Source organism: Neofelis nebulosa, chromosome 12, assembly GCF_028018385.1.
Source record: "Neofelis nebulosa isolate mNeoNeb1 chromosome 12, mNeoNeb1.pri, whole genome shotgun sequence".
NCBI classification, from domain to species: domain Eukaryota; kingdom Metazoa; phylum Chordata; class Mammalia; order Carnivora; family Felidae; genus Neofelis; species Neofelis nebulosa.
Window position 1 is genome coordinate 55,790,279 of NC_080793.1, and position 72,089 is coordinate 55,862,367.

Genomic DNA, 72,089 nt, shown 5'->3' on the forward strand with positions numbered 1-72,089 from the left:
TTCGGGAAGACTTCCTTGACCCTTAAGTTTTTACTTAGCACTATAAACCTTTCATTTCTAGCCTGGATCCCAATTTTAATGGGGATATCTGATTAGTGGAAGTCTTTCCCAACTAGCCTATAAATATATTGAAGCAAGAATCTGTATAGTATGTTTTGGTCATCATTAAACCTTTTACCAGTTCCCAGAATATTGAACACATGTTGGACAGGGAAAATTTGAATCTCTACCTAACAAGCACTTTATGTATAAACAAATTAAAACTAAATTAAAGAGTTTATATCAGATGGAAATTATAAAAACAACGGACAAAATCTTGAGTAATTTGTAAAACATAATCTTTGGGGAAGCCCTCTGAAAAATTATATTTTATTCTCAAAAATTAAGGCTTGGAATATGATAGTAATATCCACCATAATAAAGGCACAAAGAAACATATTTATAATACATACGTGTAAGAAGCTAATTTCCTTAACATAAAGAAAGCTATAAATCAATAAAAACCAAGGAGAAAATTAGAAATATCTGTAAATTAACAGAAAAAGTAGTTAATAAACATAAGATACTCAACCTAAATTTAAAGATTTAAAAATTAAAATAACCATACAAGATCAATTCTTACTGATCAGCAGAGTAGCAATGACAAGATATATTGTTGATCCCTTTCTGGGAGAAAAGGAATTTTCATACACTGGTGGTAGAAATATAAATTGGGATAAATTTATATTTATTGGGATATATATATGTATGTATGTGTGTGTGTATATATATATATATATATATATATATATATATATATGGATAGCTTCTGTGATGCTATTAGATAATATGAGCATTTTTTTTTTAATTTTTTTTTTTTAACATTTATTTATTTTTGAGACGGAGAGAGACAGAGCATGAACAGGGGAGGGGCAGAGAGAGAGGGAGACACAGAATTGGAAACAGGCTCCAGGCTCTGAGCTGTCAGCACAGAGCCCGACGCGGGGCCTGAACTCACGGACCGTGAGATCATGACCTGAGCCGAAGTCGGACGCTTAACCGACCGAGCCACCCAGGCGCCCCGATAATATGAGCATTTTAAATGTGTATATAATTTGGCGCAGTGATTTCACCTCTAGGAATGTACTCTGAAGCTATGCTACATAATTGTTCTTTAAAATATTCATCGTTGGTTGCACCATAGAAGGCAGTAGCAATGCTCTAGAAACTGCCTAAATATTCATCAAAGGGAGAATGAATGAATGAATGAATGAATAAGGTAAATCTTTGTATCAGTATGGACAAACATCCACTGTTTATCATTAATTTAAAAAAACAAGTGACATAATTTATATTTATGTATATATGTACATGTATATATATATATACACACACTATATACACTATGAATCCATGTATGTAAAGAAATATATACCATGGACATACAATTATTATGTATGCATATAATAGGTGGATTGCATCTGGCTTTGAGCATTTCTCAGTGACTACCCCTGGAGGATGGGAGTGTTAGTGGCAGTTGGTGGGGTGGGAGATGAGGTGTGTGGTCGAGACTGTTTCTTTTTTACTTCCTAGAATTCTGCATAGTTTACTTTTCCTTCAAAGAGGTATTATTCCCACTATATAAACTTAAAATCATTCTTTGCTAATTGAGTAAGCAAAGAGTGCTAACTTCCTGTTAGAATCCCCATTGAATTTCACATTTAGGTCCTTCTTCCCCAGTTTTTATGTTGTTTAAATTAGTTTTCAGTACATCTAGAAATACAGCAGAGTATTTTATACCCTTCCCTCATTCTCATTAATCTCTCAACGTTTTGCTCTTCTAACCTTTTAGAGAGCTTGTAAAAGTCACTGTCAAGTTTCCCAAGAATTCTGTTGATATATTGATTCAAAGGGGGGTAAACTTTGGAAAGAATTGTACCTCAAATACTAAAGAAGCCCCCTTTCATGACTTGGTAAACTTAAAAAAATTTTTTTTAATGTTTTATTTATTCTTGAGAGAGAGAGAGAGACAGAGCATGAGTGAGGGAGGGGCAGAGAGAGAGCAGGACACAAAATCCGAAGCAGGCTCCAGGCTGCTCTGAGCTGTCAGCACAGAGCCCGACGTGGGGCTCAAACTCATGAATGGTGAGATCAGGACCTGAGCCGAAGTCAGATGCTCAACTGGCTGAGCCACCCAGGCACCCCTAACTTGGTAAACTTTTTAATGTAAGCCGTACACAATTCTTGATGCCTGTGTATAAGTATTTTATATCGGTTTTTGATTTTGTAAATATTTTTCCCATCGTATTTTTCTACCTGGCTTTTTATGAGAGAAGGAGAACCTACTGCTTTTGTCATTATTTATTTTGAATCTAACCACTTTCTTGAATTTTCTAATTAGTCTTTACAGTTTTCAGTTGACTGTGTTGGATTTTCAACGTTTTTTTGTTTTTTTTTTTTTTAATTTTTTTATTTTTGGGACAGAGAGAGACAGAGAATGAACGGGGGAGGGGCAGAGAGAGAGGGAGACACAGAATTGGAAACAGGCTCCAGGCTCCAAGCCATCAGCCCAGAGCCTGACGTGGGGCTCGAACTCACGGACCGCGAGATCGTGACCTGGCTGAAGTCGGACGCTTAACCGACTGCGCCACCCAGGCGCCCCTATGTTGGATTTTCTATGTAGACAATATAAGCATCTGCAAGTATATATATATATATATATATATATATATATATATATATATATAAAGAAATATTTTTCTTGCCAATAGCTGTATCTCTCTGTTCTTCTGCGTTGTCTAAAACAGTGGTTCTGAAAATTCTTCCTTGCAAATTCTACAGTTGATTTTTACAGAATGTTTTCATTGACTTTTGTAAAACTCTTGTATCTTTAGTTAACCTATGGTTGCAACTGATGTAAATGTTGGTTGGCATTTTTTTTTTACATGTATTAATGGGAAAGGTGAAAGTATAAATGAAGACATACTTTGAAATTTCACTTGGTTGGCAAAAAAAAAAAATGAGGGACTTGTGAATCAGAGAAGTTTTCTACTTCTGGAAGAATTTTTCTCAAATTTTTTTGTGGTTTTCACAGTATAATGACTACTTTTGGCACCTTTAAGGTTAATCTGCGTTATTAACATTTTCTCCATCACTTTTTTTATTGAGTAAATTTGACATATAACATTATGTAAATTTAGGTGTGCAATGTGTTATTTTGATACATTTATATTTGATATTTATATATTGTAATATAATTGCCATTATAATAATGTTCATCACATTTCATAATTATACTACCATATTGTTGTCTATATTCATTATGCTGTGTATTAGTCTTTATGGCCTATTTATTACTAATTGCAAGTTTGTACCTTTAAACAACATCAGTCTCTTCCCTCCATTCCCTGCCCCCCCCCCGTAACCATCAGTTTACTCTTTTTTTTTTTTTAATGAGTTCTTGACTCCTTTTTTTTCCCTCACTTTTTTTTTATAATTTTTTTTTAATGTTTATTCATTTTTGAGAGACAGAAAGAGACAGAGCATGAGCGGGGAAGGGGCAGAGAGAGAGGGAGACACAGAATCTGCAGCAGGCGACAGGCTCTGAGCTGTCAGCACAGAGCTGGACGCGGGGCTCAAACTCAGGAACTGTGAGATGATGACCTGAGCCGAAGTCAGACGCTCAACCGCCTGAACCACCCAGGCGCCCCTGCTATCCCTCACTTTTTAAAGTCTGTCTAGGTCAGGCGTCAGCAAGCTATGGCAAAGAGGCAAAATCCAACCCAATCCTTATTTTTCTAAATAAAGCTTTATTGGAACACAACCACACCCATTTGTTTACATATTACCTATGGCAGTTTTCATAGTGCAATGGCAGATACAATAGTGACCATATGACCTTCTAGGACTATAACATTTACTGTTTGGCCCTTCGTAGGGAAAGTCTGCCAGCCCTTGATCCGGACAAACAATAAAACAACAAACCAAATCCTGAATTTTAGTATTTACCTGCTGTACACACTCTAATCATGATCAGTTTCAGGCTACCGATGTGGAGTCACTGATGGTGTAGCTGGGAGGATGCACAGGCACATCAGTATATAGTATTTCCACCATCGTGATACGATAGCCACCCAGCCTCAAGAATGCAGCTCATAGTAACATGCAGCAAAATATTGAGGCCGCGATACCCTTCAAGTACTTGCTGTGTTTGTTTTAATATACTTTAACTGTAATATATTTACCAATTTTATGTTTAGTCATGGCTGTATTCAATAACTGGCTCACAAAATTCTTGGCGTTTTCATTGTTGGCTTCAGATTGGAAAGCCCCCACCCCTTGAACCTCTGATTCAGTAGGACTGGAGACAGAACTGAGAATTTTTGATTTAAAAAAAAAATTTTTTTTAACGTTTATTTAATTCTGAGGGGGGGGGAGGAGCAAAGAGAGAGGGAGACACAGAATTCGAAGCAGGCTCCGGGCTCGGAAATGTCATCACAAAGCCCGATGAGAGGCTTGAGCTCACAAATGGTGGGATCATGACCTGAGCTGAAGTCAGATGCTTAACTGACTGGGCCACTGAGGTGCCCCAAGAATTTTTGTTTCTAACATGTTCCTGGGTGATGTTAATGCTGCTGGTCTGGAAACCATACTTTGAGACCCACATCAGTATTCTCTTAAGCAATAGCAAAGTCAGCCTTGGATAGGTATTTTAAATACTTTGATAGATATTTTAAATGTGTTAAAAATTATATTTCTTATTTGCTGTGTTGTTGCTGTTACTTTGAAATTGATGTATTGATGTTGGGTTTTATTAATTGACTATTATCTTTTGAGATAATTTATCTTTTCCTCTTCTGATCTATTTATGTGACATTTCTATTAATATACCTCTTATCGTAAAACTGTCTTCATTTCTGATATTGTCTATAATCATAATAGTTTTTTTAATTTTATGACCACACTCAATTTTACTTATTTAGAGTTTTCCTGCCATAATCATAATTGAGTTGTTCTTGCTACTTTTTTATTTTTATTTCTCGTACGATTTGATTTTCAAGATTATACTTGATTTTCAAAGTTCATTTTAAGACTTCCCATCTGTTTCTGTGAGCTAAGGTAGAGTTTATTCAGTATGGAAATTACCTGTTTCTTGAAAATGTGAAAAGTCTCATTGGAAGACACATCTGGTTTAGAAACATTTGGGAGGTAATTCTTCGTAATGTTTTCACTTTATTCTAGGTGGTTTTCTGTTCACACTATATCTCTTTGGACTTAATTTGAATCATTCTTACACTCCCATGTAATTGACCATGTAATCATGATTTTCAATATTTTTAAACACCTCTGAATCTGCTTTTGCTTTTATTTTTTGTCCTCCTAGTTTTATAAATTTGGCATCTTTCTTTTATTCCTTGACTAGATTTGCTACTTTGTAAAAATTTTGTTGCTTTCAAAAGAAAATCTGATCCATTCTTTTTCTATTTTCTAATTTGTGTCTACTTTTCTCTTGTATGTGTTCTTTAAAAATTGAAAAACAGTCTGAATTGACCCTTGAACGGTTTGACTATTTTCATTGGTTTTGATAAATAATATCATCTTGGTTCTTTTTTATTTTATGAAATGTTAATCATATGGTGATTGGAATTGTGTGAGTAGAAAGTGGTACGGTGGGTGAGTGAAGAAATAACAAAGCTTTGGGTTGGTTAATGTTTTGGTGTTCATTTTATAGATTTGTGTAGATTTAGAAGATATGGTTTTAATATTTATTCCTTTTGATATTTATTGAGGCTTTATTTGTGACCTCATAACTTTGATTTTCAAAACTGAATGCTTGAAAATGTGTAAGTTTGTACTGTGCTATTTTCAATATACTTAAATCTGGCTAATTGTATTATCTAAATTCTCTCCAGCCACACTGCTTGTATTAATTTGATCAATCAAAATATTTAAAAATTTTCAAAATTCTTCACAATTTATTTTTTCAATTTCTCCTTGTACTTATATTTTATATGAATAAATATATTTATACTTATATATATTTGTATATATGTTGACTCGGATTATAAAGCTTTATTTGTGGTAGACATAATACCATTATGTTCTATACCTTCAATCAATATATGATTTTTTGTCTCCCCTAATGTTTTCTGCTTGACAAGTATTTGTACAGGCTACCTTTTTAACTTTCTCTGTGTTACTTTGATGAGACTTATCTATAATATTAGATTTAAATAACATATATGGAGTCTTTGGTTTCTAATATGGGAATTTACACAATTTATATGTTTATTCCATTTCTAAAGGGTTGAGAAAATTCACAAAAATCATTGGTTTTTCTCAATTACAGTTTTTTAAAAATTTTATTTGAGAGAGAGAGAGACCACATTAGTGGAGGAGAGGGGGAGAGGGAGAGAGAAGAAACTTAAGCAGGCTCCCTGCTCAGCACGGAGCCCGAGGCAGGACTCCATCCCACCACCCTGGGATCATGACCTGAGCCAAAATCAAGAGTCCGATGTTCAACTGACTGCGCAACTCAGGGGCCCCTATTCCCAATTACATTTTAATTGAGTTGTCATGCAATCCATGAAATAGAAAGTATAGTCTGCTGAGTAACATCTTTACCATTTACTAATTTCAAACCTCTGGACTAATATTCTCTTAGACCCTGCTTTCCATCTGTGCAATGGGGTCAGCTCATCTACTTCATGGTGCCATTGTGGGAGAAGATGTACCAATTTTGCGCCAATAACACCCGAGCTCTCAGAAGAGGAGGTTGCATTTCATAGGTGTTTCTCCTGGAGCAGGATATGTAGCCGATTCATGTTCTTGCTTCTAATTCCTAGCACTGTGCCTAGCATGGATAAGAAACTCAGTAATTGTTTGCTGAATGAATGCCAAAGTGCATTCAGACTTGCTGTTTGCAATGCCTTTGACTCTCTAACATACTAAGGAAGAGATTCACTAGATGGTCCCAATCCCAGTGCAGGAGGCCCTGCCGTCCTCGTTGGGCGACAGAGATTGGGCAAAGGCGAGGGTGTAGACTCATGGGATTGCCCTGATCCCTGAGTGCCAGACATGGTTAGAAAGAACATGAGTGCTAGAAAAGCAGAGACTGAGTGATGAGTGGTGCTTATATCCGTGTCCCTGTTACTGTTGGAGCTCTGCGGTTGGTGCTCAGGAAATATTAAATGAGTGGGAGAGATGTGGGGTATCATAGCAGATGTTTTTTGTCCTGTGCTAAATTATCTCCGCCTAACTCGGATTTCAGGTGCAGCTGTAGCAGAAACGTGTATGCGCTCTGGAAGTGTCTCACCTTGTGTTTCTGCCGATCCTCTGTTTCTCCTCCTCAGGCTTTTTTTTGCCAGTCAGTTTCTCTGGTTGAGTGGTGAGTGACAGGTGGTTGCAGGGCTAGTGCCAGGCCTGGGGGCTGCCCTGTGTGCAGTGATCTTGATACGACAGGAGCAAAGCTCCCGAGCTGCCGCAGCTGCCTCAGCCGGGGAGTGGCCTAGCACGGAAAAGTGGTGAAGTTAACGTTCCCTCAACCAGCGGGGAATGGAGACGGGTAAATCCCCAGAGTCGTGGCCTTTGGAAGACAGATCCGAGGTGCGGTCTGTGTGGTTTCTCAAAGGATCCCTGAGAGAACTGAGTCCCAGTTATCCTCGGTGGTAATCAGATCAAGAATATATTCTTCATTGGCCCTTTTGCCTTCCCATCTGACTCTTCCCACTTCTCACCCTGATTTCTGAGATCACCTCCCTTACAAATTATCTGCACCAGGGAACTTTCCCAATTTTGGCTTTTGGGGAGAGCCAGACTAAGTTGGAATGCAATACTATCTCTTTGCCTACACCCCCACCCCCTCTTAAAACCCGCACCCCACCGGACACAGAATTATAATATGTTGAGAAGGAAGATGTATTGTGTGTTCTTCTAATCTGACAAAAGAGAAAGAAACTACAAAGAGACTACAATTACTGAGAGAAACCATGGAATTCTCTGCAAGTTTTACTGTCTACACGTTTTTCTTTGAATTGAGTCATGGTGACACTCATGAGAAAATCAGACTATGTAGACCAGTGTGGTTCTGACCCTTTTGTTAAGGGGCTTGTCCCAACTATCAGTTTGATGGCCAACATTTCCAGGGTCCTGTTGACACAGCTTCATTAAGTCTGTGATTTCAGGGCTGACGATACCTGTGTTGTTAGTTCTGAGCAATGAGAATAAAGAAAACTGTCGGAACTAGAAACCTTGGATTGCAACTGGTCAGCTAAGTAGGTGAGGTGAAAATGCAAGAGTGATATTTTCCACATAGGGAGACATTTTAGACTGCTTTCTTTTTTATAAGGTCCTCTTATACGATCACCTTTCAACTCTTAATCGACTCAGGGTCTGTTCTTATGAATTACAGAGACGGGTGAAGTACATGTCAGAAACCAAATTTAAAAAGGCGAAAACTCCTCTGTTTAATCTTCTGGCATCATCTCATATTAAACTGGGTTTAATTGTTGCTAATTGATAATGCAGAGGTACCTCACACGATGACTGTTAAAGACCTTTTGCCACATTGGCTTTCGAAAGTTCTGCTGGTTGAACAACCCAGTTTCTGTTGCTGTAGTGACTTTTCCCCAACCAAAAACACACTCAATAAATGTGCTAGGACATTATGTTTACAGAAAGGGAAAGAAAACCCCAATTACTCAATTCTGATAAATTCTTTTCGAGTATAGTTGATGATTAATGTCTAGTCAGAGACTATCCTAAGAAAAATTTAAATTGTGTGCCATGTTTGGATGAACCTAAAACATTTTGCTTTTCATACACAGTGGTGTGCCACGGCCAGCCCAGAATACTCTTCACTGATTTGATTTTCAAGAGTTTTGCTAGCCAGTGATTAAATACAACCTTTATTAAAACTTAAAAAGTGTAAACTCACAATTTAAAAGATAGACCAAAAACAAAGTAATAAATACCTCCCAAGTTATCACTTCCTAATGGTTTTACTACACGTTATTATTATTTATGCTCTTGAGGTTATTTACATCTGTTGCATCTGTAAAGTGGAAACATTGCTCTATACATAGCTGCTGTCACAACCTGAATGGTACAGAATGACTGAGGAAATCCTTCTCCAGTATTTACAATCGATTATTCAGTTCACCGGAGTTTGTCATTGCCGGTCATGGAAAGTTTTGACATGGGTCTTCAAAATTCCATTTTTGTATAATTAATATAAATGTAAGTGAAAATATCAACGAGCATTTATGTTGGTCCTATCCTCATTTATCAATTGTAATCATAGGTCGGCTATAGAGGGCAGAGTTAGGCAAAATTCAATTAATACCTTCCTTGAGAACCCATTGGTTCTATGGAAATTATACTAAAGAGTGTGATGTACGCAGGCTTTATATCTGTAAAAATTGTAATAAACATGTGTGCCTATACTTTTTTTCTGGACAGTCAGTTATTAAACATTTACCAGCACAGTACTTCATACACAGGTCAAGAGAGTGGGATGGAGAGCCTCTTGTGAGACTGTCACATGTGTACTTTTATTTCCAAATATCCTGAAGCTCTTAGATTTTACTGTGCCCTAAAGTTACTTTTTGCTGTAACGTTTATTGTCTTTTTTATTTTTAAGCAGTTGAGTTCAATATAATCATGAACCCCTCAAAGTTTGTTTCTTTTTTCTTTTTTTAAATTTTTATTTACTTTTTTTATTGAAGTATAGTTGACATACAATATTATTTTAGCTCAAGTTTACAGCATAGTGATCCCACATTTATGTACATTACAAAATGATTCACCATAATGTCCAGCTACTGTTACCACATGAACTCCTAAGAGCTTGAGAAATTGAAGGAAGTGGTAAAGAAAAAAGTCACTATAATGCACATTGTTATATTTTATATACAACTTCTAAATTTTTTAAAATTTTATTACTTATATAAACTTCTTTCATTACTTAAGAATATATTCTTCTATCTGTGAAATTGAATGACTTGAGTCGGGATGAAATTTATCATATCTTTTTTCATTGAAATTAGTACATTTTTTTTTCAGTTAATATTTTTCCATCTAGAGACAGGATTTTCATAAGAAGATTAAAGGCCGAGAGGCGCCTGGGTGGCTCAGTCGGTTAAGTCCGACTTCAGCTGGGGTCATGATCTCACAGCTCGTGAGTTCAAGCCCTGCGTCAGGCTCTGTGTTGAGAGCTCGGAGCCTGGAGCCTGCTTCGGATTCTGTCTCCCTCTCTGTCTGCCTCTCCCCTGCTCACTCTCTCCTTCAAAATAAATAAACATTAAAAAAATTTATAAAAAAAAAAAGAAGATTAAAGGCCGATGGTGAGAGGAAGGTATATATGAAAATAGCAGATTCACATTTTCTCCTCCTGTCTGAGAGGCTGTTGGTATACAGGGCTGAGCTTTGGTGACTCCATTTCTCTGGTTCAGGAGTAAGTGTTAAGCTTCTGGGGGTAGTGGGATGGCTAGGGGCTGTGCTTGAGCATGGCCTTGATAAATTAACAGGGCTAGGATCTGCAAACATAATATGTTACCAACCTTATAGACAGGTTGAAACTTCTGCTCTTCTATGGGAACATCTCTTTCCAGCTCCTGGAGAATTCCAGAAGATTCATCTCTCACCCCCAAGACGAATATTTGATGAGAATCTACTTGGGCACAGCATTATGCTAGGTGCAATTAGGACATACTATTAACAAATACGTTTTTTGCCCCAGAAGAGGTTAACCAGCTCCATTCAGGTCTCAAGATAATCTGTTTTCTAATGTTTGAGAGAGAGAGAGAGAGAGAGAGAGAGAGAGAGAGAGAGAGGATCCCAAGCAGGCTCTGCATTGCCAGTGCAGAGCCTGCCGACGGGCTCTATCCCAAGAACTGTGAGATCAGGAATCAGACACTTACCTGAGTCACCCAGATGCCCCAGGTCACAAAATAATCTTAATCTGCTTCAATGGTATAGTAAAGCAGAGTAGACAAGAAAAGGAGGCAATGCTATAAACTCATTATGTAAAATGATATTTGCTATTTGAGATGACTGAAAAGCTGGCTGGAATTTTTTGTGGGGAGGTTTCAACAGAATTATTAGGCTAAGTACCAGAGGACTAGGTGACATAAGGCATATCCCCTGACCTCAAAGTGCTTCGCAGGTTGTGGAGGAAACAGAAAGGTGACCAGATAATAGCAATACCATATTCTTGATCTCTTAACAGTCAGAGGCAGTATGTTATTTTTTACTGTTTTTAGGCAAAATTCATATAAATTGACCATTTCAATAATTTTAAAGTGCACAGCTTAACGGCATTTAGTGCATTCACAGTATTGCACCCCTATCACCACTCTGTAGTTCCAGAACTACTACTTTTTACCCCAAAAGCAAACTCTACCCCAATTGAGCAGTCACTCCCTTTTCGTCCTCCCCACCAATCCTGGCAGCCACTAGGGATTTTTATCTCTATGGATTTAAGGCTGGTCAGATTTTCATTCTACACAAAAAAAATCGTCCTAGGCGCAGAAGACAGGAGTTCCAATCCCTAGGACCCTTTTTATTAGCTGGGTGAAATTGACAAAGACAGTTTGGGTCTCTAAAGTTCAGGTTCTTTATTTATGGAATATACATAATAATACCTGATGTCTCTGAAGGCATGGGGCAAGACAAGATGATCCATAAAGTTTATTTAGGTTCTAAGCTTTATGATTATGTAATTTCATGGTATTTGGGAAAACCATGGATGAATGCTTTGCAACACTCTAAAGCTTTATTTGTTTGTAACCTTAGTAATTAAACTATAGCAGGCCATCACGGGTCTGCATTTAAACAAATACACCATAGTGCTTGCATGTACTCCAAAGTATAAAGAAAAAAAAGCACACCCCCAAAGTGACCAGACATTTTTCTGGAAGTAGTGTTTCTTTGTGTCGTTAAGATTTGCATTTGTCGTACCATGACATGAAGAGAGAAAGAAATTTGTCGTTTTTCTCCATACGTTTTTTCACTCCCTTAGAATGATAACCTGTAGGGGTTCTCTACTGCTGGCCTGTGGTTACCAAAGGACAACTCCTGTTGATAGAACCAAAGAGAAATAAGGGGAAACATAAACAATTCACTATGCATCACAGCAAGAGTCACAGAATTTCAAATACCTACAAGAACATCCAAACAAGGAAGGGGATATCAACACAGGGAAAAATCCACTTGTCTCATTTCTGCCATTTTGGTTTGGTTTGAGGCAAGATGATGACTTCCTGTCCAATCCGAATGCAGTTGTGACACACACCGCACCAGCCCTCCCCTCATAAGTGCTAGATTATCCATTTTGTTATCTGTCTGCTGACTTTTGGGAGTATGGCGCACCAAAATGGAGAACTCATGGAGGGAGCCCTCATGGATCGATGCTCTCTCACAAAAACAAGTTTAGAACGGGGCCCTTTGGATTGTGTTTGTGGTGGAGAATGGCCGACAGTGGACTGTCTCAAATGATAAAAGTTTTAGAGCTTTCTTAAATGTGCTAAACATTAGTCAAATGGGGAGGACCTGATCATGAAGGCCTTCCAGTGATGGTTTCTAAGCAAAATAGTTGCCTATAAATGGCGGAGGAAATGTCCGGGTCCCATGGACTCCATCTCTCCTGAAGCCCGGCTCTATTTCCTCACTCCCTGCCTCCCTTCCGCGTCTCTGCATATTGTCAGAGTTTCAGTTATGCCACAGTCCTGAACAAGAAGCCCTCACCACTTAGCAACATCCTTCACGATGAAGTCATAGACTCCTGGACATTTTGGCTTATATCTTCTCAGATGCTTGTGACCCTCTGTGGTTTCAAATTATGAGGAGCTTTCCATGAAAATAAACCAGCATGAAGCCCTTGGGTTATTAGTTCTGCCTGGGTTGAGTACTGCAAAGAACATAACTCTCCTTCTTTGAAAGGCAAATTCATGAAGGAAAGTTGTTGTAAGATTCCGGGTATTCATTAAAGACATGTAAGAAGTCAAAGAGACCCTCAATTTAAGCTAAGCTGAGTAATTTCAGAAAATGTGTCCATAGCATAGAGCTGCACATATGGATTGTCCTTATTCACTAACAGCTGGGTAGGATTTGCTGTTTCTTCCATGTTTTATGTGATGATAGTGGATGCCGGCTCTTAGCTTCCAACACTGATTGCTATTCAGGGACTTGGATTCTGGATCTGCTCCAATCATGTGGAATCTATTTTGGACCCGTCATGTCACACTTGAACTCTAAAATATGCCTATCGGTGAAAGGTTCTGTTTATCTTTCTCTTTGCTCAGACTCGCACAGAAAATGGAGTTCAGTCCTCACACCGTCGGACTTTTGTTTCCCTCTAAAACCCTCTCTGAACCCCGGGCGGCAGCAACAGGAACAACGGTTCTCCAAATTTCCTGGTGTGGCGGCTGCTTTCCCCTCACCACTCTGGTCTCAGCCTGCTCACAACTTGCCCCGCTCCTCCATTTTCCCCCACTCCCTTCTTTGCAAATCTCCCATATGGGCAATCAGGACGGTGACGTATGCTGGTTTTCTTCTGCTTTGGGCACAGCCAGAAGCTCAGTGCTTTCACAGGACAGGCAGCTGTGGTGGCCAATCTGGGGGGGTGGGAGTCCACCCCCCCACCCCCGAAAGTGGCAGCCTGCGAGGGATGCCAGAGAGAACATCAGGGGTGACGCTTGGGAGTCAAAGAAGCGTGCGTGGCATACGGATAGAGGAGGAGAAGACATAGGGAGAGCACAGGCTTTGACTCACTGAGGGTAAGGAAGTAACCAGATCTGGTAGGAGTGGACACAGAGTCAAGACAGGGCTACAGGACCAAACCCTTTTGGGCAGAGGGCAGAGGGCAGAGTTCTGCATCTCTCAGCCCAGAGATGGGAACACAAGGGCTGTCCTCTGCACCTTTGCCAAGTTCCCGACAATGCTATGGTCCTCTTTCTGACTCTTCATTGTAACGAGAGTGAGAAGAGGGTCCTGGAATTATTACAGTTTCGGGTATTATTTTGACCTCAGAAGCATAGGCCATTTGATAAGGTTTTCTGATATTCTCCTCCTCTGAGTTCATTTTTTCCCCCTGAGTCGGGAGCCAAGAATGTAGTTCAGACTTTCTGGCTGCTCCATTTTGAGATGGGAGTCTGATACAGTCATCCAGCGTAGACGGCCTAGAATCTTTTTTCTTGGCGAGGGGAGGGAGGGAGAGAAGGAGGAAGTGTTCTTAGGACTTTCTAAAATGAGTAACTAATTTTAGGAGGAAGGCATTGCTTTGCTCTGGAGGGCCTCTGAATCCTCAAACTCTGATGCCTTTGAAAGGAGACCCCATATGCGATGTGGCATGATTGACAAGAAATTTGTTTGAAACGACTGCGAGGCCCTCATTAGGCTGGGACTCCTCGCCATCTGGGTTTGAGTTTTGATAATGGGGTCAGGCTCTCTTTTGGTCTGTGCGTCGAAGAGCTGAGCGTAATTTGTTAGTGATTGTGGCTAAAACGCAAACAGTTTTTAGTCACATTCACAGGAATTCGAGACTAACCGCAGTCTTGGGGCACAACAGTGAGAAAACGCTTTCCAGCTGCATTACTGTACTCAGCGACCCAGTGGAGAAGGGTTCTCACAAAGCTGCCAGTCTCACTCAGGGCTGGACGGGTGCCATTGGAAACAGAAGTGCAACTTTATCACTTGACTTCAAGAAGAGGTTTCCCAGCGGCATATGGAGACAATATACAAGACAGACGCGGTGGAGGAAGCTCCCCTTTCAGGGCGGGGAGGTGGGAGTGTGCGTCCCCCCCCTGCCCACTTGGGTCCCGAGATAGGTAAGGAAGGGCGCTAGGAGGCAAAACAGGAAACAGACCAGCGTTTCTTCCCGGTAGAGAACTTCGGGTGATTTTGCCCCAAGTATAATACAACCGATGCAAACGCAAAGCTCCAGATGCACCCATGAGAAAGAGATTAAATCCACGTAACCGCCCCCCAAACCAGCACCAACAAAACCGTTACCATGGCAGCCATCACTCAAGGGCTTACTTGAACTTGTGCCCAGAAGGGCACCCAACTGCTCTGTGTTGTGATTTAACGATACCCACCAGCCCCTTCCAAATCAGAGGGGTACTTTCAACTTCTTTTGTCGATTTGAGCTCTTCAGCGGTAGAAGGGCTCGCAGATTTGGGTGAGCATTCTGGAAGCCTGTGGTGCTCGGCTCACTGGAGAGGCTGGGAACTCGAATCCCACCTTTTATTTTTTTTTTCAACGTTTTTTATTTTTTTTATTTTTTTTATTTTTGGACAGAGAGAGACAGAGCATGAACGGGGGAGGGGCAGAGAGAGAGGGAGACACAGAATCGGAAACAGGCTCCAGGCTCCGAGCCATCAGCCCAGAGCCTGACGCGGGGCTCGAACTCACGGACCGCGAGATCGTGACCTGGCTGAAGTCGGACGCTTAACCGACTGCGCCACCCAGGCGCCCCGAATCCCACCTTTTAGAAGGTGGTCTGTTAAAATATTTATTTTTTATTAATAATAATTTAAAAAAAAAAAAAAAGCTACAAGAACTAGCATACTCTGTATGAGAATTCATCATAAGCCCGGGTAGGCTCCTACATTTATAAAACTCAGCAAATTCAACAGAGCATTTATTTACTCTGAAAACTATGACGAGATGGACATTACCTTTCAGAGACTATGGCTATAACTCAATGATAGCTATGGATATGGATTCATTCCTGATTTTATAGTTGTAAACCTGTGAATTGTTTGATTAAAAAAAAAAAAAAACTTAGAAGCATCGAGATCACCAAGATTTTTTGTCTTCAAGTAAAAAGACGTTTGGGAAACACTGGTCAAGAATATAAGTAGAGAGATGATGCAGCAGAGAGAGATTCAGTACCTTGGTTGAGTTGACCTCTGTTATCAGAACTATGATGCTCAGTACTTCAAAAATTAATCTAGTTTATTGTAAAAACACAAGTGAGGATGTTTCTAATGATTCGTCTACAAGGATGCTCACTATGTATAACAGGGAAAATTGTGAAATATTTTCAAGGCCCTAAACTAGTGGGCCATTAATTTGGGTAGCACATGTGATAGAACACAATATACACATCAAAAATATAATCAACAGATGTGCTATATATACACACACCCAAAGAACAACGGAAAATATGCTTCATATATTGGCACATCACAAAAACAGGCCACAAAATAGTTCCTATCTGGGTTTGGGGCTAGAGGTATTTTCTATTGTTTTTTATCATCTTTGATGGTCTATTTTCTCTTTTGATGTTCCTTAAAAATGTGCGTTGCCTAATACCTCCATGAGGGTCACGTGTTGCTTTTGCAATATGATAAAAACAATATATACTTCTGTTTATTTTTAAACTCTATTTTTAATGACATATAATGGACATATATCATGAGCTTCAGGTGCACCATGTAATAATTTGTTATTTGTGTGTATCGTGAAATGATATACACAATAAATAACCACAATAAATCTGGTTAACATCATACGTAGTTACACAATTGTTTTGTTGTGATGAAAAGTTTAAGATCTGCTCCCTTAGCATATATTGATTTTATTTTTATGTATGTATTTTTTAAAGTTTATTTTTATTTTTTTATTTTTTTTTTATTTTTTTATTTTTTGGGACAGAGAGAGACAGAGCATGAACGGGGGAGGGACAGAGAGAGAGGGAGACACAGAATCGGAAACAGGCTCCAGGCTCTGAGCCATCAGCCCAGAGCCTGACGCGGGGCTCGAACTCACGGACCGTGAGATCGTGACCTGGCTGAAGTCGGACGCTTAACCGACTGCGCCACCCAGGCGCCCCTAAAGTTTATTTTTTAGTAATCTCTACAATATGTGTGTGTATATATAAACATATACACATCTCTCTCTATATATATACACATAAATATATATACATATATTTATGAAATTTTTTTGGTCTTCTTCCTAAAGGATTTGAGCAGGCTAAAAATGTATGCAATCCTGTAACATTTTTTATTTTTTTATTTTTTATTTTATTTATTTATTTTTTTAATTTTTTTTTTTAACGTTTTTATTTTTGAGACAGAAAGAGACAAAGCATGAACGGGGGAGGGTCAGAGAGAGGGAGACACAGAATTCGAAATAGGCTCCAGGCTCTGAGCTGTCAGCACAGAGCCCAACGCGGGGCTTGAACTCACGGACCGCGAGATCATGACCTGAGCCGAAGTTGGCCGCTTAACCGACTGAGCCACCCAGGCGCCCCCTGTAACATTTTTTAAAGACGATGATGAAGTTATTAGGATAAAGGAATCATGAAAGGATCATAGTAAAAACATGTATGCCATGAAGTCCTGAAGTTATTAAACGTGGGCATAGATCTTTCTCTGACATTCTGGAAAACTATAGGAAAATATCAAAGAAACATTTCATTGTGAATTGGAAGTATGCCATTAATCAGGAAAAACATTTTGCTCCAGGCATTGAAGCCTGAAAGAGTTTTGGTTTTTGAATTTTTGAAGCATAGGCACAGAGTGAAAGAGTAGACAGCAGGCTCGTAACATCTTTCTGGTGAAGTCTAGGGTGATTCTCAGAGAGCTGGTCTACCAACAAGGTCATCTGTTGAACAACTCCACGTTGCATGTGAAGGTGCCCCCTGGAATTTTACCCTGCTGCCACACATGATGATCAGGCTGAGGTCATAACATTAAATTTAGGAAAAATAATTCTAGAGGGGCCCAACAACATATTCAACCCTCCAATGCTCTAGATTTGGTGATAAAATGATGGATTGTGTATCTGTCAGGAAATTCTTTCTGAATATTATTTACCAAGACTGAACTTTTGGCACATGTTGGGCAGTTGGAGGACTGAGCATGTCTGTTTATGCTTCACCAATGAGTCCAATGGGTGCTGGGCTTAAGGAGGGATTTCTGGGCTCAGTATGTCTCCTTGTATGTTGAAGATCTAAAGACTTAATATTGGGGCGCCTGGGTGGCTAAGTTGGTTGGGCGTCGAACTTCGGCTCACAGTCCTTGAGTTCGAGCCCCGCGTCGGGCTCTGTGTGGACAGCTAAGAGCCTGGAGCCTGTTTCGGATTCTGTGTCTCCCTCTCTCTCTCTGACCCTCCCCCATTCATCCTCTCTCTCTCTCTCTCTGTCTCAAAAGTAAATAAACATTAGAAAAAATTTAAAAAAAAGACAATATTATGTTGATTCTGGGTTCAGGGCCTTTAAATATGATTCATTTTATGCAAAATGGGAAGATACCATATTGTTTCAGGAAAACCTGAATCTGGCAGGCTTCCCTCTACCAATTTTTCACATTGAAAAATTCCTAGGTTAAAATGTAGGGTATGAAATCTTTACAGCACTAACTTGCTTCATAACTAGTCGAATCATTTATGTCCCTTTGTCTCAGTTATCGTATCTGTAAAACGGAGATGATGGTGCCTACTTCAAAGGTTGACTGATGAGGGAAATACGATGATACGTCTAAAGCACATGCAAAGTGTCTGGCCAATTGAGAGCATTTGACAAATGGTGGCTTTTGTTTTTAAGTAAGATAAGGTGGTATGTGGGAAAATGAACAAGAAAGAGAAGAAAAGAGATGAGGTAGGGGAAAATGATGGCAGCAAGTACACAGTGTGGCTCCCAGCCACCCTGTGGAAGGAGGTCACTGAGCAAAGTGGTCAATTCTACACCCAGTGCCACTCGCCTACCTGGTGATGTTTTCTTATTGGTTCATGACTTTGATAGTCATTGATATGTGTGTTGTGGAGAGTCACAAGACTCTAAGAGTCTTAAAAGGTAATGAACAGGGTCTCTTGGGTGTCTCAGTTGGTTAAATGGCCAACTCTTGGTTTTGGCTCAGGTCATAATCTCATGGTTCCTGAGTTCAAGCCCCGTGGCAGGCTCTGTGCTGACGGTGTGGAGCCTGCTTGGGATTCTCTCTCTCCCTCTCTTTCTAGCCCTAACCTGCTCACACTGTCTCTGTTTTTGTCAAAATAGATAAATGAACTTTGACAAGAAACAACAAAAAGTCAGAAAGAAAGAAAGAAAGAAAGAAAGAAAGAAAGAAAGAAAGAAAGAAAGAAAGAAAAGGTCATGAACAAATGGACCAGCCAGAAGACTGTGAGTGCCTGAGATCAACTAGAGAAATACTGATTCTGTGCCTTGTCAATGCTCCATTTTCTCTGTTGTTTTATGCCTTTTTCTTTCCTGGACGTTCCTGGTGGCAAGCTAAATTGCATCTATTCTGTTAAAAATAAGACCCTCGTATGGTAAGCTTTTTACACAGCCATCCCATTGTAAAATGCATCTTTAAAGACAAATCATCAAAGCCCTAAAAATTATTCTTAAAACAGGAAGCTGTTAGGCCAATTTGGGTTTCAGATGAGGCTGAACTTTCCCACCCTCTGAGGACGGTATGATTTCCCGTCATTCCTTGGGGGTCTCATCTGAAATAGAACTGGAGGGAAAGGCAAAATGACTGACAAGGGCAGGTGATGTGAGCTCAGGTGTCCTGCTGAGGGGGCTCACTTAGGATTCCAAATTAAAGTCAGCCACAGCCCCATGCTGGCTTATGCTGCCCCATGCAGACACTGAGTCAATTCCGTGCTAAGTACTTACAATGTACAGATTAGCAGAGACAAAGGTTGAGGGTCTCAGTGCATCCTCTGTCTTTCAGAAACAAGCAGGCAGAGTTGCAATAGTGAGGAAATTGGGAGCTGACACGAAGTTTTAAAAGCATTTTCGAAGCTCTGTATAGATTTCCATGTGGTCACTACGAGATTGCTGGCATTTCATTGTCTATATCCACTCGAGAAATATTTATTGTCGCTTTACTGTTTTCAAAGCTTTAATTAATATACTCTGGACCCAAATAAAAACGGAAACTGATATTCATTAGGTACTGACTTTGCTTTTCTACATACGTTAAATTAAAGCCTCACTCTGAGTTTCCATAGTGAATATTGCTATATTAATTTCACATAACTAAGGTTTCTAAGACATGAAATAACTCACCAAAATCAAGACACACAGTGACTGAACTGGAATGCGAGTGAAGTTTCATATACAAATGAGTAGGTGTAAGCCCTGCCCTCAGAAAGTTCAAACGTCTAGGAGAGTAATACATTAATAGATGATTGCAATCCAAGGTAGGTCAAGATTAATTATGTAATGAGTGCCTAGTTTGAGCTTTGCACACAGTCAGCGTTCTATAAACTTTTATAGTATTAATGAATAGAGAATATGCGTGAAAAATATGGCTGGTGAATATAAAAACAGCTTTGAGTATGAACTCTGAAATAGTGCTCATATGTCAAAAAATACATATTCAACCAAGAAAAGAAGACAGTCTATGGAAGGCATGAGATGGGACTTGAATAAATTTAATCCGCTATCTTCAGAAGAATTTTGTCAGTAGCAACTTGGAGAGATTAACTTTCAGTGTTTCTCCTTGTCCCCCTGGTCCCTCCCCATGAAGGGAATTGTGTTATAAAGGACGAAGTCATCCTGGACAGCACCGGTCTCTCTTTTCAAGTACATTCTGATGCGTTTGATACCCTAGCTGAGCCAGATCCAGAGTTCAGATTTTCCTGATGAATGGAATTGAATGTTACTCTTTTCCTTCCCATCTGACCTCCCTCCCCAAGCAGGTGCTTGAGAAAAGAAGACTCACTCAGAAACCTGACCAAAAAGCTGGAGGAGGATGAGGGACCATCTTGACAGCTGGAACCTGAACTTGCAGCCCAAGCTGACTCCTTCAAGAGCTGATGTGCCTGCAGAGGTGGGGTTAGGGATGTCAACAACCTTGTGTGCACAAGAAAGGAGCTTACTCAAATTGTGAACGCCTAAAACATCCAAGTACAGACCTCTTACAAGTTAGGAAAAAGTGTGGAAGAAAATTAAAAGGGGGGGGGGTACCTGGATGGCTCAGTTAAGCTTCTGACTCTTGATTTCGGCTCAGGTCAGGATCTCATGGTCAGATCTCATGAGATAGAGCCCTGAGGCTCTGCCCTAACAGCATGGAGCCTGCTTGAGATTCTGGCTCTCTGCCCCTCCCCCACTCCCTCTCTCAGTAAGTAAATAAATAAACTTAAAAATTTGTTTTTAAAAAGTGTGGGAGTTCTTTCTCCTTTGGCCACAAACTATCGGTTCGTTAGGGACTGTAAGTATCAGGGGACTGGCTGGAGACAGGGGTGGGCTCTGCCCCATTGGAGCAGAAGGTGAGGGTAGAATGTTTGCTCAGCTGGCCCTGTGAGTGGCAGCAGTGAGGACAACTGGATCCACAAGTCCGCGTTTCACCAGCCCCAGTGTGAGAAAAATCTTGAGTCAGCAGCTGAAGGATGGGTGGCCAAGGCACTGGAAGGTAAACCTGCTTCCGGGGATGTCCACAAACTGCCCTGTGGACTTTGTAAGACTTCCTCAGTGAGCTGGGATGTTTTCACTGCCTGAAATAATGTTTAACTTGCTATCTGCTCAACATGGATAATTCTCAAAAACAAAATGTTGAGTGGAAAAAGCAGATTGCAGAAGGATAAGTACAATATGCCGCCACTTACATATATGTTTAAAATACACGAAACACTGGAATGTATTTTTATGGATGCACACACATATATATGGTAAACATTTTTTTTTGTTTGTTTGTTGCAGGCCTGGGTGGAGAGGAATACAGATTGCTTTGGGATGCTAGTTACCTCTGCTTCAACTCTATTCATGACATTTTTCCCTGGAAACATTTCTGAAGCGAATCTGGCACAATTCTAATACTTCTTACACTTACGCAAGCCGTTCTTTCTTCCTGTTCTTTCCAAATTATCTGCAAGGTTTTGTGGTTAAATATTTTTAAGGTAGAAGAAAGTCAGTCTTCCTTGTTAGTGTTAAAATATTTGTACATAGAGCTACACTCCTACCTTTGCTACCTTTAAGGAAAAAGCGTTAAAATTATCCCACGGATCTAGGTTCCTCAATGGTGGGACACGTGGAGAGTTTCAGCTCTAGGATTTGGCTGGGTTTGAGTGCTCCAGACACAAAAAGTTATCTTTAATTGCTGTGAAAAGAGGAATGATTGTTTTCATTATCCGTGCATAGCTCAACAGGAAGTAAGGGTGCTACGTTCAATGCTAAAAGCTCTATCTTTGGGTAAGATACAGCATGAATGCATTCAGCTAATGCATAGGACAGTTCTGATTGAATGAGAAACTAGCTTATACGGGGTGCATGAATGTATGGTCTGCTCAGCAGTGCATGCTACGATCTGTTACTCTGTTTCGGACTAAGCTGTTTGTCTCTACATGTGTGTACCATCACCTTGACACGAGTCTCTGGTTTCCTTTGCTTTTATTTCAAATAAATAGAACAGAAAATGGAAGCCTAAATCAGTGATTCCTTCATATCCAAGGCAATGCAAACCTTTAATTTTTTTTAATTTTAGTCTCCCGGTATTCCTTTTCCCTTCCTTTCCCCTCGAACATCCTAGGGCATGAAAAGCAAGTAGAGTGGCTATATTTTATTAAGGAGCGGGGCACAAAATCATGAGATGAGGAAGGGTAGGTATCGCTGGTTTTTCTCTAACAAATAGGACTGAGAGCCAAATTCAAAGCGACCGTGGAGACTCTTGGGGGAAAGTTTATTCCTCCAAGTTTATTTTCCTGAATGTGGGTACGTATGTATTATTTTGGAAGGGGGATAGCTCTTATAACCAAACATTTGGTCTGTGCCAACGGGACCATGGAAGCTATTCCAGGGGTCTTGAGGAAAAACAGCAATGGTCTCCGATCCCACCTGCCTCTCTGCTTATGTATACTTTCTCCCCATCCTTCATTCTACACCAGGACCTCATCCTTGTTTTTGCAATCCCCTTCCAAAATGATGACCCTTCTGGAAAATTCTGCCATCATTTTTAACTCTCACACATACATATAGACAAACACCCTGAGAGTCATTTCATCCTCTGTGGGATTGCTAATAACAATTTCACGAATATTCTTCCTTTTCTCCATGGTGATTGTAACTTCCTTGAGGGTAGGGCCCTCATACTATTTTTCATTCTGTTTGTTGATTTTTTTAGTTCACTAGTAAATTGAATAATAAAGATAAATCCTAGGCCCACCTGGAAGGAGACTTTCCTTTAATTTTTTTTATTTTTACATTTAATTATTTTTGAGAGACAGAGAGAGACAGAGCTCAAGTGGGGGAGGGGCAGAGAGAGAAGGAGACACAGAATCCGAAGCAGGCTCCAGGTTCCGAGCTGTTAGCACAGAGCCCGATGTGGGACTCGAACTCACAGACCGCGAGATCATGAGCAGAAGTCGGACACTTAACTGACTGAGCCACCCAGGTGGCCCTGAGACTTACCTTTATTTAGAGAGAGGAAGTGGATGCACTGTAGGTGAAGTGCTTTGTCCAAGGGCACAGAGCGAGAGCACTGGAGTGAGTCCAGCCCCTTAATCCAATTGGGACTGGAGCCCTGATCTGCTTTCATGAGTGCTTGATTAGGAGTCTCAAAGTCTGCATCCCCAGGGCTTGCCTGTCTATAAATCAGCCTGATGTGATGAGAGACCATAAACTTTGAAGTCAGACAGATCTGACTGCCGTTAATTAGGGAAGTTGCCTAAGCTTACTGAGCCCCACTTCATGCCTCTCTAAAATATAAATGATAACACGTCCACATAAAGTTTGGGTGAAGATGTGGAGAAAGAGGAACCCTGTTGTACTGTTGGTGGGATTGCAAACTGGTGTAAAGCCTCTGTGGAAAGCAGTATGGAGTATGGAGTATGGAGGTTCTTCAAAAAATTAAAAATAGAACTACCTGACAGTCCCGTAATCACACTATTGGATATTTGTCCAAAAAATACAAGAGCTCTAATTCAAAGCGATCCATGAACCCCTCCAGATGTTTATGGCAGCAGTGTTTATAAGTGCCAAGATATGGTAGTCCCAGTGTCTACTGGTTGATGAATGGATAAAGAAGATTTGGCAGAGATATACAGGGAATATTATTTGGCCATAAAAAAGAATGAAATCTTGCCATTTGCAACAACAGGGATGGATCTAGAGAGTGTAATGCTAAGCAAAATAAATCAGTCAGAGAAAGACAAATACCATAGGATCCCACTCATGTGTGGAATTTAAGAAACAAAACAAATGAGCAAAGGGAAAAAAAGAGGCAAACCAAGCAACAGACTTGTAACTATGCAGAACTAACTGGTTACCAGGGGGGTGGTGTGTGCGGGGAATGGAGGAATAGCAGAAGAGGATTAAAAAGTAAACTTATCGTGATGAAAAAAATGATGAAGTTTCAGTGAGGATCAATTTAACCGAAGTACGTATGCAGCCTAGGACGGAGTACGTGCCCAATAAATTCTTCTCTCTGCCAGGCTCTTCTATTCGGCAGCTGGTATCAGCTTCACATACTCCAAGCTTCAGCGCTTGCATCCTTCTCGAAGCCAAACCAAATAACAAACACGTCAACCCTAAAACTGCCCTCCCCTGACATGAGCTTCAGCTCTCCACCCACTGCATACACCACATTAGGTATCGATTGTAGCTCAGTTTGAACTCCAAATTTTGATGCCATTTGGATCTTCTGATTTGAGCTGGTGGCTATCCTCTTTGAGCACCAGCCTGATTAGTACCCCATCCTCAAAGCTACTCATTCCCAGACTCCTTCCCTTTCTCACTGATCCGTTATTAGGATGCCCACTGGCTGAGCCTGCCTCACAACCAACCTCCTTGCATTAAATTGTAGCTGAGATAAGATTCCACTCCAGCTCCCATAACTCCCGGTCAACTGTTCCTTATCTGCTGCCTGCTCACACTACCTATCCAAGAAATAGATGCTAGTTGATCTGCTGAGTTATAGAAACATGGACTCAATCAAAGCAGATGCCGATGTGACCAATGGAAAATGGGTGAAGGACTATATGTTAATTGGGAGGAGGATGAGGATCTTGGTACATTGAGTGGGAAATAAAGGGCTGAATGGAGACATATTGAATAGACTGTTCTGCTGAGGGTCTGGAGGTGGTAATATAGCAGGTTTTAAAAGGTATTGTTCAGGAATTGTTTCTTTCTAAACAAGGAGTGTTCAGACTATTCAGGCTATAAGTGGATCTGCGGCTACAGTGGCCTACTACCAGCATTAAATTTATCAATTTTTTTCATCATTCATTCAGCAAACAGATTGAGCAACAGAACTGATCCGATTTATCCACTCTTCCAATCTCTGCGGCCTCATGTGTCTCTCGCTTGGACCTTTGGCCACTTGAGCATGGGAAGTTCTTGCTACCACTGGTATGGCCATGGTTGCAGTTACAGTCCCTCGTCCCTGGGCGAGACTCGCTCTCTTATCTGTCACAGTAGTGTTGAGCCTTGGTACCACCTCTGCTATGCCGTGCGAAAGAAGCCACGTAGACCCGGAACCCAGGCTTGACCTGACCAGACCAGACCCATACATTCTCTTCTTCTTCCTACCACTCTTCACCACAACAGAGGGCGTGCAGTCTAGCGTCCTCATGGCTACCCAGGAGTGCAGAGATGACAGTATGAGAAACCGAGTAGTTAAGGGCCCCTTAAAGAACTTGATCAGTCCAACGCCATTCCAAGGTACAGTGGCTGTGTTTAGTCCACCTGGGAATGTTCTTCATGGCTCAGCAACAGCTGTGTGTCTTGTGAAGCTACACGAGCAGCTTGGTAATGGAGAGCCCTGACTGTGATCTTATATTTGTTTCTCCTTTTTTTCTTATTTCACTTTCTTTAACTCTCAGTCCCGCTGTCCTGGGAGAGGCCTTCCCAGTAAAGAATTGGCACTTGAGATCCACGCTGGGTGTATGTCTTTGGAACTCACCCCAACCACAACAAACAGCTCATGAAAACCAGACACCATGCTAGGTGTGGGACATAAAGAGGTGAACAGGACAGACATGGCTGCCATTTAATGTAGCTTTCAGCAGAGTGGGATAGACAGGTAACAACATACACTAAACAAAAAATAAAGAGGAAAAAAGCAGAATTTGTGCTGAGTGGAACAAAGGAAAAGAATTGACTTTTGATAGGTTATAGTGGGTCCGGGAGGGTTATGGAAGAACAATGATGAAATCAGTTTAAATAACGGAGATTTGCTCCAATGAGGTTGTATTTAAATTGAGACATGAAGCTTTATAAAAGAAGCCAACCAGCTACAGACAAGAGAATTCTCAGCTGCCAGAATAGATAGTACATAGCAGGACTCTAAAGCAAGAATGAGTTTTGGGTATTGGGGCATTCAAGAAAGATAAGGATGGTTGGAAAGTCCTGATCAAAGAGAGGAGGGAATGCTTGAGGCTAAGGAGGATACAGGAGCCAGATGTCGTGGTTGGCTATTGTATAAGACTGGATTTTATTCTAAGGACAACTGGAAGCCACTAAAATGCTTTAAGCAGAGATATTGCCGTAGAATCCAGTAACATCTTAATTTTCATTCCAGTTCAAAGTTCTTAATTTGTTTGAGCAAAACATTTTACTTGCAACTCGAATAATACAAGAACAAAGGGATCATGGGAACGGCAATAAGCAAGAAAACTTTGTAACATACACTCTGAGTTAATGTGAGCATAAAGATACGTCAAATGGAAGTAAAATTATAGAGTGTGGGTCGGCTTGTCCCCACGACTCTCCCCCCAGTAGGAAATCATCATCTATTATAACCCTACTTTTCTTTGGTTCAGCTGGTCCAGCAGTGTGTGTTGATCTGATTCATTTTCTACTTTGCTCCATCTTTAATCAGGTTCATTGGATTATTCCTTTGTAGAAAAGAAAGTTCTTGGTGTTGTATTTGTAATTTCTTAAACTGTAGAGCCTCTTTTCCCTCCTTTAGAATTCCTCATTAATTGTAGTTCTATTGCCATGGCTGTCATTAGTGCAATCTGCTAATTCACAAATTCACGGAAGCACGGAAATACATTTTGCTAATGTGCACTGCAAACTGCCCTCTGCAAAACGCCTCCTATATAAAGTCATTTACAAAATGCCTGCTGCAGCTGCCAGGGGAGGGATTTTATAGACCAACCTGGATTGGGGTGAAAGCCATATATCTTCTAGGCAGAGAAAGCTCTCCTCTATAACTCTCAAGGCTTTTCTCTGTGGTTGTCACCTATTTTCAACTGTTACACATGCCCAAATCACCTTTTTGAAGTTAGAGTTTTAGCCATCATATCTATTTAAGTTGTATTTTACTGACCAAGAGTTGGAGGAATTAAAATAGATTCACAAAGCAACAACTCATGAAAATTAAACCCAAATACTGACCTCACCCTAGGCCAAGTCATACCCAGGTAGAGTTGGCAGCAACCAATGTGATATGGTTTTTCTCAGGCAGGGGGTGCGGTAGGGGGGTGGGGGGGGTGACTGTCGGGGGCAACAGACTTGTTGAATTATCAAATGTATTATTTTCTGGCCAGAAATTGCACCATGGAGATTTAACTCTTTTCCTTGGTTGGGAAATTTTCTCAATTCAGGGAATACATTAGCAACACTTTATCAAGGATTTGCTAACCAGGGTGATTTCAAGAAGACAGTTGCCTGAGTTGGAATGGGACATGAGAAAGATTTTGACAGAAGAGGACGGATCTGCAAAGCGGTCTGGAAAGCGAGAGCTACCAAGGAGGTCTATAAACAGAGAACCCAAGAGGATGCTGGGTGCCCAAGGGAGGTGATTGCATGGGTGCTGAAAGCAAAGACGGTTGTGGGCCAAATTCTAACTTCAGACTTTCGCCTTGGGCAGCATTTTAGCATTTCAAGTCTTATTAAAGGACCCTCCTTCTCAAGCAGATGGTGGCTTTGCGGAAAACAAAGAAAACACATTGCTGGAGAAAAGAGTCAGACCCAGCTTCAAAGAGGCAAAACACCAAGGGAAAAGTTACTAATGTTTCTTGGAGAATGAGTCACTAGAAACAAACAAAAAATGGACGCGATACAATGGAAATAATTTATTGAAGAGAGTCTGTATTGTCCAGGGCATCCCAGCCCTAGCTCTTTTCCGATTTTCTGCCTCCCTGCAGATGGGTGAGGAAATAGAGTTGAAATGTATCTAATTTGAAATAAAATGTAAATGTTCCAGACTAGAATATTTTTATATTGGGCATATTTTGTGCCCAGCTGGGATGATTTAAGTGAAAGCTTGAGAAGGCCTCTCTGAGGAAGAGATATTTCAGTTGAGCAGCAAAACTTTGAGTAATCAAAGTAATATTCTGTTCCTTATTAAGAAACTTTTATTTCATCATAAAGAACATGCAATGCCTTTGGCTTAGCTAATTCTTTACACCAAGCTAATTTTTGAATTTTATATTTAAGAAAACCTACATTCTATAGAAATTAAATGTGTGGATAAAATTAAAATGACTTGTTGCTTCTACATAGCATGTAGCCTGACAAACAGACAGAGGAGTACTAGAATTTGTACGCATACTCACATGTATATGCATGGACCTTCTTAAAAGATGAACCTCGGGGCGCCTGGGTGGCTCAGTCAGTTAAGTGTCCAACTTCGGCTCAGGTCATGATCTCACGGTCCGTGAGTTCGAGCCCTGCATCGGGCTCTGGGCTGATGGCTCGGAGCCTGGAGCCTGCTTCCGATTCTGTGTCTCCCTCTGTCTCTGCCCCTCCCCCGTTCATGCTCTGTCTCTCTCTGTCTCAAAAATAAATAAAACGTTAAAAAAAAATTAAAAAAAAAAAGATGAACCTCTGAGATTATATATATATATATATATATATATATATATATATATTTAAATATCTATAGGTAACACTCTCTCTCTTTCTCGCTCTCTCTCTCCATTTATTTTTTTTTATTTTTATTAAAAAAATTTTTTTTTCAACGTTTTTTATTTATTTTTGGGACAGAGAGAGACAGAGCATGAACGGGGGAGGGGCAGAGAGAGAGGGAGACACAGAATCGGAAACAGGCTCCAGGCTCCGAGCCATCAGCCCAGAGCCCGACGCAGGGCTCGAACTCACGGACCGCGAGATCGTGACCTGGCTGAAGTCGGACGCTTAACCGACTGCGCCACCCAGGCGCCCCTGTCTCTCCATTTAAAATTAGTTAAGGGGCACCTGGGTGGCTCAGTCAGCTGGGTGTCTGACTTCGGCTCAGGTCATGATCTTGCAGTTCATGAGTTCGAGTCCCACATCAGGCTCTCAGCTGTCAGTGCAGAGCTTGCTTCAGATCCTTTGTCCCCCTTCTCTGCCCTGCCCCCGCCACTCCTTGTGCTTTCTAAAAAATAAGTAAAGCATAAAACAATAAAAAATAAATAAAATTAGTTGATGCTCAGTCTACTTATTTCACGTGCTCCCTCATCACTGGTCTCCTACACCAAACTCCACCCGCAAGCTTGGGCAAGGTTAAACCAGCCCAAATTTTAGGATTCTTCCTTCTAAGTGCCACACCTCAGCTGTTTTGACTCCTTCTTCTGATTTTTGACCCTCTCTTTTACTTTAAGCTTCCTTCCACCCTGGGAAGTCTTCAACTCTTAGTTCATCTGCATGTGCCCTCCATTTGGTCTATGGTTTCTGGGCACTACCTCGCCCTTTATGATGTTTGTCAGATATGTCTACACCTTCCTGAACGTGGCTGCTCACCTGGCCTCTAAACTCTGGCCTCTGAGAATCATCCTGAGGTGAGCGTTTGGGACATCTTACCTTCCGAATGGTTTCACAGGGATTTCAAGTTTAGGAAGGTGTATGGCTTTGGCAAACCAGTCGACATCAACTGGTTACTTTATTTGTGTAATCCAATTACAGAGCTTCTATTACATATCTGTACTGATGACCTGATCAGATTTGCCGTGTTAATTGTCCTGTATATGAAGATGAACAAAGCACTGTGTTTAACCCTCAAGGGCCTGGTAGGTGAGAAAGACATAAAAATAAATAATTTCAATACAGTGTAATGAGTATGAGGGCAGTGGTTGACACAAGGTAAGAAGTGTAAAGAAAAGAGAATAATCAACGTTGTTTGTGGATAAAGGATCATACATTTTGGTTTGCCAAGGAAGGTTCTGGTTATGACTCTTGCCCTGAATGTCCACTACAGATTAGTTTCACCTTCTTATGCTCTCCAGTGTGTCCCAGTTACAACCAAAAAACAAAAACAAACAAAAACCAAACCAAACCAAACAAAACTGAAACAAAACTGTATGGTGACCCTACTTAAAATGGGAGGGTCAAGGGGCGCCTGGGTGGTTCAGTCAGTTGAGTGTCTGACTCTTGATTTTGGCTCAGGTCATGATCCTGGGGTCCTGATATCAAACCTTGTGTGGTCACCGTGCTTGGTGCTGAGTGTAGAGCCTGATTGGGATTCTCTCTCTCTCTCTCTCTCTCAAAAAAAAAAAAAAAAAAAAGAGGGTCAAGCAGACTTCATAAGAAGATGCAATAAATAAAATCAAAATTATGGGATGGACTTTGCCAATTTGATGAGACAGAAATGGTAATTATTGGCAAGGACAATAGGCCTTGCTCACCTGAGCGATCAATGTGTGAATCTAGAGAATGATATGTAGTTCATATGATGGTGCCTTTCCAGAGAGGGGCAAGATGCTCTGGGTTGAAGCAAAACCAGGGCCAGTGATGGTGAGTCTTTTTGCTGTGCTAAAGACCTTATACTAGCTCTTGTAGACAGTGGAATCACATTAAAGTTTTCAACCAAAAGAATGACCTGATTAGGTTTGCCTCTTAGTAACATCACATAGAAATAATGTACAGGGTAGATGAGCAGGGAATTAAACTTTATGCAGGCAGAATAATTGGGAAACCATCATAAGAATCCAAAGAAGAGATGCTGAGAAGCTAAGCTAAGGCAGAAACAGTGAGGGTAGAAATAGAGAATGGGTTTTAAAGCTATTCCTAAAGGAGGTGATAGATGTTAAAGATTTATCTGGTTTGGAGGAGACAAGGAACAGTGTAGGATCAGACTCAGTGGGTAGTTGGATATACAGATCGGGAACTCAGTAAAGACGTATGGACTGCAAGGACAGATATGGGAATGTGAGTGAAAAAGAAAGGTCTGAAATGAAAACAGAAAGAATCTAAAGCTAGAACCTGTCCTTCTAACTTTATTAGGACAATGTGAGAATACAGGATAATAGATGGAAACAGCTTTAGAAAACAATATGCAAGAAAGAGACTCATCTGACAAATTAGTTTTAGTTAAAGAATTATCATGGATGTTGGTACTGGAGTTTGAACTGCCAGCATCATTTTTGTTATTGAATATCTTATTCTGTTCCAATGTGTTATGGGTGAAATTCTATTAGATAAATAGGGATTTCTCATAGAATGAAAGTGTTCTCCCCACAAAGATTCATTTTGGAGTGATTAATATGTATAATAAAAGCTATTGGTAAAGGTCCCAGTCATATGAATCAGCAGTAAGTCTTTTTATGGGAGACTCTATAACTCTCACACTCATACATGGACAAAAGTAGACCACCGTACTCAAAGAGCATCTTGTGGTTGCCACAGTGAAGAAAAGGAATCGGTGAAGTACTTCTTCTCTTCATCGACAAGTGTAGAACTCTAGAAATAAGGTTTTAAATCATATTAAATACCCTGGGAACTGCAGATGAATCTTTTTTAGAGTGACATTTCTAAATCTGGCCCATTTTCAAGGCAAAAATGGACAATGTCTCCAGCCCGTGCCCCCACAATGAGAAAGGACTACTATTTATTTTTTTATATTAATTTCCTACATTACAGTTGTTCATTCTTCAGTCTCTTCCACTGGTCTATAAGTAAATTCTAAATAGATATGCATATGTAATGAAAGGTGTTTGGGGGCGCCTGGGTGGCTTGGTCGGTTAAGTGTCTGACTTTGGCTCAAGTCATGATCTCACGGTCCGTGAGTTCGAGCCCCGCGTCGAGCTCTGTGCTGACAGCTCAGAGCCTGGAGTCTGTTTCAGATTCTGAGTCTCCCTCTCTCTCTGCTCCTCCCCTGTTCATGCTCTGTTTCTCTCTGTCTCAAAAATAAATAAACGTTAAAAAAACTTAAAAAAAAAGAAGAAAAGTTGTTTGAATTATGGTACATAAATATTTCCACCCAAGTATGAAGTCATGCTTATGGCTGAGGTTTTTCTACTACAGTACTTTCAACTTGCCACACCCAAATAGGAGAAAGATTTTGTGGTTTCTGAGAATGATTTCTGAAGCACTCTTAAAGATTCAAGATATTTTTTAAGTTATCATGGCAAAATCCTCTTCCATATCAATAATTTATACTTCAGTAAATTTCACTATTTTGGACTACACCAATCAGGAATGTGTGCTAATTGAGACAATGTTTATAAATAAATTGATATAATGGAATGAAACTTAAAAGCAATTGAATTACTTTTTGATTTTTAATGTTGTATTCACCAAAAAGATGACATTAGTTTAAAAGCAGTGAAATTAATAGATTTTTTTAAATCAAAGGATTAAATAGTGACAAAATACTCCAAAGCTTTCAGCTTCCATTCTTAGAAATTAATTTGAAGAACAAGTTTATTTATCACATATTATATAAAATTAACATGACTTATGTTTTGTAAGTGTTTTATATCTATTTAGTTGTATCGATTTATATCTTAGACTGTAATGTAAACACACCAAGTAAAAAATTTTTTCAAAAATCAGTTTTAAACTCAGTAATTTAACTAAGCAAAATTAGCTTCCTTCTTCCTACTCTATTTTTTGTATTTAAATCTTACCATATGTAATCTTTGATCAATTGCTGTTGTCTTGGGTAGTGGATGCTGAAGTGCGCCACCTGCCCGCCCAGATATCTTCCAGAACTCACCTACTCGTTACCCCAGTTTCTGGAAGTGATGGCAGCTGACAGATAGGTCTCCCTCTGGGCATTGCCATTGTCTGAAAAAAACTGCCTCACCCAAGGTTGTCCCTTTCTTCTCAGGGTGCAACCCATACCAAAGGCTGGTCATGGAAAAATACCAAAGCCCATTTCCCTTGCCTAAATTTGGGACTTCTCTGAATGACCATTATAGCTCCAAAGCTCTCTGTGGGATCAAAAAGTGACTCTATCATAGCTACATTGGAGTTTCAGTCCTGCTTCTTATCCTCCTGCAGGCACTGATCCCAACAGTGTTCCCGGATAAATCACCTGGATGAAAACTCAGCATCTCAGAATCTGTTTCCGGAGGAAACCAACAATGGGTGCCAGTTATAGTCTTAGAAAGCCAATCTCAAACTGGCATCTTGAACAGACTCTCATCAGTGGTGTAGGTAGATGCTATGGACTGAATTGTGTCCCTCATACCCCAAATCCATGTGTTGAAGCTATAACCCTAATGAGACTATCTTTGAAGATAGAACTTTTAGGAGATAATTAAGGATATATAGAATCATAAGGATGGGATCCTAACCCAATAGGATTGATGGCCTTATAGAAAGAGGGAGAAAGAGACATCCCTCTCTTTTTTCACCATGTAAGGACTCATCAGGAAAGTGGCCATCTGCAAACCATGAAGAGAACTCTCACCAGAACCTGACCACCCTAGCACTCTGATCTCAGGCTTCTAGCCTCCAGAACTATAAGAAAATAAAAATTTGTAATTGTTGTTCAAACTATCCAGTCAATGGTTTTTGTTAAGCTGAGTGGGACTAAGGGCAATGGATTATTGATAAACTCAGTATGCAATAGCTGTGCAATAGTTAAAATTTTTACCAATGGTGAATTCAGATGGGATGCCAGTAAAAGGAAATGCATGGTCAAGGTGTTACTTTAAGTATTTGAATAGTTTTGGGGAAATACTAATCATAAGGACTATGAAATCTAATGGCTCTTTCTAAGGGGACTTTGACACATTGGAGGAAAATAATAAAATTTGCAAGTAATCAATCACCAGGTTAAGGTAAAGTATGAAAGTTTGAGGGCCCCGTTTTCAATATTAAGAGACATTCATTCAACTAGAAGCAGAACCAGCTGAGACTCAGGCATGGAAATTTATCAAAAGGCTATCAGAGACCCAGAGAAGTTTGAATGCTCAACCCCAGCAAGGCTGCTACTTCAAGTTCAGGTTCCTGATTAACTGAGTGGGATTTTGCAATTTGAGAGGGAAATCTGGACCAGTGAATTTAAAAATCCTTAATTCCTAGACTACCCTGAACCCTCTGCAGAGTGATCCACTTTGCCTGTAATAGCTTCCTTTCCCCCTTGTGTGACAAGGATGCAGACACCTGAGTCTTGCAAGACAAGGTGAACTCAGCATCTAGTCCCACTTTCCCACTGGCTACGAAAACAATACTTTTATGTCACCATATAACCCAAGCACAAATGTGCTGAGCCTGATGGAGGAAAAGAGACCATACCACAAAATAACTGCAGGATCAAGTCAAAATGTAGCTGAGATAGTCACTGGATCCTCAGTGTTCTCGGATCATGGAGTGGAGACAGAAAGTTGGCCAATGGAAAGGGAGTCAATATGAAAGCAACTTCCAGGGACTCAGTTTTTAATATCCTGGCAACGATCCTGCTGAAGGCTTAGAGAAAAGAACGTTGGCACTAAATGAAGTATTGATACCAGGACTCCATGGCAGATGGTGGAGGCAAGGGTCAAGGGGCTGACAGACATGGGATGCTAAGTGGAATTCTGGATAAGAGAGCAAGCATTCCATCTGACTCTTCTATGAAACAGTCCATGGGAAGGTGGGGGTACATGCCAGTTACCAAAAGATGAGGAATGTACCAATAGGGGCGGGGGGTGTGCATCTGAAACTCTGAAGGCAAGGAATGTCCACAGGAGATGCTATTGCAGAACTGGGCTCCCTGATTGCAACGCAGATGGTAAAATCCTAAAATGGTAGAGACTAAGTGGTATTGCAGGACAGGTGCAGATATAATGACAACATGGTCAATGTGCAAGTTCAGAGTGCTTGAGCTGAATAAAACTCTGGCCATGTTTAATAGAACCGAGGGGAAAGACAGGTGGGCATTTGCCAGGGGTATCCCTCAGTCTCTGCAAACAATATATCAAAGGCTATGGGGAACCACCTGACATAAAATAATTATCCTTTGCCCGGCTTCCTGAATGGAGTTCGTTTTCAAACTCAGAACCCACATACTGAAGGAGATGCCAGGTTTCCAAGAAGAAGGACCCGATAACCCAACAAAAAGTTTGTAAAAATTGCCTAGTTCTTCCCTCAAAAGAGTCTAAGACATATCCTTGGAGAGCTGTACACTAGGAAAAAGGGAATATGCAGATGTTTCAAGTACTAGGGACACAGGGTCTAAGTTGACAGTGTCCCTCCCCTCCAGCAAATATAGGAAATAAACAATAATATTGCATCCTGGTGGAATGGAGAAAGTAGTGCTACCCAGAAAAACTAAGGCGTGCAAAAATGTGGTCCATATCATATCCCTATTTAATTAATCAGTCTTGTCACTGAAAAATTCGTACGTATCCTGGAGAACGACCATGGCACGCTGAACACGCAATCAAGTAGGAACCCCGATTGTAGCTCCTCTGTCAGATGAGGTATCTTTGCAAGCACAGAATGACACCGACTTAGGACACGGTCTGCAGCCACTGAGCAGATGAATGCATTGAGTTTGAACCCCATCGGGAAGGAGAGTGAGCAGTAGTTTGCCCGCACATGGAACAGACGAAAGTACGCACATGCAGTCTTGCCTCAGGGCTGTGTTCATCTCCCCCCACCTTCTATCATAATTAGTCCAAAGGGACGTGAACTCTCTGGACGTTCTGCAGATCGTCACACTGGCCCACTGTATCAAAGGCATAATGTTAATTGAACCAGTTTGCTCGACATTTTTTGGTAAGCTGCATTGGCCTGAGGGGTAAGAGCCAATCTCTGTAAATACTCTGGAGCCAGCCATATCAGCAAAGGTTTAGACATCAGTGGGACATGCAGGAGCATTTTTCCCTGAAAACAAAAGAGGCACTGCTGCCTCTTGCGTCGCTCACCAACCTAGAAGGGGACAGTGTCTGGTAGGCCTCTTCGCGTTTGGGAAGCAGCGTATTCCACATGGGGACAACAGCTCCAAAACATTTAGCAAGTGACATGGAAGGCTGACAGCTTTGAGTAGGATGCGAGTCAAAAGCTCTGTCTCAGGTCCAGGGCAATGCAGGAAACCCTGTTGCTTGAGTCATAAGACCTGGCAGATTCTACGGCACGATATACAGTATATGGTACAACAATAGGGATATTGTGGTGGGAGCAGATGTTTTAGGAACTTTACTGGAAGCCGCTGTAGGAGAACCACAGTGTAGGCCCATATGTTTCTGGAGCAAAGCTATCCCATGAGCGCCAGAAAATTAGAGACCATTTGCAAAATACCTCCTGGCATGTTGCTGCTCCGGTGACAAGATGATAGGACATGTAGGGATCTTGTGAGCAGAACGTCTCATCGTGGTTTGGGTTCCGTCAGATGTGAGATGGAGGTGGTCTTTCTGGGAATGGACCTGGGTCGTCAGGCAACCCAGTGCTAGTACATTTGATTCATGGACAGCACAGACTTAGCATTATAGGCTTCCACTCACCAAAGCTGGGGTAGCTACTGCTACTGCTGGATAGCCAGCCTGCTAGTGATAGAGACCAACACGGAGTCCCCAGTGTGGCAACACTTCTAAGAACATCAACCAGCCAGTGCACGTCAATTGGATTCCACTGGACTCTTTCAACCTTAGAGGAGGCGGCAATTTACCTTGACCAGAATTAACACGCTGTTGAGTATGGATATGATTTTCCTGATCCCAGGGCTTTAGTCAATACCATATTTCAGGGGCCTTTGAACCACCAACGCAGAATCACATACATTGGACCAAGGGACACCCCTCCCCCCCCACTACAGGAAGGACAGATCATTGTGACCCTGGATTTGCTAATCATGACACTCATTGCTCAGGAAACAAAAGTTGCATTAGGTCTGGCCCTGATTATTCACACAGATCTACTTAGAGATTTTAAGCTTTCTGTCTCTGCAAATTCTGGGTGTTGTAGGTCTAGAAGTTCTGAACCCCAGAGAAAGGATGTTTCCACCACAGGACACAGCAAAGGTATCGTTAAACTTTGCTATGACTGCCACCTGGTTGCTTTGTACTCCCTGGATGTGGGCTGTCCCCTAGAGATGGGGTGTGACCCATGGTGAGATAGCTCTCTTCCACTGAGGGCAATGCTGAGGGAGGACTCAGCTCTGGGACTCCACCCATCACTACTGGAAGCTGAGGGAGCAAGAGGCTCCATCCTGAAGAGGAGATTGAATGACAACCTCAACAGCAGTCCATTCCTTTCACCTCTTGGATACATATTTCCTGTAGAGAAATTTCACCCCAGCCAGGAACAGCCCTGTCAGGATTTTGGCTGGTTGGTTTCTTTGCCTGAGAAAAATGAAAGGAAATTAGTGAAACAAACTATAGCTCTTGCCATTACAGCTGGTCTTAAGCTATGACTGATATGCATCATCTCTTTCCTTGTTGCAACCACCCTATATATAGTTCAACAACTCTGCTGGGCCCTGCGTCCTGTACCTCCTTACAGGTGTTGTATCTGAGAGCAAGCCCCAGTCAATACACATCGTCATCATAGCTCCTGTTTCCTAGAGAATCTGTTCTTTCACGTCTCCGCTTCCCCTTTCCTCAGGACATTAGAGAAGGTGTGGTAAATACAGTGCTTAGGGATAAACTTACAAAAAAAAGTCTACTGACCTAAAAAAATGTAACAGGAGGACAGATGTCTTTGTCTAAAACTTACCAGGAAAATTGGCAAAGAGAATTGTGCCTATGAATTTTAATGACGAGGAGAACTCATATACAAAAAAAAAAAAAAAAAAAAAAAAAAAAAAGACTAAAAAACAAACAAACAAAAAACACAGTTGTTGAATTTATCAGCTTACTATGGCGGCCGTAATAGAGCACCACCAACTGAATGACTTAGACAACAGAAATTTATTGTCTCACCTTCAGGACTGTCTAAGATCAAGGTGCTGGCAGGGTTGGCTCCTCTTGAGGGCTGAGAGAGAGAGAATTTGCTTCAGGGTTTTGCCCTCAGCTTCTGGTAATTTGCTGGTAACCTTTCGTATTCTTTGGCTTCTGGTACATCACCATGATCTCTGCCTTCATCCTCACATGAAGTTCTCCCTATGTGAGTGTCTCTATGACTAAATTCCCCCTTTTTGTAAGGACACCAATCATACTGGTTTAGGGGCTCATTCTACCCCAGTATGATCTCAACTTAATTTAATTACATCTAAAATACCCCTTTCCAAATAAAGGCACATTCTAGGGGTTAGGACTTCAACAGATAACTCTTGGGTGGACACAACTCAATCCATAATACTGAACTTTTGGGGGAGGGTTGCATTTCTTAAGAAGTTAAGTGGTAGAAAATGCAAAGTATAAAAATAATAGGTTGGCTGGATTTTTTTTTTTTTAATGGGAACTTTAAATCATTGTCCTCAAGAAACATGGCTTTCTTTCCACATGCTGGTTGGGAGATCACCCCAAGAGGCTGCATTTCTGATGAACCAGCAGAAAACACTGGATTCTATTTGTGTCCTGACATGTACCTGTCTGTATCTGAAAACGTTGTGGCACCAAAAGGGAGAAAAAGAATAATGTATCCTCTCTGCATGAGTCCCTACTAACTGGTTACAGCTAATCTTCTAAAGAAAGAGAATTCAATCTAGCAATTAGAATTTATGGGCATCAGTTCTGGAAGATGAAAACCCTCATCATCCTGTTTGGTTCACTGACTCTGAAAGGCCCGCATGCCATGTCACCTTGCCAAATTGCACATCTGCATTCTGGTTGGTACATGCCTTTGGTGTTGGCATTGGCCCTATGACCACAGATCTTTCTATTGCAGCTATTTTAGTGGCTTGGCTCTTTTTTATTCCCTTAGGTCTTCTGGTGGAGCGAGAGGACACCCACGGTGGAAGCCAAAAGAGTCATCTTAATGAATGGCATATTACAGACCTTGTGATTGTGATTTGCATTGTTTCATAGCATGGCTGGCTGAATTCCTGTTACTGAAGGATGGAGTTAAATCAGGCATAAAAGTGATGTGGAATCTGTTTTTTCGGGAAGCTGCTCACAAGAGTGCTCTTGTCCCAACCAAGACTCCCTTTTGCATGAGCTGTTAAAGGACAGGGAAATCTTCCGTGTGAATGTGCAGCACGTACACTGTGTCGCGGGGCCTCTAGAACGGCATTTAGAGGCTTCAGAGGGAGAGGACCGGTCTGATGTCACTACCTGTACCGTCGCATGTGGTAGGTCTGCGTGCAGGACCCTGAATAAAACACCCAGGTCAGTGACTCCGGTGGGAAGCTCCCCTCCAGCAACCATCTCACTAAACCCGGGATCCAGGAACCTGGGGGAACCCAGCCACAACTGCAGAAAACATATTTCCGTCCCAAAGTGTCAGAGTGAAAGGGGGGGCGGGCGGGGAAGGGAACCAAATGCTGAAGCAAATAAAAACATCTTTTTAAAAATATCGCCTGCTTGCTACCAAATGTGGGCTCAGAGGGAGTGCCACCGGGAGCAAGTTCCACACGGCGGGGCCTTCCCCACGGAAGGAAGCCTGGCTGGCAGGCCGGGAGGATTCGGTAATTAACACTGTCAAAGACTTGTGAGGCCCCATTTCAGCAGCTCGATCTGGAAGTGTCTGCCCATGTACAGTCACCCTCCAGCGGCACAGCTGAGGCGTGGGGTTTGTCAGCGGCTGGCGCATGTGTGGGCCCAAACTCTTTGTCATGCGGTGTAAGCCAGCCTGAGGGTGCCTCTGGGGGACTTAACCCTGTGGAGAGTAGGGCGAACAGTATCTGAGTTTAAAAAAAAAAAATCCATTAAGTGAAGGACCCTAAGAATGCATAGTAACCCGTTCCTAGAAGTTCTAGTATCCAGATGGCTAGATAACAAAGTTAGAGACCCACGCATGGTCACCTCACCCCACCGTAGGGAACTGGCTACCGTGGGCCGGGAAGGGGGCTGCGGAGACCCTGGGGAAAATGGGTGAAGTTACGAGCTATTATGTAAAGACTCTAAAACAGGGTATGGTGAGGAAGAATGGCAGTGGTCTGGTAAGAAGAGAAAATAAGTAGGTATGTAGCTGGGATGTAGGGGAAAAAACACACACTGGGCACAAGTTTGTGGGTTCAATTCCCAAGACTGCCACTCTCTTGTGCTGTGGCAACTGACAAGTTACTTTATGTAAAATGAAGGTTATGATGTCTCATATGAAATGTTTTTATTATGAATATATGTAGACATATATTATTGAGTAAACAAATTATATATACATTCACATACATATGTACATATGTCCATTTATCTGTGTATCTGCCATTTAGTGATGAACAAACTTTTTTTTAAGTATATTCATTTATTTTGAGAGAAAGAGAGAGAGAGAGAGAGTCCAGGGGAGGGGCATAGAGAGAGTGAGAGAGGGAGAATCCCAAGCAGGCTCCATACCACCAGCGTGGAGCCTGATGTGGGGCTTGAACCCACAAACTGCGAGATCATGAGCTGAACCTAAATCAAGAGTCAGACGCTTAACCTACCGAGCCAACCAGGCACCCCCAATGACCAACAAACTTTTTATCAGGTACCTCCTGTGAATGGGCAAGTCTTCACACACGGCATTAAACATGACAGCTCAAGTCTCTGTTCCCTTGGAGCTTATATTCTAGTGAGTGAAGAAACGCAACATGTAAATAAATAAGATATTTTCAGGTGGTGGGAAGAGAGAAGATTAAAAAGGGTGTTTTAGGTGGGAGGATCCCAGGATATTTACATACCTTTTCTCATTCAATTTTTCTTACACTCCGGTGGTAGGCACGACTGACCAGTTACTGACCAGAGAAGTCTTACCCATTAGCTCTGATGGGTGGGCTTGAAAGTGTGGGTATTTAATCAGAATTGACGGAACCACACTGGGCACTTATCTTCTTCAGGAAGGGGATGTCTGAAATCAAGGTTGTTTGCAGCCCGCATTGTCTATATCCTTCACTTTTTAGGTAAGATATTATTTGCTAAAGCCTGCATGTACCACAGTTTATGACTTGAGCCATGCACTAGTAAACTACACTCATTTATCATTTGGGCACTTAGGTTACCGCTGAACCGATCTATGAAAGTCAGGGTCACAACTGAACCCCGTTGCCTCTGCAGACATTTCTAGCATCGTAGCTGGGCGTTCTATTTCATAAGAAAGGAAGACTCATCTAAAAAGGTCAAGACCATTGAGGGGAACTGCTTCAGACCAACATCTTTGGATTGGGAAAGAAGATGGCCTATTCGGATTTGTGATTTTCGTGTTTCCTGGTGATGCCTTTATTACCTGTCATGTGTGCATGGTTTAAGTAAAGGGGAGAAGTTAAATTTGAACTGTGGGAAGAAATACGGCAGAGGGGGGGAGAAGGAAATGAAATGTATAAATCTCTGTCCAAACATATTTGGTCTGAGCTAGAATTGAAGCATCTCAGTGTCTCCTTACATATGTCCGGCTTCAAAATTATGTGAAACACATGTGTTCTTTGGGCCCTGAGGAAGGACACAGCTAACATGGCACTAAAGGGTAATCTAGAATCCTTTAGGTGAAGTCAGGGTGCATGCTCACTCTCTGTTTGTTCTTTTGAGTTTACCACACTTTTTACATGAAGAATTATGTAGTTTGTCCAGCAGAGTATCAGAGCAACAATGAATGCTTGATGTCTGAGTCTCACCATGGAGATGAGTGAAGGAAAGGATGATGGGACAGGTTTCATCCATCCCTGCTTCTCTCTCTCTCTTTCTCTCTCTCTCTCATGCTTTCACTCTCTCTTCTTCCTACTTTCCAATGGAGAGCCTCTGCTCCTGGCATCTTAATTATTTTTTTTCTGCCCTGCATGATTTTTGTTACTTTCACTGATTGCTCTTTCCCATGTCATTTCCTCCAGCTGGAACTCCTTTCTTATCAAGCTCTCACCCATCCCATGGCTCTTAATTTCTGCCAAGGCCTTCCCAAAGCTCCGCCTCTCAGAGGCTCACCTCCCACCCCCTATCTCCCCCCTTAGGAAATAGTCTTGTGGAAGATTTAACCACTGGGTCCTCAGCGTTATATTTTCACTACATATTGTTTTACTTAACCTTCGAAAGACCCCTTGATATATGGTATGGTTCCCATTTTACACTGGAGGAAACCAAAGCCCAGAGCATCTAATGACCTCACCAAGGTTACCCAGCTGGTAAGCGGTGGCGGGAGAGAGAGACCTGTGTCCTCTGACCCGCCCTGGCTAGCTAGCCACATCGTGTTGGGCCATCCTTGCCTCTGCCCGCCTTTCTTTTCTTAGTGGTAAATAGTCAAAAGGGGACAGCTTGTAGGAGGAGGAAAACAATTATAAAAGTTCCCTCTGAATCCGCCCCCACTGGACCAAGCTGTCGAGGTCCAGGGAGTGGTCACTGAAGTTTGGGAAAATAGCATCTTGGTAAAACTTTAATGGTGAGTTTTGTCACTTTGCATACTACTGTTCTTCCAAGATCTGCTCTGTCGAGCAGCTAATTAATCCTCTTGGGGCAATTACCCAGCCACCAGAAATGGTCTGCTGAGGGCCCCATGCCTCTGGGCACAGTCGCACTAAATAAGCAGCAGAGGAACCTTGAAGTGGCAGGTCTATAACCGCTCTTTCCTGAGGTCAGCACTTGCTCCTTCTGGGCCCAGCGTCACAGCATCACACACAGGTAGGTGTTCCGTAAGTGCTTTTTAATGATGGTGGTGGTGACGATGTATGAAGGTCTGTTTATACTTGCAGAGAGGGTCGTGTATTTTCACCAGAAGGACTTTTGATTGGCATTTCAAAGAGGCTAGTGTTGTTGGAAAATGTCAGCACCCTGCATAGGAGGGCACTTCACAAGTGTTAAGGGATTGGGTCTGCTAAGGGGATTAGGATAATTGTTTTGGAGTGAATGGGCAGGCTCCGTGGAGGTGACCTGAAGTCATTTTAATGGGCCTAGTGGAGCTCCTGGTGACAACTCATGCTAGTGGATTAAGATGCTCTGATGGAAATTCCCAATCATTACTTAGCACTGGTTCCATTGGGATACCGGCTGCCCTATTGTATTGCGATGCCCGGTAGGCTGACTTAATTTCTGGGCTCAAACAAAGAAATACTGATCAAAGAAACTGCCACCCCACATGTGGCACAGGGTTCCCTTGCCTCCAGAGATGAAAGGTGCCTATTTTTCATGGCACTTCTCACTTTTGGGAAGCCTTTTAACTCATGCCGGTTCAAGATCAATCAGGGATGAAGTCAAACACTGTCAGAAAAGAAAGTCCTGTGGGCAAAAGTAAAGAAGGGAACTTCTTTCTCCTAAGGAAACACCAGGTTGCGTTGCTGAAAGTTAACATCACATCAAGTTTGCAAGGTTCAGGAAGAAAAGGCCAAGTCTGGAATGAATGCATATATAGACGGGAAGATTACAAAGAATGGAATTGATGTTACAGACGAGTAGTTCTGGTCTGCCCGCAACCTTTTTTCACATGATACAGATAAATGTTGGGTGGAAACCTTCAGCTTCAAGTATTGGTGGGCCCAGTCCAGAATGACTGGAACAGGAATTTCTGTTGGCCGAAAGGTTGAGATGCTACCATTGCCCAATGGGTTTGGATGGTTTTGTTTGGCCATCTTGAACTGCTTTGTGCATGGGGCCATCCAACTGCCCTACACGTGACTACCACCCTCAGAGAAGTGAAAGTGGGTGTTCCAGAAACAAAAACTGGCTTTTGTCACAAATTTGTCACATGGCGAACACTTGAGGTGTTTTTGTTTTTTTTGTTTTTGTTTTTGTTTTTGTTTTTGTTTTAATTCATAGTTTTAGACTTTGCAGGGATTTCAGGTAGCCTGGGGACTTTCAGTGACGCTTTAACTGAATCAAGTTCCTCAAGGAAGTGGCTGGAGCAGAAAAAGAAGGCGGTACAAAGCAAGCAGAGTGACATCCCAGCTTGGGCGTCATGGAATGACCAAGTTTTGCTGTAACGTGAGCCTTGTGCCGGCAGCAAACAAACTTTAGGTTTCTCTAACTGCAAATTGAGGAACTGTATACATAAATGGCTGCCAGCCTAGAAATTCCAGGCCTTCCCACACGGGTTGCATAAACAGAGTCTTAACACCCACCTTACATATCTGGCCTAGTCTGCCTATAATAATTTCCCGTCCTTTGGTGAGTGGACAATAACTATTTCGGAGGTTGGAATCTTGTTTGAATTTGACGTCTAAGTGTGTTTTATTTATGGAGCATGACCGGCCCAAGATAGCTTGTCTTTAAATTTAAAAATCTGCAATAAAATTTATTGTTTCTCTATGCAGCACTTTCTTTCTGTAGACACATTCATCTCTGGAATTCCTCACTCTGGATTCTCAAAAGTGCCAAGGAGAGTAATGGAGATTTTGATGAAATAGCCTACAACTTTGAAATACTCTTTCTCTAGAGCAGTGTCAGAGTCGCTGTGGGTGGTTGTTAAAAACTGAGATTCCTGGAATTCAACCGAGGTCTACTGAATCAAAATCCCTAGTGCCGGTTCCGGAACCTTCTGTACACAGAAGTCTGATAAGCACTTTTGGGGACCTCTGCCAGATGCCGCCGGTTTGTTTTCAGGACACAAGCTCCACCTATTTCAAAGTCTGGGGTTTTTGTCATACTTATACCAAAACTCACCTAACTTTTGGCTGCCTACCTTTCGTCTGATTTTACAGAGATGCATTATTGTCTAAATGACTCGCCTAAAACAGAAATAAGGACTTTTCTTCCCTTTCTGATCCCCTCCTCCTCTTTCCCATCTTCCCCAACTTTTCTCTCTTAAAACTTTCCTGGCCTCAGTGACAAACATATGTGACATACTGAGGAAGATATAGGGGAAAATGCCAGACAACAATAAAATGTCAAGGTGAGCCAACCTCATTTTTGGTATTCACGTGGAAAGTCTGAGAGGGAGAAGTTGATTTACAGGTGGGTTCTCCAGGGGAAGGATGGCACACTGCAAGGCTCTTGGGGAGAGCGGAGGAGAGGTGGAAGGCTGAACGTTGGAGAAGGAAACAAAGATTTAACTTGTTAGCGAGGGCGACGGGTAGTGAACGAAAGACGCCTGAGTATGCTAATTCTACACAAAATACAACCCAGTGTAACTACGTGGGAGAATGCTGTGTGAGGACAATAAGAGTTTGAAAGAAATTTCTTTGACTTCTAGCTGAGCCAAAGAAGGGATTATTCACATGCTTGTCTCCAGAAATACGGCATCACGTAGGGTTTTAGCCAATATACCTGCATTCTGACTACCTCCAGATCCTAAAAGTAGACTGCTAAAAGTAACGGGAAACACACCTGGGTCTGTCCCATTCTCACAAAGAACCTTAACCGAGTACAGGTCGAAATTAAATTCACTTTTCATAAGTCATGTAAACATGACTAAACGTGCCTGCAAGGCACCAGATGTTTTGCCCTGAACTTGCCTTAAGTGGTGGCAGAGCATCATATGATTTGGGGGTGCCATAAGACCTCTCCTTGTCTTCCATTATTCCCCTCCAGTCTACAGTTCTCCTATCAATGTCTGTCGAAAGACCTACTTCTTTGGATTGGACATTATGCATAAAAGCCCAAAGTCACAGAGTACAAGATGCCGTTTTACAACAAGCTACGCAGTGAAAGTAGATAGCTGTCAACCAGAAAGTGCCAGGGCCTGAAGAGTTAGAAATGGAGAGGGGTGGAGAGGTGTGGGGACTGAATGGTTGTTTGCGGAGGGCAGGCCTGACCCGGTGTCACCCAGCGGGAGCGTGGGGACATCACAGAGCAATAAAGGAAGCTGAGGGGTGCCCGGATGCCTCAGCCAGTTAAGCGACTGACTTCAGCTCAGGTCATGATCTTGCAGTCTGTGAGTTCAAGCCCTGCGTCAGGCTCTGTGCTGACAGCTCAGAGCTCGAAAATGAATAAACGTTAAAAAACAAAATTAAAAAAAAAATACATAAGGGAAGCTGAAAGGCAGCATTGAGGAAGGAAACACCAAAGACCACATTTTTTTCTGGCTTCATGATAACCCCCTGGGCCAGACCTGATTTGGGTTTAGTGGAATGAATAAAATAAGTGTGGAAGCTGAGGCAGGGAGATGCTGGGGACATTTTAATGTAATACGTGGTCATAATCAGCAACAGGAGTCACAGCATGGGTCAGCTGGCCGTCCAGCCTTTGGCCAACGATTATTTTCTCCATGTCAGACTAACGCTGATGGATTATTTTAGAGAAAGGATGGACCGATTTCTCTACTGTGTCTAAGGCTACGGGAAAAAATAATTGACCTCATTCTCCTAACTGTGAATGGGAGAACAAAAATTTTTCCTCTGGCAGGATGAGTTCTAATGGTTCAAGTCCATGGCAATTGAATTTCCTGAAGAAGAGCATCCTGTAACCGGAAGCTATGGTCCCAGCTTTTAAAACTCCGATCATAAAACCTTCCGCTAAGTGGAAAATAGGTTAAATGATGTTTTCTTGTCTTTTTGCCTCTCACGGATTCTGTTCCTTGAGCTTCTGATTCATGACTTTGCACCAAGCACATTGAGGATGTGAGAGTGAAATTATTCCAAAATATTCAGCTCTACCGAGAGGGAGATTTGACTCCTCAGATCCTGCTAATTGGGGGTTGTCTACCTTTTCCCTCACTGATCCATCCGCAAAGTTTTCACCATACGGGGAAACATGTTGAGGGATTGATTGTGAGGTTATAGAACCAATGTTCACAAACTCATGTGAAAATGAACCTCTATTTCGGAACTGGGATTGAATTTTGTCAGTGCAGTCGGGTGTGAGATTAGGGAGTAAATGGGGCCTTTGGCAAACATGAGCGAGCGGATCATGTCCATATGGAATACAATTTGTAGTAAAAAAAAAAAACAACAACCCACAAACCTTGTGCAGGCTCATAGACAAAACCAGTAACGACAACTAAATCCCAAAGAGAAAATTACTTGTCAGGGGAGCGCCTGGGTGGCTCAGTTGGTTGGTCTTGATTTTGGCTAAGGTCATGATCTCATGGTTGATGAGATCAAACCCTAAATCCCGCTCTTTGCTGACAACGTGGAACTTACTTGGATTCTCTCTCTCCCTCTCTCTCTCTCCTCCCTTATGCTCTCTCTCACTCTCTTTTGCTCTCTCTCTCTCTCTCTCTCTGAGAAGAAATAAATTGTACTTAAAAAAAAAAGAAAATTGTCAGAGAAAAACAAGAAAGAAATTACTTGTCAACTTCAACTTCTGGGGCTCTAATTTATGACTCCTGATTTAAAATCATGTTTCATATTTATCAATGCCACTCTAAACTCAAACTGCAAGCCAGTTTTGGATCACGGGATATTTTAGGTCGTCTACCTTTCTTGCTACATTCTGTAATTAAACTAGTAATTGAAAGACAATCAGGAGCTATGCATTTCTTTTACTTCAAACATGGAGTATAGGGGCGCCTGGGTGGCTCAGTCCATTAAGCATTTTGGTTTTAGCTCACATCATGATCTCACGGTTCGTGAGTTCGAGCCCCTTGTCAGGCTCTGCACTGGCAGCACAGAGCCTGCTTGGGATTCTCTGGCTCCGTCTCTCTCTGCCCTCCCCTGAGCCCTCTCTGTCTCTCTCTAAATAAATAAGCAAACATTTTTTAAAAACATAAGATGGGGTGTAAGTAAAACCCAAATAGTAAAATTTATTTAAATATACCTGCTGTTTGATTTATTTGATTTATATGTTGGTAAGATGTCTCTCAAATAGCAAAAGAAAAAGATTTTCAAAAATATTGAATGGAACGGGAGGGAAAAACACAGTGATCCTATACTATTCGGGGGCACGTTCTGTGTGATATAATTATTGTTGTTACTGTAACTATTATTTCCTCATCTGTAGCAGCATTCCTGGTACACAGTAGGGGCTCAACTCATGGTCATGGAATTAAAAAAAAAAAAATCAAAGTTATTTTCTTGTGTTCCTCCTTCTGCGGCATCTTGTATTTCAAATGAAGCTCTGGGTAGAAACGTCAGTGTAATCGATAACCGATCTGCCAGCATAACAGTGTGACAAATATCTGTGTTTTCAATTAAGAGAGAAAGGAAAAGAACTCTATTCCTGAAGTCCCATAGATGGAAACGTCTCGATGACTTTGTCATTTGTTGACGTCTCATGGAAAAAAAAAAATGCATCTTAGACTCGAAGCAACTAGAGAGAGGACAAATGTGCAGTAAATCTGAACCAGTTAAACCTTAATAGTGGAAATGAAACCTTTAAATTGTGTGAACCGCTAGCAGCCTTGCAACTCTTTACATGTGCAAAGAATTGAATGAAGACATATGGTCACCATCAACTGGGTTATTTAACTCCGGGATGACACACGGATTAATCTAACTGAAGGGGGGGAAGCTACTATATAGCTGGTCGCAATTAGCCAACCACAAATTTCTCCAACCACTTCAGTCTGAACCCAAAGCCAAAATGGCATTTCATGATTACGCCATCCCACCCACATTTGCATTTCTTGATGAATTCCCAAGGTTAGGATATGAGCCATACTGTAAAACCAACCCTCAATTACACCTTTTTAGAGGGGAAGATTAGGGGCAGGTGGCGCCTGCTATAAAAGACTCATTAAAACACCTTCTGGTGGAGTTTCACAAAAGGAAGCCACCAGATGGAGATGCATCTCCACATGGTAGTCTTACCTCAGATGAGAGTTTCACCTGACACTTTGGGGACAGACAATTTTTTTCTCACCTAACAAGCCACTGAGGTTCAAAAGACGATCTATTAGGATTAATCGCACTTGATCACGAATCCATTGTAATGCCATATGCTGAAAGCCGCTGTTCACTGTTAAGCCTGGAGCCAGGTAGAGCCCCTCTGGTAATGCAAACCCTCCCCTTTTCCTGCAGCTAATCTAATTTCACCTCCTCCGAAGACCTCAGATGCCAGGAGCGACGCTTAACTCTTCTGACACTGTCTCTGATGCATTTTTGAGCGGTAGCAAATCTGATCTCAAAGGTAACGATGCTGAAACCTGCTGCCTAATTGGAAAGCGATTCTCCTGGTGTTGCTTGGTTAGTGGGGTGAATGGAGAGAAGGCATTTATTCCGTTGTGCACAAATTTAAAGACCTGGTCCCGGCTTTCTTATCAGCACCAGCTCGGTATTACTCACGGCCTCGTCCCTAAACGTGTTCGGCAAATCTGCGATTTACCGGATTGGAGCAATTGGCCAGCTGGGCAGAGAAAGTGGAGTGTACGTTTCATAGAGATTTGTCACCTTATGCAGTCCTTGAAATGGCAAGGTTTCCCCACCGCCCTGCGGGTGGACTTTGGGATGGATCCAAAGTATGAAGTGTCAAACAGAAAAACTCGTGTGTGTGTGTGTGTGTGTGTGTGAGTGTGTGTGTGTGTGTGTGTCGTTCTCCTGTATGTTTTGTGTTAAGCTACTTATGAAACACTGCCCACTAAGTTGCTTTCTGAAAGGAAGATGGCCTTTCTCGCTCAAGACCCCATGTCTACAAGTGACACACAGGAAGGTAGTCATACATGTTTGGCCACGTGAGCCCCACACAGTTTGTTCCGGTCCTGGGGCCCCGGGAGGAGGGGTTTATGGAATAACTTCCAAATACGCGATGATACTTTATGGTCACATGGTTCCAGCTACAGACAGACTGCTGGAGGGGCTGGAGTAAATAATCCATCCGTGGTCTATACTAGACAATATCATCAAGATAACAATACTTTTCCTAAAGTAATATCATATGTGTTAACAAATGGGGCCCGGCCTCCAGATGCATCCTTAGCACGGGGCTTCACCCCTTCCTAATAAACTGCTTCCCGAATGCAGTATCATTTAGAGAGTTACCGTAATTGTAAGACCTAACCAGCATTTCAAAAATACACCCCTTACAGTGCATAATCACGGAGGGGAGATTCTTATTAAATTGTAGGTTCTGGGGCGCCTGAGTGGCTCAGTCGGTTGAACATCCGACTTCGGCTCAGGTCATGATCTCGCGGCTCGTGGGTTCGAGATCCATGTCGGGCTCTGTGCTGACAGCTCAGAGCCTGGAGCCTGCTTCAGATTCTGTGTCTCCCTCCCTTTCGCCCCTTCCCCCACTCACATTCTGTCTCTGTCTCTCTCAAAAATAAATAAACATTAAAAAAAATTTTTTTTTAAATGTAGGTTCTTAGGGCTCAACACAGACTGACAGAATCTCTGGAGGTAAATCTGAATATTTACATTTCTTTCTTTTTTTTTTTAACAAGTTTTGTCTGTTTGGTTTTTTTACAAGGTTTTCAGGTGATTCAGACGCACAGTAAAATGTAAGGTCTGAGTAAGACAGCCAGAGCTCCCATTCTTGCTGTGAAACCCCACCAGGGCCCCAAGGCCACTACTGTCTTCCTTCTTCATACTGAAGGCAGTGTGACACTGGTCAGGGAGGTAATGTGACCACAGGGTGTCCTCTGAGGGGTATGGGAAAACACCCCCCAGGCGCCCTCTGGATCAAATTTGTAACGAGGCAAGGTTGCTATGAGTGTCTTTTGTTATCCAAATAGTATCTCTAATGGGCCCAATACTGTACGTGTTTACGAACACATACAAAGAAATCTTAAATTTCTTTTTTTTTTAATTTTTTTAATGTTTATTTATTTTTGAGAGATAGACGAAGCACAAGCAGGGCAGGGGCAGAGAGAGAGGGAGACACAGAATCCCAAGCAGGCTCCAGGCTCCGAGCTGTCAGCCCAGAGCCCGACGTGGGGCTCGAACTCACAAACGGTGAGATCATGACCTGAGCCAAAGTCGGACACTCAACCGGCTGAGCCACCCAGGCGCCCCCCAAAATCTTAAATTGCTAATGGCACATATAAACCACTCTAGTTTCATTTATATAATTTCTTATTCTTTTTAAATTTTTTTTAACATTTATTTATTTTTGAGATTGAGAGAAACAGAACATGAACAGGGGAGGGTCAGAGAAAGAGGGAGACACAGAATCTGAAACAGGCTCCAGGCTCTGAGCGGTCAGCACAGAGCCCGACACGGATCTCGAACCCACGAGCCGCGAGATCATGACCTGAGCCGAAGTCGGACGCTTAACCGACTGAGCCACCCAGGTGCCCCCATTTATATAATTTCTATAATCACCAGACACCACAGGTAAAAATAGAGCCTCCACATTCTGCAGCTGGAAGACTTTATTTTATCACACATAAGAATCGGTTAGATTTGGCCAGGCAAAATTATCATAAGATATTTTTTTTTACAAAAGATAGACATTTTAAAAAAATAATAAAAGGTAAGAACGCTCAGTAGCCAGTGGAGCAGCGAGTCCAGGTTTTCCCTATAATTACACACGAAGGATATGGTTTGTCTATTTGATGCTATTGCACCTACAGAAAAGCATGGGCAGTATCTCGTTTCATTAGTCCTCCCTCCTCCACAAGGACGATTTTCACTTCTCTATACCAAGTCATCAGAGATGCAAATATTTTCTTAGAAGTTCTGGCAATCCAACTCCAGAGAGGCAGGTCTCAGTCCATCCTTTGACAGTGGAAACCTGCCTTCTCTCTCGCGGCCCGACTCCTATCCCAGCACGTCTATAGGAAAGAGGGGTTCGCTGAATCAGAAAGGAACCCCAGGCAAACAAAGGAGAGGTCAGCCAGTCCTTGCTCTCCCACTCTGACCCTGACCTAAATCTGCTCACCAAGGACAGCCGGGATCATCTCTACTGGTGTGCGGGACAGAGTCTGCTCTGGTGAAGACTGCAGGGGGTCAGTGTGTTTGGGAGGTTCAGGAAGCAGCTGTCTGGACAGGGCAGCAATCTGTCTGCATTGTCACCATGCTCCTTGGGACGCGGTCGGCCTTGCCTGCAGGGGATGGAGTGTTATCCCCAGCTGTCCGGCTCTCCCGAGCCACCAGAGTAGACTCCCTCTTCGTGGGTATTTGTGAGTGAGGCAGAACCTAGAAGAGGGGTCTGAGGCTCTGCATGGATCAATGAAGACAATGCTCCCTAGATCCCATTTCTCCCCGGAAGCTGGGGACATCTGGAGATTTACGTTAATCTTAAAAAGATAAAACTATCTAAATTCGACCTTCTTTCTTTCCAGTGTGTGTGTGTGTGTGTGTGTGTGTGTCTTGCCTTTTCTTCTTTTTTTCCTTCCCTTCCCTTCCTCTTTCTTTTCTTTTTTCTTTGCTTTCCTTTTCTTTCTCTTTCTTTTTTTCCTTCTTCATTCCTTCCTTCCTCCCTCCCTCCCTCCCTTTCTTCCTTCCCTCCTTCCTTTCCTCCCTCCCTTCTTTCTTTCTTTCCTCTTTCTTTCTTTCTTTCTTTCTTTCTTTCTTTCTTTCTTTCTTCTTTCTTTCTTTCTTTCTTTCTTTCTTTCTTTCTTTCTTTCTTTCTTGCTGTGTGACTTATTCTTTGCTCTTCTTGGCCATCTCTTCTCTTCTCCCTTGTTGGCCTGCCATTAGGAGAGAAAATGAACTCTGCCATGATGTCCTTTAAGGAATATTATTCTCAGTGACCCCCAGGAAGTAGTGGTGATGTGGAAGGGGTGCCCACGGTTGAATTCGTGACATAACACATATAAATGGTTCTGAATTTCCTTTTCTTTTACTTTTCATTTGTGTTGCTTCTTTGATAGTAATATAGATTGCTGCAAGATGTGTATCGCCCACAAACATCGGAGCGCAGTTCAAACACAGAAGCGTTAGTGCAAAACAGAGTATTCTGCCTGGATAAGAGGAGAAATAAATTCTTACAAGGCAGCATTGATGTTTGTCTTCACTTTATCTCGTATTTGTGTAATATTGAGTCAACTCTCAATTTTTTTCTCCACGGTTCCCTCCACACTCTTCTTCTTTTCCTAGGTTATTATTTCTTTGTTTTATTTGGTTTCTATCCCTGCCCAGATTCTCCCTGGTTACAAGTGGACACTGGGGGTCATATTCTGTTCAGGATGGAAGGTTTCTGTTTGTGTCTGAGTGTTGGTCGAGCTATCCCCGGGAAGTATTCAGTCTTTCTCCTGATATTTTTCTTCTGTTTTTTTTTCCCCACCGCCCAATATTTTGCACCATGACCTTAAAGTCAGGATTTCTGTGCTTTCTGAGAATACAAAATATTGACTTTTTTATTCACTTGTAGCTATTTGTTGGTGCATATTCCTGTGGATTAGGGACAGGGAGCACACGTATTTCTGAAGCCTCAACTTGGTGGGTGCTAATATGTGGAAAAATTCTTGGTTCAAGAATGAAGAGAGGGGGTCATGGTATGGAAACAACTATCCCCATTTTTTCCACACTCCATCGATTTGGTTATCAAAATAAAACAGGTTTTTCTTCTTCTTCTGTGAAGCATTTACTCACCGGGTTTGATCTTCTCTGGTTCCCTGAGATGTCCCCCAAAGAAGAAATGTGAGCCCCAATTAGAAAGCATAAGGGGCGGGAGGTGCAGGGTTAGGGGCCTGAATCCCCAGCAGCTGGTCTCACGAAACAGACAACAGGATTCTCTCAACCAACCTAATTTCTTCTCATTTCACTAATACAAGGCTGGGAGTGGTGACCTTTGCAGGCCAGTGGGCAGGAGCTGAGAAATACTCCCCCAAATGAGCAAGGATGTATATCTGTTTACTACACAGCATGCTGGCCTTGAGCTAATGACATTAATCCCCTACTGCATTTCATTAGATGACAGACAGGGAGCCACACTTCGGAGGGAATCAACTGCTTCTCCCCATCAGCCAGCTGCGGAGAGGAGTCGCTCCAGGATCAGCGCCGCTCCCCTCATTTGCTTTTCTTCCTCTATTATCCCTGACATGTTCACTGAACTACAGACTGCATATGTTTAAAAATAATTAAACGCGCTCCAAACAAATAGGCAATGTTTCCACGATCCCGGCAATGAACGTTCTGCGTGTTTTGACAGATTTTTCTGCTCGTTGGATTCATCAAGCAGCCTGGCTCTTTACTGTCACTCCTGACAACCCGGCAGATAAACCCCCAGGGCAGGCTTGCTGGCCTGAGCTCCTTCCCCCCCAGCTCTGACCTTGAGGCACAGAGAACTTCCAGGCTGAGGGGCCAGAGACCATCAGGGAGATCCACGTCTGGGCTTCCAAGATGTCATGGCTCCTATACGGAACCATTAGACGAAAGACCAAAAAGAAGGGCAAAATAAACTTGGGGTTTTATTTTGAATGGCTCTGCTGTATTACAACAGGGAAAATAGACTCAGAGATAATCACATAAGAGAGCAGAAAGGCTACCACAAGACAGTAGGCCCGTCCTCGCCCCAGTTCTCTGTCAAATCTGGTACTTTTCATACCCTTGCCTCCAATGCCCCAATTTTCATTTTTTTTTTAAATTAAAATGCCTCTGTTACAAAATGAAGAGGAAAGAGGAGGAGGAGGAGGAGGAAGACAAAATGGAGCTTATAAAGCTACACAAAATAGAACATGCTGAAATGAATTAAAATCTGTTTGAAGAAATTTAATCAAAGAGGAAGAGGAAGGAGGTGAGAAAGAGACATGGCAAATTTCGGGTACAAAAAGCATGCCACAAATAAAACAAGCCTCGTTGGCTGTCTTACAGAGACAAAGGTCTTCCTCCTACGTCGGATATGCTGTGACGTCATCAAGAGTGTCCTCAATGATATTTGTTAACAGCTTGATAGATGTCTCTTGAGTCACCTTGATCTCTCAGTATAAGCTTATGGACTCTTGCAAAAGCAGAATTCTTCCAGAGCAATTCTGTGGAGTCAGGAGTGGGTGGCTACGTACATCTGAGTTGTCACGGAGAAGAAATCAATACACGTTTGTTCCAAACACAGTTCTAATGGTCTGGCTTAAACTGTCATAACTTTGAGCAAAAACATACCAATGGATACTCTCTAGATCCTTTAGGTAATATGTTTCACTATGATTTGAACCAATATTGACAGCGGTTAATGTGCAGTAACATTAACTTACCATTGGCTGCTCTGACAGTGAAGCCCAAGGTCATCCTAATATCATGTGGCTCTTAATCAACAAGACCCTGCAGGAAAAGTACAATTTTCTCCTCGAGGCAGAATTTTCTCATGTATTGCAAAATGGGTCATCAGACCCTAAAGTCTATACCAGACATTGGGACCCTGTAGCCCCTGGGCCCCCTGCCTGTAGGGCCCGGATGCAGCCTACTGCCTGTTTTTCTAGGGCCTGTGTAATTTATGGTGTTGACATTTGTTTCTTATGACCGAATCACATTTCTAACCAAATATTCTGTGACATGCGACATTGTTGATATTCAAATTCAGTATCTGTAAGTTTTTATTGGAACCCTCATTTACACATTGTGTATGGCTGCTTTTGTTACTACAAAGGCACAGTTGCAAGACGCTGCATGATGCACAAAGTCTAAAATATTTATTATCTGGCCCTTTGCAGAAAAAGTTCGGCAACCTCTGTCCTATACCATTAACACATAGAGCATGTCTGTGACACCGTGAACATTTTTCCCGGCTGCCGAACTAAAACAGAGTCAAAAATGGCCCTGTTTTCTGTAAGACTATTTGACAATACATGTCATAGAACATAAAGCATGTGTGCCTTGTGGCTCATTAAGTCCACTTCTAAGGGATTTATCCAGTAGTGGAGAGTGGGAAACAACCATAGGAAACGTAGAAAGTGGGAGCCTGACTGGCTCAGTCGGTTGAGTGTCCTACTCTTGATTTTGGCTCAGGTCACGATCCCAGGGTCATGGGATCAAGCCCAGTGTCAGGTTCTGTGCTTAGCATGGAGCCTTCTTGGGATTCTCTCTCTCCCTCTCTCTCTCTCTTTCCCTCCGTCCCTTCCCCATGCATACATGTGCACTTGCATGCATGCTCTCTCTCTCTCTCTCTCTGTCTCTCTCAAATTAAAAAAGAAAGAAAGTGGGAGATAACATAGGTTTAATCACAATGATTAAATGGATTATGGTATATGTTATTATGCGGCTAAGCCCCTGTAGCCATTAAAAAGATGATTGGATATATTGCAAGGACACAAATCGATAGATGTCTCTTCAGCCTATCTGCACCATTGCCACTTTCTTAGGAAAAATCCTTTGTTTTGGGGGGAAATTGCCAGGCTTGGGCTTTTTATTTTGCCGATGGGAAAAAAAAAAAAGCTATGGCATTACATGAAGGTAAGAAAGGCTAAATCGATTTACATTTTATGGGCACGGAGCTACACTCTGGGAAGAAGCAGGTGGGAAAGGAATGGAGCCGTGAAATGGGGACAGGAAGAATGGGTAGGTGCACATTTCCTAGTGTTTGTGCAACAACGCACCACAAGCTGGGTGGCTTAGAACAGTAGAATTGTGTTGTCTCCCAGACTGAAGACCAGAAGTCTAACATCAAGGTGTCTACAACGCTGTACTTCCTCTAAAGGTGAAAGGGAAGGATCTGTTCCAAGTCTCTTTCGTTGGCCTGTGGATGGCTGTCTCCTCTGTGTTTCTCCACAGCATTTTCCCTCTGTGTCTCTGTGTCTGAATCTCTCTTCATATAAGGACACTAGTCATATAGGAGTAGAGCACACATCAATGACTTTTTTTTTTTTGAGAGAGATAGAGAGAGAGAGAGAGAGAGAGAGAGAGAATCCCAAGCAGGCTCCACGCTCAGTGGGGAGCCCAGTGCGGAGCTTGATCCCACAACCCTAGGATCATGACCTGAGCCGAAATCAAGAGTTGGATGGCACACAACTGACTGAGCCACCTACGTGCCCCCAGTGACCTCATTTTAACTTGATTCCCTCCATAAAGGCCCCGTTTCCAAATTAGGTCTCTTTCCAAGGTACTGAGGTCTGAAATCTAATATATCTTTTTTTTTTTTTTCAGAGGTGAAGGGTGCATGATTCAAGCTACAGCAAGCAGAGGTAATGAAAATCACAAAGCGGTCTAGGGTTTTGGAACAGCTGAGATTTTCTGGGCGTTACCAAGAGAACCTTAGTGACAGACCGTGTTGGGTTGTTTTGTTATGTGCCATTCAACGAAATGCCTCTCTGCATTTATAGTGTGCCTTTCCCTTTTTTACATTTCACATTTCCTTTTTCTTTTTCTTTTCTTTAGTTTGTTAAGAGGGAATGCCTGGTTTGGGGTATAAAATTCAAAGGCCCAAAAAGTAACATAATGAAAAGGAAGTATCTCTCCCCTAGAATTCCAAAGCTGCTCATTTATCCTCTGTGGACAACCACTAGGTACCAGCTTTTTGTGTATCCTTCAAGAGATACTCTGTGCACATACAGATGTATATTGTGTTATCTTCTGCTTTTGGAATGCATTAGCAGCTACCCACACTGTGTTACTTGGCTTTTTTTACTTAAGGATACATATCTGGAATTATTCCACATCTCCATTTGGAGTTGCCTTATTCATTTCAATAATTGCATTGTATGGATGTTTTCAAATGCATTTAACCAGGTCTTCATTGATGAACATGTAGGCCTTTTCCTTTCTTTTTCTATTATAATGCCTCAATGGCTATTTTCTGTATAGGTAATTAATTACGCATATATTACATAGAAGTACTGTATAACTCCCGTATCAAAAAAGATATGGATTTTAAAGTTTTGTAAATATTGCACATGCTGTCCATAAACTGTGCACTAAGTTGCATTGCAACATGTAATGATGCCTCGTTCCTCACCCTTCCTTTGGCACAGTATGTTATCAAACATTTTAATTTTCGTCAATCTGAAAGATGAAACATATTTTATTAGAGCTTAAACAAAATATGAATAGGTTTGTGTATTTTTCATACGTTTAAGAACAATTTGTACATTCTTATCTGTGTCTGTTTATGCCTTTTCTTTTTCTATTGGGTTGTCGGTCTTTGTCTTATTTATTTGCGGTAGTTTTTATATTTTAAGAACATTAGCTTTTTATCTTGATAGGATTTGAAAATATTTTCCCCTGATTATCATTTGCTTTTTGGCTCTGTTTTTGTAGCGTATTTTTTTCCATAGAGAAATATTTTAATCTCATGTCATCAGAAGTTATTCTTTCAAGACTTATGGATGGTGTATTTTTTTTTTAGAGAGAGAGAGTGTACAGAGAGAGAGAAAGAATTTTTTTTTTAATTAATGTTTATTGTTGTTGAGAGAGAGAGACAGAGACAGAGAGACAGAGAGAGAGGGAGACACAGAACCAGAAGCAGGCTCCAGGCTCAGAGCTGTCGGCACAGAGTCTGATGCAGGGCTAGAACTCAAGAACTGCGAGCCAAAGTTGGACATTTAACCAACTGAGCCACCCAGGCGCCCCAGGAGAGAGAAAGAATCTTAAGCAGGCTGCATGCCCAGCACGGAGCCCAACACAGGGCTCAACCCCATGATCCTGGGATCATGACTTGAACTGAAGTCAAGAGTCGGACTCTCAACTGACCGAGCCACCTTCCTACTCTGATATTAGCAATTATATATTTAACATTTCTTCTAGTACTTTATGTTTTCATGTTCACATACAGTATTATTTTATAATATGAATAGATACTTTGGGTATAGAGTTAAATTGCTTGTTAATGATTTTAAAAGCACGTTGAGCTGGGCATGCCACTACACTAAGACTGGCTGAGGCCATGCTGCTTACCTTGTATGTTTTCACATGGGAATATATTCATAATAAGATGTGTAGCAGGTATGAACATATCAGTCTATGTATTAAGGCATGTAAAATACAAAATTTTAGTTTTGGGGAAACTAATTCCCATTTTAAGCCTTATGCCACAGTCCAACTTGGGTAAAGTTAGTCATTTGGGGTAAATACAGTCAATTCAGAACCTTCTTTTCCTTCTTCTTCCCCTCTATTCAATCTGGGCTGCCCAGGTTCTATGTGGCTTCATGACATGTCTTGGTAGTTGCGTGGTGCTACTGGGCTTGTTCCTGATCCACAGTCATGTGAGGTGGGGCACAATTCTAGATGGTCCTTGAGCATGGTGATGCCAGCCTGATGGCATCTTGCAGGACTACTTCCTTCCTCTCTGGTCACAGGGCTACAAGCATCAAATAACTCTCTACTATGATGTCTCCTCCTTGCCACTGTAATTCCCTACCAGGTCTGTGACTCTTGGTGTCACATGTACCCACTATCAGACACCTGCAAAAATATTTGTCTGTTTCGTACACAATGGCCGTGGCCACAGACTCACCAAGCCAGCTGCAAACATAGTCTCACCTTTCAGTCATTTCAGCATGACTATTATCCCCTGGTAGCTTGGGAACCTAGCTTTCCTGTTTGTCATCTTCTAGAACAGCCTCAGATCTACCAACTATTTTGGTTTGCATTGCTCTTCCTTTGGAAATAAGTCTGTGGGTGATGCGTGGTCCAATAGTCCAATAAGTTTTTTATCTACACTGGAGGGTGGGGTGAAAAAGTAAGCACAACTAGCAAGCATTGCCCTAACATTTTCAATGTTAACCCTAGACAATAGCTTTCTGAGACTTAAAAGTCAAAGTCAAAAATTTGATGTCTCTTTTCTGTGGTCTCATTGTTATAAATTACTTTGCAAGCCATAAGGACCATGTATTTATCTGTCTAGGTTTAGAGGAAGGATCACTGGCTATCTAAAGAAATTCAGTGAGGCATGGAAGGAAAAAATTATTTGGTTAACATCTTACAGTTATAAACAGAAAACATTCAAGTAACAATTTTATGCACTATGTATCATTTTTATAAAAAATAGATAATACAAAATATAAAATGATAAAAATTTAAAAATAATGTGATTATTCAGGGTGAGATTATAGATTATCTGATTTATTTATTCAATTTGTATATTTTATAAAGTACTACTTTTTTATACATTTTATAAAATGAAAGAATAATATATCAAAATGTAATCATTTAAAAATTTTTTGAAAATACACAAAAGGACAGCATCGTAAAGGAAATTACACAAAATTCTAGGCCTAAGGTATCGTCTCTGCCAATGTTTTGGGTGTAAGTTTTTATTTTTATATAGATCAACATAGGTTTTTTACAATTGGGATTATTTTGTATTTTCCCTTTTATAATCTTTTACGTCCTAAGAAGCATATTATAAATATTTTCCCATGTCACTATTTCATAGAAATACTGTAAAATTTTTAAATTCTTTTGTCATACATTTACTTTTTTTAAAATTTTAAATATTATACAAAGACAAATAACTATGACGAAAATATTCATAGCTAAATCTTAAATCCTTTGTCTCCATTTCTTTTTCTAGAAGTGAAATTGATGTGTTACAGTATAAACATATTAAACTAATCTAGAACAATTTCTAATCAAATATAGTTAAATGTCTACGCTGGCTATTAAAAAATTGCCAATAAGCCACCCAGGGAAAGTCTCGTTTGGGGTCCTTGGGTGGCTCAGTTGGTTAAGCATCCAATTTCAGTTCAGGTCATGATTTCATGGTTCCTGACTTCGAGCCTCACATCCGGCTTTGTGCTGACAGCTCAGAGCCTGCAGCCTGCTTCAGATTCTGTGTCTCCTTCTCTCTCTGTCTCTCCCCCACTCATGCTTTCTCTCTCTGCCTCAAAAATAAGTAAACATTAAAGTTTTTGTTCAAAAAAGAAATGCCTAGTTTCAATCCATACGACTCTTCTAGTGTGCCCGTTAAGAGAACCTAATTTAAAATAACTCCTATACATCTGAATGTGGTAATATGCTGCATCAGATTATTAGCTACAGTAGAGTTACATGTAGGATTTTTTACCAAAATGCTCGTTGTAGTTTAGAAAAATTGAAATGAAACTTTCTTCCTCGCAGTACCTTTGTTCATAAAAATAAAAAGTTGAAACAATTCTATAATATACATGGGTGTGGTGTTTTTAAATTTTTTTTTAATGTTTTTATTTATTTTTGCGACAGAGAGAGACAGAGCATGAGCAGGGGAGGGACAGAGAGAGAGGGAGACACAGAATCGGAAGCAGGCTCCAGGCTCTGAGCTGTCAGCACAGAGCCCAATGCGGGGCTTGAACCCACAGACTGTGAGATCATGACCTGAGCCGAAGTCGGATGCTTAACCGACTGAGCCACCCAGGCGCCCCTTGGGTGTGGTGTTTTTAAAACATGACCGTCAGCTCTTTAATTCTCCTCTTTTTTTTTTTTTTTTTTTTTCAACATTTTTTATTTATTTTGGGACAGAGAGAGACAGAGCATGAACGGGGGAGGGGCAGAGAGAGAGGGAGACACAGAATCGGAAACAGGCTCCAGGCTCCGAGCCATCAGCCCAGAGCCTGACGCGGGGCTCGAACTCACGGACCGCGAGATCGTGACCTGGCTGAAGTCGGACGCTTAACCGACTGCGCCACCCAGGCGCCCCTAATTCTCCTCTTAATGACAAGTGCAGTCTATCTTGCTGGTAGACATGTGACTGCTTCCGCCAATAGAAGATGGCCAAAGGGACACTAGACAACGTCTGAGGGGAACCCAAACAAAGACCACCTAGTTTACAGCTCCTACCTTTCATGCTGGAACACTGGGATGCCATGGAAGAAGGGTTCCCTGAGCTACCATGCTGGAGAAGGTATCTGTGGGCACTGGAACCTACAGTCCAAGCTGAGCTCAGCCACGCAACCACAACTCACCAATGTGACAGACAGGAAGGTGAAGGAGCCATCTTGGAAGTGAGACCTCCAGCTCCAGTGTAACGGTCCTTAGGTGTTTAAATCACCCCCAGTTGAGGCCTCAGACATTGTGGCTCAGAGACAAACCATCCCTGCAGTGCCCTGCATTATTGATAGGCAGAATTTATTACTGAAATGGTTGGTGCTTATGCCACCAAGATTTGGAGGAGATCTTTCATGCAGCCTTAGATGATAGCAGCACTAAGAATTTTTTTTTTTGTTTGCATTCTTTACATACACAGATTATGCATTCAACTCATTCAAAATGACTTCGAATAGTTTAGGTACAACTTAAAGTATATGAAGGCAGAGTATACCCATGTTTATCTCAGAAGAAATAACCTGATCCAGTGAGAGACAGCAGGAAGTCGTATTTTCACACCCGTGTTATAATGCAGATGCCGTGCAGGGGAATAAATAGCCAAGAATGTAATCCCTGTGTCTGCAATTTAGTTCAAACTGATTCCTGTTTGTGGACTCAAAAGGCAGGAAAAGGTCAATAAAACTTGCAAAGAATCTTCATTATTCCTAACCAGAAAAACACAAAAAAGTGCAACAGTCATCAAGAGTGAAACTGTTTCCTGGTTACCTGGTCCTTGTGTGGACTATCAGCTTGCAACTATAATACAAGAAAGAAACATGAGATCTAATTCATCCATAATTAGGGCAAAGAAAATATTGCTCTGAACCAGCTAAGGCCGAGGCCTGGGTCCAGCAAACACACTGAAATGATCACCCTCTGCCTTGTCTGAATTATCCAGTTTTAAGATGCTAATAAGAAAGGGGGTTTGAGAGGAGAGGGATTCGAAGATAGAATTCAGTCGCACGTCTGATGGATCAATTTTCCCTGGACTCACACACATTATTTTCTGCACCAGAAGATTCTGTTTATACATAAAATTGTTGACATAGTGATCATTTTTCTTTTTGTTACTACAGCAGTTGAAAATAATACTCTACAAAGAAGCAATGGGCCCAATGTTCAGGGGCCCAAGTGCTGTCCCATCTCATTGGTCTCCGGTCCTCCTACCGACATCCCCGTGGACTTTGAATGAAGGGAAACCATAGTAACACTAACACCAGGACTAGAAACGAAAACCAGGACTTTTGTAGGCAAACTAGGACACTCCCTTTCGAAAATGACTGAGGGGCATTTAGGATCAATGAACATTAAGTTTGTAAGTTAAGACACAACTTAAACACTCTACGTGTGAAGGCGGAATTATGTTCAACTTGTTAGGGAGGCAGATCAGGACTAGCAGAAAAGTGCTTGTCCTGTTACCCAGGAAAATTACAGCAGCCCTTCCCTTTGTGCAAGTAACCCATGCCCACTGATGACCGCCCCATGTGAGGGAACATCCACAGGAGAGAAAAAATACCCCTGACCCTCCTTCGCCTTCAGTATCTGAAGAATGTATTTACGCATGTTTGTCTTTTTTTTTTTTTTCTTTTTTTCTTTTTAGGTTACAAGAATAGGCATGGGAGGTGGAGTGGAGACAGCAAAAACTTTGGAGTCAGGGGCACCTGGGTGGCTCAGTCCGTTAGGTGTCCGACTTTGGTTCAGGTCATGATCTCACAGTTCATGAGTTCAAGCCCCACATTGGGCTCTGTGCAGACAGCTTGGAGCCTGCTTCAGATTCTGGGTGTCTCTGTCTCTCTGCCTCTCTGTCTGTCTCTTTTTTTCTGTCTCAAAACTAAATAAACATTTAAAAAAATTTTAAAAAGGCCCTGGAGTCCAATGATGGTGACGATGATACCAACCTCATAAGGGAATTATGAAATGAATAGTTCAGTGGACCACAAAAGACCCTCACGTTGGCACACAGAGTGTTGTTACTTCCTACCAAGTGCTTAAAGTGCATCCCAGACATATTCACATGTTTACTTAGAAAAATATTTGTTGAATATTTTTTTTATTTTATAAAAAAATTTTTTTTAACGTTTATTTATTTTTGAGACAGAGAGAGACAGAGCATGAATGGGGGAGGGGCAGAGAGAGGGAGACACAGAATCTGAAACAGGCTCCAGGCTCCGAGCTGTCAGCACAGAGCCCGACGCGGGGCTTGAACTCACAGACCGTGAGATCATGACCTGAGCCGAAGTCGGCCGCTTAACCGACTAAGCCACCCAGGCGCCCCTGTTGAATATTTCTAATTTGGCAGATGTGACACCAAGGATTGATAACATATTAATTAACAAAGTAGATAAACTGCTTTGCCCTCAGGGAGCTTGCAATCTAGACCTTGATGAAAATCTATGATCCAAAAATAATTTGGGTCTAAATTATATACAAATCCTGAGAGAAAAAGTTTATCATGTTTGCCTCTGACTGTCCAGATCAGCCTCTTCTGGGAGCATGGAAATGAAACACCCATGGCATTTGTTACCGGGACTATTTTTTCTATCTTAATAAAACTGCCTTGGTGGAAAATTCCTTCTATATAAGCTCATTTTGGATATTTTTAATAGATAGTTTGGATAAGTACAATTGTGTATGCCTCTATTCAAGGTAATTGAGCTAATAAAATTTGTTATTATTACTATTGTTGTTATTAAGATTGAGTGTGAACCAAATAGTAAGAAAAAAATCAAGGCAGGTTTATGATGTATTTATTGTAAACACATATAGGTGCCATACATTGAATGCTTCCTGTTTGGTAGAAAAGATACACGAGCAAAAAATACATATATTGCAACACGTTGTTACGGACAGAAGTATAGAAACCCAGAAGGCTAAGTGTTCATTTTTCCCTGGGCCAGTGGTAGGACGTGAGGGCAGTGAGGGTTGGAAAACCTGGGAGAACAAATGGCATTTTTCTCTGGGTCTTGATCCATAAGAGGAGTTTGTCAGCCTGACAAAGGGTGGACTGCTGAGAAATTTCCAGGCTAAAGCAGCAGTATGAGCAAATCGCAAAAGTATTAATTTAAACCTCGCAACGTCCCTGTGAGGCCGACGTAATGATCTCCATTGTATACAAGGGAAAGCAGAGACTCGGAGAGACTTCTCCAGTTATACTGTTAAGAGAGGGAGTGCCAGCATTCTAATCCACTTTGGCTGACCCCAAGGCACATTCTTTCTCCACTATATTAATCTGTGTCCCTGTTCATGGAATGGGGACAAAGGTAAACCCATATATATATTAGAGGTACAACACTACTATTGTGCTGTTCAGAATCAGAACCCCTTTTATCAGGGACTGATTCATCACTTAACCTGACACGACAATAAACTCCTTCCTTAAAACTTCAGATACAAATTGAACCATCACTGGGTCCTTGGTATTTTATAAATGGCTTTGTGTGAAATCCCAGAGGCTGGCCTCTCAAATGCCTGCAGAGTAGAAGATGGGGTGGGTTTGGTTCCAGAGTAAACTTATTTCTGTCCCGTGTGAAGGGGCGGATGCCACCCAGCAGATGTCAATTGCTGTCGTACAGAACGGTGGGCCCAGGTTCACCAGATCCCTTGATTTTCTCCCATACAAGTACTAACCGGGCCTGTCCCTGCTTAGCTTCCGAGATCAGATGAGATCGGGCACGTTCAGGGTGGTATGGCCATAGGCAGATCCCCTGATTTTCTAAGAAAAACCAGAAATGCATACATTTTATTTGACATCTCCCCCCTTCAAAATTTTGGAATCAAATTTCTTTCTTTCTTTCTTTCTTTCTTTCTTTCTTTCTTTCTTTCTTTCTTTCTTCTTCTTCTTTTTTTTTTTTCTTTTCAGAAACACTCTAGAAACCAAACCAAACATTTCTGGGAGATGTGACTATGGGCCACCTGTTGAGAATGTCCCGCTATTTAAATTATATCAGCAGGAAGTGGAGGGTGGGATAGAGGGGCAGGCTTGAAGAGAGCTTGGGGTTCAGTGTAGGTGTTCAATAAAGATTTGTTGACTAGCATTTTACGGATCTTCCGAGATGTCTGGCAACTTTCTGTTCTTGCTTTATGTTGAATTAAGTCATCTACTTAAAAGAGGGTCCCATGCTTTCTGACTGATCTCTTGGGGCCCCTTCCATCTCCCCAGTCTTTGTGGTGGACGCTTGGTCTTGCACTTTTGGCAGGAGCTCGAGTGACAAGGGTTTTCTGAAAAAGTTCTACGGTGATCCTTGCGGAGTGCCAGAAGCCTGGGGACCGCTCTGGACCAGAGCAGCCCGGCCTGTCGCCTGGAGAGGATTTGGTTGCAACTGCCCTTGTGGTAGGGTCTACCTCCTGCTGGCTCCAATGCTAATTTCAAGAGAACCATAAATGAAAGCAATTATATAAACATGCCATAAATCTTAAGTTTGTGACCAATACCTACAAAGTTGACTCCCAGGAGACAGACCAGAAAAAGTGACATTGTTTGCACTGTAGCTTTTCAGTAAAACAAAAGAAAGTGGTCAAGAATCATCAGAAATCATGGAACACGTTTACTTTATTCTTCGTGCAAGTTTTGTCACCAAAAGACTTCCTGAGAGTCAAGTTTCTGAGGCCCCTTTCTGAATGATTTGGGCTTTTCTTGTTACGGCTTAAACCAGCTGAAAGCACTAATTTCATTTATGAGGTCTCCCCGCTCATGACCTAATCACTCCCCAAAGGCTCTGCCTCCAAATACCAGTTTAGGATTGATATTAGGATTGGGTGTTAGCATTCTAATGCATGAATTGTTGGGGGGGGGTGGACACCGACATTCTTAAGATAGCAGGTAGCAGGTAGGTACTGTTAACGTCCTTGCTTTAAGAAGAAGAACTAAGGCAAAGCAAGTTTAAATGACTTGCTCAGGGCTGCATAGTCCCGAAATAATAGAACTAGGACTTGAACGTAAGCCCTCTGGTTTCCACAGCCAGGATCTCATGCTTCTGGGTGAACTTTAGCATGTTATTTATGACATTCTTTGACGAAACCAACCTCTCATACAGATATGACAATGTGTGACAGTTTTGAATACTATAAGCTTAAAATAGAAACAATACTTAGGAGTGAATAAAGTCATCCTCATAGCAGAGACTCCAAAGCTTTTCTTTATTATATAGGAAGCTGCAAAACTTAGTAGTTGCTGGGTCTAGCCCCCCTGGTTTGAAACCATCTGTGTGGCACACAACTTACATAACTTTTGGGCAAAATGACAAATAAAAGTACGCATTTCAACTTGTAAGTGCTAACGTAGAAAGCATGTTTAGAGCTCTTAGAACGGTCAACACATAGTAAATGCTCAACAAATATTAGCTATTGGCCATGCAACAGCTTAATTATTCATAAAATAAATCAAGCATATTCCCCTACTGAACGTTACAAGGTCCACAGTGTGTCTGGCATTTAACTTGGACAGTGGAGGATGTAAATATGTGGAAAGCACAGGGTATACATTCTAGCAGAAGAGACAGCTGCACAGGGAAAAGCTATTTTACGCTGTGATAAATGCCGTTGTAGAGGTATGTCCAACGAAATATAGGACCAGTGTGGAAAAAACGATTTGTTCCACCTGGAAAGTTGGGAACAGTTTCACAGTGGAATGACATATGAAGTGGACCTTGAGGGCTGAATAACGGTTCCCCAGAAATAATGGTCCAGACATAACAATCTGGAAGTATGGAAGTGCCCTATGTCTCAGAGGGAATGGCGAGTAGTCAGCAAAGACCAAATGGTGGTCTTATCTCTGCATGTGCAACAGAGTCATCAGCCATTCCACCCCAAACATCCACGGTAGCATCTGGCTACATTTAATACACCTTATGTTTCAGAACAGTTTTAGGGTTACAGTAAAATTGAGTAGGTATTACAGAGAGTTTCCACACACTCTCTCTCCCCTGAACATTATATGTTTGAAAAACACTCCACGGGTGGTTTTGATACACAACATGGATTCAACATTCTAGGGTGAATCTCGAATTTAGAGGCTGTGTGTTCTGGGGGGCGAAAGGTACAGAGGATGGAAGAAAGAGGATAGGCAAGATGAGTCAGGCCACAGATGAGGTCAAGGTCAGACAGCAACGTGCCTCCTTAGACCCTGCCAAGGAGGTTGGAGTTACCCCTGAAGGCAGTAGGCAGACACTGGAAGATTTTAGGCAGGAAAGGGAGACATTCTGATTCACACTTTAGAAACACAGGCTGGCAGAAATCGCTATGAATTGGAAGAAAACAAGACCATAAGAATGAGATGGGAGATGGTTGAAAAAGCTCAGGCAAGAGATGATTAGGTGAAAAGCTGGAGCTGGAGGGACCCTGTTTGGCTCGTATGAGAGGGTGACAATCTCTCCATCACGAGAGAACCATGTGGCAGGTGCTGTTTGACATGCTTGTTGGCATGAAGAGAGGAGAGAGAGGAAGAGGAGAGAGAGAGAGAGAACACTTTCTTCCTCACAAAACTGGAAAACGGAAGAACTTTCTCTCCCTCGCTCATTGCCCCATCCCTCCCTCTCCCTTCCTTCAGCTCGTGGACTTCCTACCTCTGTTCATTTCTACCAGTTTTCCCTCCGGTCTGGCCAGTTCCCTCATCAACTCAGCCTCATTATACAGAATGGCTTTCCTAACCCTAATCCTGTAAGGCCTGGTGAACTTTTCCAATAGACGCTGACCATCACATTTCCCCAGGGGAGCTGACTGATGAGTTCACTTCATCTTTTCACATGAGGCCAGCTCCAGCCAGTCTCTGGGCTGAGAATGGCTCTCCATGGATAGGATGCCTGTAGCTGATGGGGGGAAGGGAGATCGTCGGATGGCATAGAGCATGGGTACCAGGACAGAAGGACTCTAGCAGAGCAGGTACCATAAATATGTCTAGTAAAAATGGACAGTATAAAGTGATTGATTAAGTGGGAGGGAAAAGGACTGCCAGGAAAAATATGTTATGTGCCATGAGAGAGAGATAAATAATCACCACGGAGTTTCAGAGAACAGAGGGTCAAATCTGGCTGGATTGACCTTCCTTAAAAGAGTTTCAATGAACAGCGATGTAGGAAGAGGGATGCGTCCGTGTTCTGTTGCTGCTGTAATGAATTACCACAAACTTTGTAGCTTAAAATAACAGGAATACATATTCTGGCCGCTCTGAGTGTCAGAAGTCCCTCCAGAGTCTCACAGGCCAAAATCAAGGTGGGAGCTGGGCTGCCGTTCCTTTCTGGGGTTTCTAGGGGGAACACGGGTTTCCTTGTTCCCTCCAGCTTCTAGAGGCTGCCCATTTTCTTGACTTGTTGACGTCTTCTTCCATCTTCAAAGCTGCACTCGTGGATTGAATTCCTGTCGCATCGCTGAGACCTCCTTTTCTGCCTCTCTGCTCCGCATTTAAAGGCCCCTCTGGATAATCTGGCATAATCTCCTCAGTTTAAGATCCCCTTTAATTCCCCTTGGTCGTATAATGGAACACACTCACAGGCTCTGAGGGTTAGGATGTGGACGTCATGAGGTGACAGGGAGACGCTTCTGACTACCACCAGGGAATTTCAGGGGAACACAGGCAACGTAGAGAAGCAGGAGGGTGAGGGGTCTTCAGAGAAGTGTGAGTGGTCCAAGAACAGCAGCCTGCGGTCACGTTGCTTTCAATCTTCTTCATGTAATATGTGTTTTAGTTTTTAAATGTTTATTTTACTTTTTTAAATTTTTAAATGTTTATTTATTTTTGAGAGTGTGCGAGAGAAGGTGAGTGAGTGAGTGGGAGAGGGGCAGAGAGAGGAGACACAGAATCCGAGGCAGGCTCCAGGCCTCCAGGCTGTCAGCACAGAGCCGGACGTGAGGCTCGAACTCACAGACCGTGAGATCACGACCTGAGCCAAGTCAGACGCTTAACCTACTGCACCACCCAGGTGCCCCAGTCTTTTGCGTTTTAGTCATTCTGTTAGTCATTCTGGGTAGTTGCATCTCCGTCGGTTTTAATTTGCATATCCTGATGATTAAAGGTGCTGAACAAGTTATCGTGAACCGACTAGCTATTTGTGATTTTTTTTTCAAGTAGGCTCCATGCCCAATGCGGAGCTTGAACTCAAAACCCTGAGATTAAGACCTAAAAAAAATCAAAAATCAGACACTCCACTGACTGAGCCACCCAGACGCCCTATTTGTGAATTTTGTGTCTGTGTGAGTGTAGGGATACTTTGGGGGGCTCTATGTTTGACAGGTTTTGTACATTACGCTCCAGGGGATGGAATTCGCTTTGCAAGTGCGAGTGATGGGGTTTACAGGAAGGAAATGAGATAACAGCACGTGCTTTAGTAAGATAAATTTGGTATGTCAAATATAGAACGACATAGATGTACATACATGTAGCTATAGATATGACTGGGACGTGGAGAAGTTGGATGACATCAATTCAGGTAAGAGGTTGCTGAAATAGCCCATGCCGGTGGGTCTTCCAGAATCAGGGTTAGAGTGGGACGAGGCTGTGGACTAGAGTAGCTCTGAAGACACCCCAAGGACATAGAGAAATAATTACATCAGTGGCTATAGATTGTAGTGGTTTCAGCTACTGTATAGTTAACCTGCCTCGGTGTATTCCAAACACTGTAAACATTTCCTTAAAGAAAAGTTTTTAAAGGGTTTAGCTGTGAGCTGTGGTGTCATCTTTGGAGATGGTTGTCTGGTGCCGTCCCCAGCCGTGGATGGCATCTCAGTGGCGAAGTGGAGCCAGGGGGATGGCCTCACCCCCGCGCCCTTGGGAGATTGCCGGGGATGGGACCTAGGCGAGACTATCAAAATTAGGCAAGAGGAGTCAAGCCATAAAGCTGTCTTGAAATATTAGAACAAGAGGTGCCAGAGGGGCCCTTGAGAAGCTGGGCAAGGAGCCAAATGGCTCTCAGAAAACAAAGGGAGGGCAAGAAGCAGCAAGCGAAATGAAGGGAGATGGTCTGATAGCTCTGGGGACAGGGTGTCAATGCCCGTGGAAGCTCTTTTATAAGGTCCCTGTGCGTGTTTTCCTGGGGCCTTAACGGGGAAAGAATGACGGGGCCATGATATCGACTGGCTACGCAAGACGGGGGGAGGTTTGCTTAGTTCATGGCCAGATTGAGCGACGGTGTTGACTCTGTACATCATGTAGATCCCATGGTATTGATTCTTTCAAATAAATCGGTAGCCAGTGATCTCTACAAGAAGGGTTGGCGCCCCTCCTTCCCTACTATGGGGTCAGAGAATTCTGTTTGCCAACACTGGGTATTCGCAGGGACGAGTGTAATCCTTTAGTCTACGCCTCCTTCTTGGAGGGCACTGTCATGTTATTCTTCAGAGAAGCTGTCACACAGCGGCAGTTCAGGGCCTTGCCCAGGGTCACACTGTGCAACAAGGTTAGAGTAGGGTTAGCATTTACCGTGTGTGCCCATTCTTGGTTTGTTTCACCGGTTCCCTCTGCTTGTAATCATGGTGGCCCATGGAAACAAAATCCAGAAACTATGATGCCAGGCAGTAGCCAGAGAATTCAGAGGTGAGTAATAATCTGTTCCCTGTGTGTGTCTTAGAAGTAGCATCATGTTTAAAAAAAAAAAATAAATGACAAGCACCCCCCCCAAAAAAAAAAAAAAAAAAACAAGAGTGACATCATGTAGTAAAGAGAGGTGGGCCTCTGTCTTCTGAACCAAAGACTGCAAATCACAAACCACGTCCGGTGTTCGTTTTCTGATTTTTAAATTTGTGGGGCGTGGGTGCAAAGGGGTCGACACTTGTCATGTCTGCTGTAGGGAAATGGGCACTTTCACAGCCCCTGGTATGTGTGGAAAAGGGTACCACTTTCCTGAGGGCAATTTGGTAGTGTTGTTCAAAAGCCTTTAAAATGAAATCTGACCCCGGAATTGTACTTCAGGAACAGACCAGGTAAGCAATTAAGACGGGCATAAAGTTTTACGTACAAAGACGCACATCCAGGCATAGTGTTTAATAGCAGGATCGAGAAACAGCCTGGATGCCCAACAACACTGGAGTGCTTCGATCAGATTTGGTGACAATTGCAGAATGGAACTCTATGCGGCCATTAAAAATGATGATGCAGAACAAAGATTGGCAAACTACAGTCTCTGGGTTGTGTTAGCCCTACTGTCTCTATTCGTAAATAAAGGTTGATGGGAACACGGCCAGGCCTGCTCATTTATGTTTTGTCAATGGCTCCTTTTTGAGCCACAGCAGCAGAGCTGTGTGTGTGTGTGTGTGTGTGTGTGTGTGTGTGTTTAATGTCTCTTACTGTCCTTTTAATGTTTATTCAAGTTCTTTCTTTGCCCATGGACGGCCACCATATATTTGGTCGCTATTGGGGCAAAGTCTTATGGTGACTTTAGACCGCAATGCAGTATTTACTCAAAAACAAGATTTTGTCACATACATTAATCAATACGTCCATCTTGAGCATAAAATGGGAGGTGCAGACTCACCGACTGTCGGGCCCCGGGGTGTCTTGTTTGTTTCCAGAGCCCAGCTTTGATTGTACATCCATGGTACAGCCAGCTTCTTTTCCTCCAGCTTCCACACCCCTGGCTTTGTCCAGGAACCTCCACATAAATGGTCTCTATCAGGGTCCCATGCCTTTTCTAGGTTGTCCTCTTG